The sequence below is a fragment of the Manis pentadactyla genome, chromosome 12 (genome assembly GCF_030020395.1).
Source record: "Manis pentadactyla isolate mManPen7 chromosome 12, mManPen7.hap1, whole genome shotgun sequence".
Classification (NCBI taxonomy): domain Eukaryota; kingdom Metazoa; phylum Chordata; class Mammalia; order Pholidota; family Manidae; genus Manis; species Manis pentadactyla.
Window position 1 is genome coordinate 24509172 of NC_080030.1, and position 72089 is coordinate 24581260.

At 40.6% G+C, this 72089-nt stretch overlaps 2 protein-coding genes across 2 annotated transcripts; one reads left to right on the plus strand and one right to left on the minus strand.

Annotated features, from left to right (window-relative positions):
- Positions 1-2148: 2148 nt before the first annotated feature.
- LOC118920070 (vomeronasal type-2 receptor 116-like) lies at positions 2149-48673 on the minus strand. Its single transcript, XM_057489215.1, is given in 7 exon segments — positions 2149-2243; positions 2373-2563; positions 2758-2810; positions 2813-3131; positions 3133-3219; positions 45924-46050; positions 48424-48673. Coding segments are annotated over 7 exon segments (1122 nt in total).
- A 9385-nt stretch (positions 48674-58058) lies between these two features.
- Positions 58059-58925, plus strand: LOC130679780 (olfactory receptor-like protein OLF4). Its single transcript, XM_057489216.1, has 2 exons — positions 58059-58410; positions 58696-58925. The coding sequence occupies exons 1-2, from the start codon at positions 58059-58061 to the stop codon at positions 58923-58925; spliced, it is 582 nt and encodes a 193-aa protein (XP_057345199.1).
- Positions 58926-72089: the final 13164 nt, after the last annotated feature.

Here is a 72089-nt window from a genome sequence, read left to right on the forward strand (position 1 = left end):
TATCAACAGACTTCTCAACAGAAACCTTACAGGCCAGAAGAGAATGGCATGATATACTTAATGCAATGACACAGAAGGGCCTTGGACCAAGGATACTGTATCCAGCACGATTATCATTTAAATATGAAGGAGGGATTAAATAATTCCCAGACAAGCAAGGGAAACAAAAGCAAAAATGAACAAGTGAAATTACATCAAACTGAAAACCTTCTGTACAGCAAAGGACACCACCAATAGAACAAAAAGGCATCCTCCAGTATGGGAGAATATATTCATAAAGGACAGATCCAATAATGGGTTGACATCCAAAATGTAAAAAGAGCTCATGCATTAAACAAACAAAAAGCAAACAATCCAATTAATAATGGGCAGAGGAGCTGAACAAACAGTTCTCCAAAGAAGAAATTCAGGTGGCCAACAGGCACATGAATGGATGCTCCACATCACTAATCATCAGAGAAATGCAAATTAAAACCACAATGAGATATCACCTCATACCAGAGAGGATTGCCACCATCCAAAAATCAAACAATAACAAATGTTGGTGAGGATGTGGAGAAAGGGGAACTCTACTACATTGCTAGTTGGAATGTAAACTAGTTCAACCATTGTAGAAAGTACTAAGGAAGTTCCTCAAAAAACTAAAAAAATACATTTGACCCAGGAATTCCACTCCTAGGAATTTACCCTAAGAGCACAGCAGCCCACTTTGAAAAAGACATATGCACCCCTATGTTTACAACAGCACTATTCACAGTAGCCAAGAAATAGAAGTGTCCATTAGTAAATGAATGGATAAAGAAGATGTGGTATATATACACAATGGAATATTTTTCAGCCATAAGAAGAAAACATATCCTACCATTTGCAGCAATATGTATAGAGCTAGAGTGTATTATGCTCAGTGAAATAAGCCAGGTGGAGAAAGACAAGTATCAAATGATTTCACTCACCTGTAGAGTATAAGAACAAAGGAAAAACTGAAGGAGCAAAACACCAGAAGACTCACAGAACCCACGAATGGACTAACAGTTAACAAAGGGAAAAGGACTTGGGAGGAAGGGTGGGAAGGGAGGGATAAGGGGGGGAAAGAAAGGGGCATTATGATTAGCATGTATAATGTGGGAGGGCATGGGGAGAGCTGTACAACACAGAATACATGTAGTGATTTTAGAACATCTTACTATGCTTGTGGACAGTGACTGCAATGGCGAATGTAGGGGGAACTTGTTGATGGAGGGAGTCTAGTAAATATAGTGTTCTTCATGTAATTGTAGTGTAATGATACCAAAAGAACAATTAATTAATTAATTAATTAAAAGATACATGAACCCCTAAATTTTTGCTCCACTATTTATAACAGCCTACTTACGAAAGCAATCTAAGTGTACAATGACAGATGTGCAGAAAACAGATGTGGTATGTAAATATAATGGAATATTCTTCAGCCATAAAAAATGAATGCAAACTTTCAATTTACCAACACATGAAAGGACTTAAGCTTATATCTTAGTATTAGTCTAAGTAAAGTCAGAGAAATGAAAATGCCGTATTATTTCACTCATGTGTGAAATCTAAAAACAAAACAAATAAAACAGAAATATAGTAATAAACAAATATAAAGGATTTTTCATTACCATAAGGAAGGTGGGATGTGGGGTGAGCAAAATAAGTACAACCTTCAAGTTTGGTTACTCACCCAAAATTCAAGCACAGTATAGGGAATATAGCCAAGGATATTGTAATATTTTGTTACAGTGACATACACTTGGTGAATATTTAGTACTGTATATCATTTTTAAATCACTGTTGTAAATGTGTAAAAAATATTATATGCTATATTCCAATAAAAAAGTAAAAAATAAAATGTAATAAATTCAAATGCTGGAAAACAAAGGAATATTTCATAAAGGTTTTAATTTTTGGATAACCATGGATAGATGTAAGGAAATAAACATCTCTAATTTCATTCAGACAAATTAGAAAAAACATGAAAATCCAAGTGGGAGACAATATAAAGGTGATTACTACAACACAATTCAAGAACAACAGGATTAATTAATAACTAAATGGGGAAATTCAAAATAAAATATCAATGCCCTTTGTTGAAAAGTCAGGTGAATGAGAATTATGGTGCCTCTAACATTATTACAGAAACAAAAATGTTAAATATTCATTGAAAACAGTAAATCCCATGTTGTAATCAAATATCTGACAATGACTTAGCTTTGTCTTGAAAACATCTGTTTAAGAAACATATCAGTTAAAAAAAGAATGCTTATTCCACCTAGAATGTGTTTTTTCCCTTAACCTATGCAAAGTATTCTTATCAGGCAAAAAAAAAAATAATATAGCACTTGGGGGTAAAATACAGATTAATAACCCTGCACTTGAAGCCGAGATGGAGAAGGCCTCTACAGCCACTAGAACATTCTCTTTCACACTGTGGTAGGCAGGGAGGAAGGTGACCCATACACTGCGGAACACCAGTATGCTAAAGGTCAGAAATTTGGCTTCATTGAAGGTGTTGGGGCAGTTCCTGCTGAGGAGAGCCATTGAGAAGCTACCCAGGACCAAGAAGCACAGTAGAAGACACTGACCAAACCCTTGTTGCATATCATGATAATGAAGTAATATTCAGTGTGTGCATCTATGTCAATGAAGGGAGAGATGGATCCCAGCCAGAGTCCACAGATGGTCAGTCAGATAAAGGAGGAGATGGGAATGATGGCATTTGGTGCCCTTGACCCCAATCACTGCCTCATCCTTCTCCCTGGTGAAGTGACTTTGAAGGCCAGAACCACACTGACTTTGTTTCAGCCAAAACATTGGAAAATGGCACAGTAAAAAAAAAATCTCCAAGTGTCATTTTATGAGGAATGCAGGTGGCTGTTTGGGGATGGTCAATGAAGAGGAAGGAACAAAGAAAGCATGAAAAGATGGAGATGAACAGGATGTAGTTAATAGCCCTGTTATTTGCCTTGACTATGGGAGTGTCTTGGTGCTTTGCAAAGACCTCCTGGACCACAGCTGTGACTGCAGAGAAGCACAGAACTTTTCAGAACAGAGACATCCCCAACTGATCTTCATAATCCTGAAAGGTCACAGATTTGGGGAGACAGCATTCTCTCTCTGTTGGCATACTGGTGATCTGGACACTTCACACACTGATCCATAACTGAGGGAAAATGGAAAGCGTCAAAGATCAACCATTGGATTCTAGCATAAATCCCACTTGTTGTGGTGTATGATCTGTTTAATATGCTGCTGTACTATGTTTTCAAGTATTTAGTTGAGGATATTCCATTCATATTCATGAGGGATATTGGTTTGTATCTTTCTTTCCTTGTATTGTCAGTCTGACTTTGGTATCAAGAAAATAATGATTTTATAGAATAAGTGCCTGTCGTTAAAATTGTAATATCTCCAGAATATCTCATCTGTATTTAGTGCATCTGCATATCAACAGGCATTCCTCAAGGGTGAAGAAAGTAGTTAAACTTCATATCAGTTGGTAATTACCTACCCAGGAAACTGAGGGCTTATCTGAACCTGACAGGTTAGGGGGAGATCTTGCTTGCCTCTGCCAAAGTAGGAAAGAGAAGGCCCCTGACTGCAGTTTGTAAGCAATAAATGGGTTTTAAACTTGATTTCTCCTTTCCACTGATTTCAGTTTTAGAAGTATTTTGCCCTGGGATTTCCTCTCCCTGGAGTTACATCTGGTGGTAGCAGGTCCTCTGAATCCAAATTCTGTCATAATGGGTGTGAGCTTTGGGAGGGATGCCCTTATAAATGATGGGGAGATGTCCAGAAACACCCCACTGTGGATTGTTGGAAGGCCCCAGTGGATGCAGTGGCAGCGGGTACAGCTTCACCTGTTATTAGCCCCCCATCTGTGGGCTTCCAATTTGGGAGCCCCTAGTGGGGAATTGGACTAGGGTAAAGTACCTCCTAGAGGTGTGAGGCCTTCCCACGAACTGGGGAAGTCTGGATACCCCAAAAGATGTAGAATTAATCTTCTGTTAGTTCAAAGGCTGTGTAAGATCCCTAAGTGGCCGTGTAGCAGCTGACATTGTAGGAACTCTTTTCATGGAGATAGTGGGAAATGTTATACAAGAGAGAGGATTATTGAGAGGGTTAGCAAGGAGAGAGAGGGACTTAGGCATTAGAGAGACACACTTCAGCATCACTTGGAGGAGCTGGGTGATAACCTATGGGAGCCATAAAGAAAGAGAGACAGTTATTGAAAAGACAGGTCATGACCCTGGAAAATTCCATAGCAGCAGCAAGGGGGAAGGTGGCAGGAAAAGCCACGTTACAGGAGGTCATGGGGTGGGGAAGAGTGGTGTCATCAGCCTCAGAGTTGGAGGATGAGCCAGGGGAGGAAGAGGAGGAGGTGGGGCCATGGGCCAATCTGCTGCTGAGGCCACCACTCCAGGAACCACCCTCTCTTGTTTTAAAGGCCCTCCCAGCTCTAATTAAGAAAATAAAAATGAAACAAACACGGACACCTCAGGGATAGGAGCCAGCCCCTCCCCAGGTTGTGGAGCAATCCATGCTCCATCCCTATATCCAGATTGAGCTGGTGGACATGAGCATCTGGTATAGGCAGGAGCCATTGGAACCTCTGCCTACATGGCTTTTATGTCTTTAGGATATGGGGGTGGAAAATACTGTTGTGTTGGGTACTGAGATTAGTAGAATGGCTTCCCTGATGACTCACCCTTGCCCCTTGCAGTGGTAGCAAAATGCCCCTCATGCCTCAGGGAATCAGTCACACCTGGAGTGGCTGATGGCAGCCAAAAGGCCCCATGAAGGTCTCAAGGACCCAGATGTGGGTTAATTTTATAAAGGCCGGGTTAGTGAAAGAAAAACTTGATGGGAATCACAATAGAATATTGTTAGAAATGTGGCACCAATTAAAGCCAGAACAGAAGTTCCAGCCACTGAGGTCCAGTACACAGAAACAGGAGTCAAGGCCTCATGCCAAGCCTGTATCTCTGCAAAACTTCATGGGAGACAGTACTCAGGATTCACCTAGGCCCTCACCTCCCACAGGAGGACAACTGGGCATCTCAGTTTGAACTGTGGGGGGTTCAAAGTCCCCACCTTGGAGGACATGGTGGGGATTGGAGGCCACATGTAGAATTAGCAATTCATTGATCCCCTTTGAATGTACAATATGTCCTGGCACTGGTAGACACAGGAGCTGACTGTTATCTTATTTATAGCAACCCTGAGCATTTTTCCGGGACCACTGCTGTAATATATGGCTATGGGGGTAAAGCAGTTAGAGTGAAGAAAGCCCAAATCCCACTGGGGATAGGGCGTTTACCCTGAGAGGAGTATACTGTGTACATTTCTCCCATCCTTGAATGTATTTGGGGGTAGATAACCTGCAGGGTCTGTGGTTACACACCACTGCAGGTGAGTTCAGACTGAGGGTACATGTGGTAAAGGCATTTCTGAGGGAACATGTTAAGCACCCACCTGTAGCTCTGCCTGTATCTTGACGGGTGACAAATACTAAGCAGTATAAATTGCCTAGGGGCCACAAGGAAATTGGAGAAACTCTGCAGTTGGAGAAGGTGGGCATCATAAAGCCCACTCATAGTCCTTTAATTCACCAGTGTGGCCAGTGAAAAAGGCAGAAGGCTCCTGGTGTATGACTGTGAACTACAGGGAATGGGTTAAATTCACACCCATTTCGCATGTTGCTGTCCCATCTACATAACAGCCATTATAGACACCCTTGGCCAGGAGCTCATAACATATCAATATGTAGCAGACCTTGCTAATGCTTTCTTTTCTATTGACATAGCACAGGAAAGTCAGGAAAAGTTTTCCTTTATGTGGGAAGGCTGGCAGGGGACATTTACTGTCCTTCCACAGGGATACCTCCACAGTCCTGTGATCTGTCACAGACTTGTAGCCCAGGACTTGGCTGCATGGAAGAAAACACAAACAATGCAGTTGTATCACTACACTGATGATATTATGCTCACATCTGATTCTCTTTCAGATTTAGAAGGGGAAGTTCCTAGACTGCTTCAACATCTACAGGAAGAAGGATGGGCTGTGAATAACACCAAGGTTCAGGAACAAGGTTTATCTGTAAAATTTGGGGGGATTTGTCTAGTTCGATAAAACTAATGTTATTCCTGAAGCAGCCATAGACAAGGTCCAGGCTTTCCCCATCCCTACCACTGTGGCAGTATTACAAGAGCTTTTGGGTCTTTTGGGCTACTGGAGAGTGTTCATCCTGCACTTGGCACAAATGCTGAAGCCCCTATACTTGTTGATATGAAAAGTCATCAGGTGGGACGTGGATGAGATGTGTGCACTACTTTTACTGCTTCCAAGCAGGCAGTCAAAGCTGTACAGGACTTGAGTGTAATGGACTCATCAAGGCCCTGTGAGCTAGATATTCATGTAACCATCCTTTTTCCTGTAGATGTTGAAGCAGTCTAGGAACTTCCCCTTCTAAATCTGAAAGAGAATCAGATGTGAGCATAATATCATCAGTGTAGTGATACAACTGCATTGTTTGTGGTTTCTTCCATGTGGCCATGGATGGAGTCTTCAGCAGCAGCTTGAATAGACATGCCAAACTGTTGGATTCTGGTCACAACTATGTAAAGGAGCAAAAGTCTGGTACAACTTGACAGAGAAGCAGCTGGCTGCTTTGTACCACACCTTGCTGGCTATGGAGCCCATCACCAGAGCAGCTCTGACCAAGGTAATAACCACCTATCCCATCACGGGGTGGGTGTGAGAGTGGAACCAAAGGCCATGGAGTGGCATGGCACAGATGCCTACACTGGCCAAATGGGGTTCATATGTATGGAAGTGCAGCACCCTTTCTACTAGTCCCTTATGTGGAGAACCCTGGCGCTTACTGGGGCCAGTCACCTATACCAGTGGACAACAGGAAGAATTTGTTTTTGAGCCATTGGAAGCCAAGAGTCCTTATTAGGAGGGAAAAGACCCTATACCTGAAGATCTTTGGTATACAGACAGCTTCAGTTCTGGGCAGCCCCCAAAGTGGAGGGGTGTAGCTTTCCATCCTCAGACTGAGAAAATATGGATGGAGGATGGAGAGTGAAAGAGCAGTCGTGGGCTGAGTTGCAGGCAGTATGGCTTGTGATCACCCAGGAGCCTTCCCCCATAGTTGTCTGTACTGACTGCTGAGCCATCTATCAGGGATTTACCCTGTGCTACTGACATGGTACGATGCCAACTGGATGTTTGGTCACCAGCCCCTTTGGGGGCAAGAGTTACAACAGGACCTATGGGACTCTGGTCAGACTGAGTTTTATTGTATATCATGTGATTGACCATTTGCCTTTGGCATCCCCAGGTAATGATGAAACAGACACACTGGCCCATGTACACTGACTGAAAGGAAAGCCTGCCTCTTACACAGCCCAATGGTTACATCAGCATTTGTTGCATGCAGGGCAAAAGACAATGTGGGCTGTAGCCCATCGGAGGGGCTTGCCATTGACATTTGAAGAAGTCAGCAGAGCCCAGGAGTGCCTTGTATGCTCTTAGAGGGCCTGACACCAAGTCCCCAAGCAATATGGGACAATAGTAAGGGGGCGATACCACTTCTCAGGTGGCAGATAGGTTATATTGGGCCTCTGCCCTTATCAGAAGTATCGATATGCCATGATTTGCATGGACATGGATACTGGCCTATTGGTTGCTTTTCCTGCATGTTATGAAGATCAGCAAACCACCAAGCGGGGCCTAGAGCATCTCTTTGCAGCCTATAGCCCACCACAGGTGATTGAGGGTGATCAAGACACCCACTTTACTGGACATGCATTACAAGGATGGGTGCAGCAATTAGAAATAAAGTGGAAGTTTCATGTACCATATAACCCTACTGGGGAAGGCATGATAGAGAGGTACAACAGTATGTTGTACTTCAGTCTGAAGTCAGACACCAGTAGTCTATGGTCTGGTCAGTTTGCCTATGACCGTGCTACCTAATTTGAATGAGAAGCCACATAAAGGAACATTGAGCCCTGTGGATATGCTAGCAAACCTTGCTGCCTCTACTGTACAACTGTGTGTGCACACCAAAGAAGAGTTATTGAAGCCAGGATATAGCCCTCAGAGGAACATCCTGCTGCCAGCCCCTTCTGTATTAAACCCTGGAGACATTGTTGAATAGATGTGGCCCTGGACACTTTTATACATGAACCAGTGATGGTGGACCTTTCTGGAACCTTGTGGTAAAGGCCTAGAAATTGGCCTCTTGTGTGGACGAGGGGGAGACAGAGCAGAGCCACCTGGGCTAGATTGCTGTCCTTGTAAATTTTTCCCTATCATATCAATTCTTCCACAAACTTTCTACAACTCTCTTACCACATTCAGAGTTATCAACCCTCTTTAAATAAACAACTGTACTTTAGAACAGCTAAAGTTACCTTCTTTTACCCTCCACAAAACATATTTCCATTCCTCATACTTTCTCTTATTAAAACACACATCTTTTCTAGCAAGCAGAGATGTTTTCTTTATTACCTTAAGTATTTTTATTTACAACTTAAAACTATTAGGAATCTTAATTTTCAGTGAACACTGAGCAGTGGGCTATTGTAAACTATTACACTAGCATTCTTTAGATTAACAAATTTATAAACTCATTTCATAATTTCTGGAACCAGGTGCCTTACAGCACAATCTCTAAGTATAAAATATGTCTATTTAACAAAACTTTAAGGTTTTAGGTTACCACAAAGTTTCTCAGGTGGTTTTTTAGGTATACACACTGTAACACACAATTAAGATGTTCACTTGCTACACTTATTTAGTTTACTCATTTTTAAGAACTATGCTAGAAGTTTTACCAAACATTAGAGAAAGTCAAGCCTAAGCATTTATTCTTGAGTGATTTAACAGATAATGTCAACTTAAATGACATTTAGGTAAACAGGCAGCTGATAACTATAAGGACATGTCCGTTTCAGTTCAACTTAAATTAGCATTAATGCTTAATATTTTTAATTGGAGTTTTCTGGAAGTTTTAGAATGCTCTATTTTCAAAAGCACTTGTCTTTAAATCAATTTTTATTATTATTAATGCCATATGGAGGTAGAAAAATCTTTCATCTACACACTTAGACACACAAACATATAGACTGAGATGTAATGACTACAGTGACCAATACTTTTCTTAAAAACATAAACACAAACAAACTGATACAAAGATTTGAGTTACTAATATCTAGTTGCTCTCTTTCTTTTTAGCTTATTTGTTTAAAAGTATCTCAGTTTTCAAGAATACACTCTAAGGGTGAGCAGGTTACATAACTGGGTTAAGGTTTAGATGGCCCCAGATGAACAGGGCCAATGAAGGCTCTGTATTGATAGGGACTGTCTGTATCCAGGGAGCTGGAAATGAAATGCAAGTACAATTCTAGCACTAGTTGCTTAAAGCCAGGTTGTATTGCAGAAGATAAATTTCTTTTGTCTCAGAAGGTCTAGTTTAAAAATCCCCCAATTTTTTAGGATAATGATGAACCCAATAAGTAGAATAGATTTTTCCTAAATAATTTTAGAAAATTAGTCTGATATTGTAGTAGTTCATGGGACTTTTCGACTATTTTCTTGTGGCAAAATATATTTAGCTGTATAACCTTATTATATTGTATGCTTCTTTCAGGGGCCAAGTCTCTCTAATGAGAGTGTTTGTATTGAGGTCAGGCTTGTGTGCAGAATATTACACACTTTTTCAGGGTCTGGGGATCAAATTTCTTCCAGTTCTTCAGAATCCATGCCAGAGGCATGTCTGGCTTTAACCTTGAAGAGGAAGCTCCAATCTGGAAGAGAGAGAGAGACAGGTGTGTGAAACTGGTCGGCTTTTCTCTTTGATGGCGTCCCCTCACCTTGGAGCCGAGGTGACAGTGGTCAATCACCTCCTCTGCCAGTCCTACTGTATTTAATCACTGTTTAACAGCATGAACTGATTTCCCTCTTAATTTCTCTCTTGCTTTCCCACTAAGAAAGTGTTGCATCAGAGCTCTGGATTTAGTGGGACTTTACCACTGTGCTCTTCCTTTCACTTCAGAGGGGTGTCTGGCTTCAAACTTCAAGAGGAAGCTCCCATCTGGCATTTTCTCTGTGAGGACATTGCCTCACCTTGGAGCCTCAGTAACAGTGGTCAATCACCCCCTCTGCTAGGCCTAATGGACTTCACCAATCTTTACCAGCATGGCCTGCACCTTGTCTTGATTGCCCTCTTGCCTTCCCACTCAGCAAGAGTCACCTCAGAGCTCTGGATTTACTGGGACCTTACCAGGGTGCTCCTACTTTATGCCTTTTGGGAGTTTTCCTAGTTTTCTCTGAATGAGGTTGAGTCATTCCTTGAGAGCCCCCTGCCTGTCCGATAAGTGCAGGGACTGTGTGACTTCTTGCTGCAGAGCCTTGGTCTGAGTCACAAGCCTGTTTTGCTTCCCTGGGGCCACAGAACAGGAAATACTGAGCCCCGGGATGACTGCCTTTAAGGAAGGAAGATCAATAAAATAAAGTCATTTACCTGTTGGTCTCAGGTTTCAGCTTGACTACTTTACAGACTTCATTTACATTACACAGGTGAAAGTGGTGCAGGACTAAGAGGACTGCTTTGAATGAAGAGCAGGGGAACTTTTTCTAAGGCCAGAGATAAAATTCATATAGAGGCTGCCATGGACAGTTATGAAGGAGGGAGTCTACACTCTCAAACACCAGTTTCTGCCACTGCCTGGTAATTATCCTACTAGTCACCCACTGTAAGAAATCTAACCTGTGAAACAAAGAGGTTGGGGGGTCACCTGCAACTGTCACACAGGCACCAGCCTAGTTGGAGGTTCACTCAGCACTATCAGATCAATAGGCCAGAGCCAAGATTCAAGGAACACTGTCTACTAGTCTGGTGTGCCCTTGGAGTCCACAGATTAGGATAACCAACTAGAAAATTGACTCAGCCACTCAACGACATTCCTGCCCAGAGAAGGGGGAACGAGGAGCAGCAGACACAGGGAAACTTTTCAGTTGAGATGTAAGAATGGTAGCTGACTCTAATCATATTTTAAGTGGCTAACAGGTGCCCAGACACATTATTATGAGCTAAAAAGTACAGCATTTAGTCAAGTATAAGAGTGAATCATAGACCTATCTTGTGGTGGTGAGCATTGGGTTCCATGAAATTGATGAAGTTAGAGGCACAAATAGAGCATGTAAAGAAAGTAAAGAGCTTCCCTGACTCACACAGAGGTGAGGGTGGCCGGAAAAAGCAGGCTGGAAATCAGAGAGACATAGAAAGAGAGACATTTCCTCAGAGATACCCAGCTGGGCTGTTGGGGTCTGATTACAGACATGCGGACTTTTGAGAAGCCGCTGAAGTGTAGCCTCAGCCTGGACTCTCGCAGGTGCCCACAGCCTTCCTCAGTCCTTTGAATCCAAGGGCATGCTTCTGAAAGGGAATCCTGGCCTCCACTAAGTTGACTTTCCTGGCTCCCAAGGGAAATGGGGGATCCACTGAGGGAGACGCAGGGGAACCTGTTGCTCGAGACTTTGATATCGGCAGCTGGGCTAGTCCTATTTAAGTGGCTGACAAGCACCCAATTTTGAGTCCCATAAACAGCTTATTTCTATAAGGACAGTGAAAGAAAAAAGTAGGCTCAGATGCCAATACTCACACTTCCAAATTTATCCAGGACAAGCCCCCCAAAATGATGCCAGGGTTCTTGTTCACGGATCTGAAGAATACACTTTGCAGTCAAGGTAGGAGAGCAAGGCAGAGGCTTTTATTTAGAGAGAAAGCAAGAGGACAGAGCTTCTGGCTCAGGCCAGGAAGGGACAAGAGAGCCCCGGGGTGGTGCGTTGTCTAGGGGTTTTTATAGACAGTTGAGTGACAAAGGGCTAGGGATGTACACATGCTATGTGGTCTCAAATACTTTTGAGGAAACTCTAAGTTTATTTTTAGTCTTCCTGGTTATTTACACGAATTTTACTGTTCTTATTTCCTCCCAGGATAGCAGCTTCCTGGTCTGGAAGCATATCACTCAAGACTTCCTGCATTGCTCCCAAGGTGTGCTGAGTTATTGTCTAAGAAATTTTTTTAACTAATTGGGTTTTAAGATGGAATCCTTCCTGTTTTTACTATGTTGTTTTGGGCTGGCTTGCTGCATTGCCTAAGTTGCAACAAATTATTTGTTTAGGGCTGGAGGAAGAAAAGCAGCACTTGAGTAAAGTTAGGAAAATAAGCTGGGTCGCCCAGTAGGCCAAAGCAAAAGCCACAATGGATTATCTTGCTTTGTTTTTTTCCAGAGGCTTTCACACCCTACTCTGTCTAGGCCCATGGTCCCTGTCTTACTAGCACAACTTATTTGAGTTACCGGTGAATGTTCTTATTCTCTGGCTTTTTAAATTGTGCAACAAGAGCTAAAATGATCAGGATTTTATTTACATAAAGTTTAGTAGAATACTGCTTCATTTTTTGAAGGAAATAGATATAAGGGTTGAAGCCAGCTCTAACGTAACTCGACTTGTAACATAACTCCCAAGTATTAAAGTGTTAAGAAATGGTAGTGAAATCTCTTTGTAAGGAGCTAGTTCTAATTTTGACTTGAAAATATAACAAACTGAATCACTTTACACAAACCTAACACCTGCCTGGAGTAAAAACCTGATTTGGCCTTGGCTCATATATCACAATATTCGTGTACAAGTTAGTATTTTTACTTTTTCCTGCTTATCCATTATGACAAAGTAAAGATTGCTCTTACTATATGGTGACACTAACCGAGATTAAATCCTGAGTTACAGCTTCCAATTGAAAATCATTTTTCTTCTTATGCAAAGGTATAAACTTCTGTCATTTTCCAGTGTTCAGGGAGTAGCCTTGGCACAGATTTGAAACCAGTACAAATGTTGTTGTTTTTCTTCACCTGCTGGCCTTGGTTTTAGTTCAAGTCCTATTTTCCTTGCTCTAGCATGCCAACGTGCCATTAGGAATATACTTAAATCCTACTTTCATGATCTTCCAACAAGAAAAGCAATTGTCATACTGTAAATCTAAAAGAATTTTGGTTCTGCCTTAGGAAAATACAAAACTAAGTGTTCCAACACAGCCCATAAGATTGTTCTTTCTTTTACTATAAAATTCTGACTTTTGGCTACATTTCATGTGCAGCTACCTAGGCCATCAGACATCTTTCATGAGTTCATTTGTTTCATACCACTGTTTCTTTGTACTTCTCACTCAAGATGTACTTCTACATAAAGAATATATAGAGAAGCAAAGTCGCATTCTTCACAACAGTGCTGTTAGCATTGTAAGACAATGTGCAAGTACTTAAGTCACATTGAGGGTGCCCAGAGCAACCCTGACCCTGAGAGCACTTGGTGGAGTGAGTAGTTCAGGGAATGACTGTTGTACCTTGTTGAGTGTTAAATACAGTTGTCTGGCACCTCATTGGAGAAGCAGGGATACCACTAGGTGATCTGTAACATGTGGACAATTCTTCAAAGGTCCTTGTTTCTGTTGTGATAACAGACAGCTTGAAAGTTCAGCATAAAACATTTTAGAAGTGTTGAGCAGAAAACAGAGACTAAATTCAGTCCTTTTGTTTGTCCAAGTTAGTTTTTGCCTTATATGTGGCTCTTTCTAGTAACCTAGTTGTTAGTACACTGGGGGCTTTTTATCTGTGCCATATGAGTGTAATGGCAATCCTGACCTTCAGGATATTACTAAATCATCTTTATTTCAGTGGCTTAATTTTTTTCTTGTATGATTCTGGTTGTGCATTACATATTTGGATTACTGTCTTCCTTTCTTCTCTTTATTGTCTTGGGAGACTTCCTGTTAACTACAGTGTACTAGAAAACCTGTTTACTGCTGAGCAAATAATGGTTTGTTTTCATATCAGCTGTTGTGAAAGGTGCTCATCTGTGAGCCCTAAAATAAGCTATATTTTAGAAAACATTAATACTTCATTAGGATGTGATAGAAAAAAATTTCTTGCCCATTTTAATATCCTTCCTGTAATGTTGAAGGCACTGGGAGGAGGAGTGAGAACATCAGACACTGATGACGTGCCAAAGTCCCCGGCTGCTGCCCCCTCCCAACCTGAAAAATGTGCCTTAGGATAGCCAAGCCTCACGCCCCTGTAAATTTAAGCTCTGCCTCCCCCAACCTTCTTTAAAACTCACTGCCTGCCCTGCTGAGTGTGACTTTCCTGGCCTGTGATAGCCAGACTGGGGAATATCACCCAGGAATGGCCCTCAAATAAACTGCCTGGCCCTTTGTTGCCTCTCATCACCTGCTTATTTTGGCTAGAATTTATCTTACACTTCCTATGCTGCCATTTTCACTCCAGAAAATTGTATGCAATTTGACTTTTTAAATAAGAAAAACTAGGTGAAAGGTGGTGTGTTAATCTCACTGGTCACTCTACTCTCCCTCCCCACCTTGGTGCTTTCATGAAACATTGACATCACCTGAAGTGATCTCTTTTATCATTGTGATATTATATAAACTGGTGATTAACAGAAGAAACATTTGTTTTTTTGAATAATCTACAAATGAGAGCCTCAAATAGCAATATTTGCTTTACCATAATTAGATCAAATATTATGGTTTAATGTTAAAGCAAAATTTCCAGGACTGTTAATCTGGGCTTTCCTTACACTAAGGAGAGGAGGTGTGAGTCTAAGAAATCAAAAGAACAAAAAATTTCAGTTACATAATGCATGAAAATCTTTAAATGCCTGAAAAAAACATGTTCTATTTTAATGCCAACACTTTCAGAATTTACCCAATGCCCCTAAATTAATCTAATAATTTAATTTAAATCTTAGTTTACATAATTGAGTTAAAATGTTTTAAATAATTGAGTCCATGGATTCCATATTACTTGCTCTTTGCAAAAAATCATTTGTTACTAAGTTTAACAATTTTATCTCTCAATTCCACATTTACATTACAGAAGGAATTCTTTTATCCCTGTGGTTTATGTGATACTAGAAAAACATACATGTAAAACAAGTGTTTCAAAGAGAATCAGAATTTGCAACTATGTGGCGATTTCATCTCTACCTCTGTCTTATATTTTGCATCATATCAGTGCCATAATGCAATTATTTTAATCACTTTGTCACAGCTTATTTACTGTGCTGTAAACATTCAGAAATAGTGACTAAAACGGCTAAAAGTAGTTAAAACTCTTGGTGGAGGGGGTTGTAAAATGAAAAATAAGAACACACACAAAAAATATAAATAAATAAAAGCAAAAGAAAACAATATGAACAAAACAGGATTAGACTTACAGACACCAAGAAGTGACTGATGGCTAACTAGAGGAAGAAATTAATGTGGGTGGGTGAAGTAGGTGAAGGAGATAAAAACGCACAAAATCCCAATCATAATATAAATTAGTCATGAAGATGAATGTACAGCATCAAGAATATAGCCAATAGTTTTGTAACATCTTTATGTTGACAGATTAGTAATTTCATTGCTAGGGTGAGGATTTAATTATGTATATAACTGTTGAACCTCTATGTTGTATTCTTGAAACCACTATAATAACTATACTTCAATATCAACTATGCTTCAAATACAAAATCAAAAACAAAAATATTGGGGATGTTTACGTTCAGGGAACAGTAGGCACGTGTACAGTTCTTGTATATAATTCCCCCTTTCCAATGTGGATTTGCCAATTTAAACTCTCAACAACCTTGCATGTTGATGTGATTGTTCCATACCCTTGGCAGAACATGATTTTTTATTTCATTCTGATTAAACTGATGTCTCCATTAGAGTATCTCATTGTGACATCATTTTCCTGGAACTATAGTCTAATTTTATTTTATTTTAATTGAATATATGTGTATTCTGTTTTATGGTGTACCTATTTGGAGTTTGACCCATTTTTTTCTAGTGGGTTTTCAGTATTTTGTTTCATTTGCCAGAATTATTTACATAATTTAGCTTGATGCACTTTACCTCTCAATGGAAAATTTCTCTATCATTTTTAAAATCAATAAAAATATTCATTGTGTTGGAAATGAAACTAAGAATTTAAATTACTAAGAGGGTATCAATCCCAGCAAAAGGCTGGATTATGTAACTGCAAGTTAGTTCAAGAGCAAATATTGCAACAAAAGCACAGGGTGAACAATATTGGAAAATTCAGGACAGAGTTAAAATAGAAGTGAAATTTTATTAAAAGGAGAGTAGAGAGAACTTGGGGAGGAATTGGTATAACAAGTGATGTACACAAATATGTTACAAATTGATTAAATAAATTATCCACATTGTAACTCAACATCCCCTAAACAGAGTATGTATACAGGATGCAACAGGTTCCATTAAGGTCTAAAATCAAAAGTTAACATAAAAGGTTTTAGAGACTACAGAGGCCAAATAAACAAGAGGGATAGTAGCTTATGGCTAAACATAAATAAAAGATTTACCATCAGAACACTATTTTTTTAAATGTTCAAAGAAATTTCATGCCAAACCAGAATTCTTAACCAAGCAGCAATATTGCCCCAAATATAAAAGCCTTTAAAAACTCACAAAGTGAATCATTTCCTTGTTATCAGCCTTGAAATAGGGAAAGAAAGCAAGAGACTACTTCAGTGAGTTAGGAAGGCCAAAGGCAAATAACCCCAGATTAAAATCCAGAAATGCTAGAAGGAATGAAGAGAAAAGCTAAAGACAATTTATATATAACTATAAATGAATTTTGTGTTATGAGGCAATTGCAGAAATCTCTCAAGGAGTTTAAAATGTATGCAGATTTAAAATGCATGACAGCAGTAAAGCAAGTCAGGAAAGTTAAATATAAAACTGAAAGTGTTCTAAGGTATTAGAACATAGGGGGAGAGGGAAAAACTATTTCACTAGAGCATAATAAGTAATGTACTGAGAATCTAATCATTAATACAAATACACAAATATTTGTATGTGATTACAACTAATAAGTTTATAGAGGGAACAATGGAGTAATAAATAATTTAAATAAAAGTCAGTGGATTCATGATTAAAGGAACATTCACAAGGGCAATGTGTAAGGCCAAAGAAAGAGGGTTGAAATAATCTTTAATTTATCAAGAATTAGGAAAATGCAAATGCAAAATATAAGATTTATTTTTAATTGCTGTGTAATGTATCCCACAGAATTGTTAATAAGTATTTGGACATTGCTAATAAACATTAAACTGCCATAAAAGTGGAAGGAGGGGAGATGGGTGAAGTAGGAGAATAGTACAAAGAGGCACAAAATTCCAGTGATAAAATAAATTAGTCATGAGAATGAAAGTATAGCATGGGGAATATAGTCAATTATATAGTAATATCTTTGTGTGTTGACAGATGATAACTACACTAGTGGTGAGCACTTTGCAATGTACACAAATGTTCTGTCACTGTTATTCATTTTATTCATTTGAAACCCAAATAGTACTGTATATCAGCTATGTCTCAATTAAAATACAAAAAACAAGTTTTTTTTCATAACTTCACAGTTTTGTACATTAATTTTCATGGAAAATTTTGTGCAAATAATATTGTATTCCTACTTTCATAGAATACATCTGCGGATAAAATGAGAGTTCTTTTGGCAAGGATTTTCACCTGGCCCTGGTTGACTAGCTCACTGAACACCTGTGGGCAATACATGGCTGTTGACTCTATACAAAGAGTTCCACCCAGTTCTCTGGGCATGAAATGGTGACATGGCTGCAAGGCTGCAGGAGAGCAGAGCAGAGGTGGGAGAAGTGGCAATGCCAAGGACATAGGCCCAGAGGACAGCTGTGTGGGATGACTGTGCATAGAGGATAAGAGGATGGCAGTGTGGGATGGCTGTGCAGGCAGAGGCCCAGAGGATGGCTGTGCAGGTAGAGGGGCCCAGAGGCAAGGGGAGAGAGAGACCAGCATGCTGCATGCAGACTTGCTCTGAGTGAATGCAATTTTAGTGACTGACCTGCCACCTGGAAATAAAGTTGGGTATAGCCCTTTCACCCTGAGAACATTTTACTGTCAATTTCTTTGGTCACATTGAATCCATAGCAAACTTGCCCAGGGCTGAAACCCTTTGGCAAGGCAATTGGAAAAAGTCAGCAGGGTTCATTGTTGGCCAAGGAAAAGGACAGGCTGCCCTTATGTGAGGGGTACTTCAGTGGGCTGCACCTGTGAATGGGGAAACAGTGGATCATCCTCCAATGGGTATGTGGTCTGAGATGGCTTGCCTCCTAAAGTACTGGGCCCCACCCCAGGACTGGAGGCAAGTGGAGGTGACACCTGAGGCTTTAGGGGTGGCTCTTGGTAGAGTGAGCAGATCCTTTGAGAAGCAGAGTGCCCGTGAGGCAGTGGGGGCTGTGGGTTTTCTGCTTCTCACAGTCTTAAAAAGGTCTACAGAGGAGACCCAATAAATAGCAGCATGAGAACTAGATCTGCAAACTTCAGTAGATTTCCTGAGGAGGGAAATGCCATTGATGTGCGAGGTGGCACAAGAGCACGAGCTGCAGACTTCTGTGGGTGCCCTGAGGGAAATGGCATTGATGCAGGAGGAGGTGGCATGAGAATGTGAGCTGAAAACCTCTGTGGATTCCAGGAAGAAGGAGAAGGCCTTGATAAGGGAGGAGGCAGCAAGAGAGCTCTGGCAGCAAGATGCCATTGGAGACAAGACGGCAATGCTGCCATGTGTTCTGAAGGAGGAAAAGGCCATCAAGGAAAAAGATGAACTCCTGAGAAAAGCACAGGCAGAGGTGGCACGAGAACACCAGCTGAAAAGTATCGAGCTGAAGGTAAGAGACCTTCTGAAGACTAAGGTAGCATTGCTGCAAGGCACATTAGAAAATGTAAAGGTTGTAGCAGAGGAGGCACTTGGGGGAGGGGAGAAAAAGGTGCCATCAGGCCCAGAAATGGAGGAGCTGGAGGATGAAGGCATGGTGTCAGAGTCACTGGCACTTCCTGTATTGAAAGAACGACCAGTGGTTGTAAAGAAAATAAAGACCCAGCAGCTGAAAGTTCCCCAAGAGAGGAGCAGGCCCCTCCCCAGGTTGTGGAGCACTATATAGTCTGCACCTATAATCTGGCTGTGCTGGTGGATTTGGGCTCCTGGTTTAGGCAGAAGCTCTCGGAGTTAATATCAGCTTGGTTCCTCGGTCTGTGGGACTTTGGGGTGGATGGAACTGTTCTGTCAGGATCAGAGATGGGAAAGCTGTCTTCCCTGACAGTGAATCCTGCCTTGAGGCAGTGATTACAAAATTCACATTGGACCCCAGGGAGTCACTCCCTCCTCGATTGGCTTATGGCTGCACTTCATGCTGTGTGGCCCAATGCAGGTGATCCGCCATCCTCTCCTGTTAGATGGCAGACATATGCTGAACTCCAACAGGTTCTAAGAGAGCTAGACATAAGAAATGCCATGTATAGTCCAGAGAATTATGGCCCAGATGAAGAGATTTTCACTACTGGGATGAGAAATATTGTACTTCCAATGGCTCCTACATCCCTCTTAGGGTCTCTAGTGGACATTCTTTCCCATCACTTAGTGCAGCCCTTTAGCGAGGTGACATGTACAGTAGCAGACTTAGGAGAGGCAGAAGCAATGAGAATCTGGAAAGAAATAAGACCTGATACACACAAGAAGAATTTACAGGGCCCTCTGAAGGTTACAAGGACCCAGATGTGGGTTTATTTAATACAGGCAGGATCAGATGGAAGGAAATTGGATGGGAAGTCAATTAGGACCTTACTAGAGCTATGGCAACAACTGATACCAGAGCAGCAGTTCCAGCCATTAAGACCAAAGAGGCAGAGGTCAGAGACAGAGCCACGAGTCTGGCCTGTGGGTTTGTAAGACTTCCTGATGGAAAATAAGCCAACCTCACTTGAGCCCACACAGGAAGGTGATTTGGGAACATGGTTTGACTGAGGGAAAGGTCAAGGTATCTTACCTGAGGAACAAGGATATGACCGGAGGCCACATGTTGAAATAGCTATGCATTGGTTGCCAGTGAATATTCAACATGTCCTGGCTCTGGTGGACACAGGGGCTGAATGTTTACTGATTCGTGGTAACCTTGAGTGTTTCCCCGGGGCCCCCACTATCATAGATGGATATGGGGGGAAGGCTATATGAGTGATAAAAGCCCAAATCCCTTTGGGAATAGGGCATCGACCCCTGAAAGAGTATACTGTGTATATATCTCCTATTCCTGAATATATTTTGGGGATTGATATCCTGCAGGGTCTATGGTTGCAGAGCACTGCAGGTGAGTTCAGACTGAGAGTATGTGTGGTGAAGGCAGTTCTGAGGGGACATAATAGGCACCTGCCCATAGCTTTGCCTGTGCCTCAGTGGGTGACTAATACCAAACAATATAAACTGCCTGGAGGGCATAAAGAGATTACAGAAACTCTCCAGGTGCTGGAAAAGGTGGGTATTATAAAGTTCACCCATATTCCTTTCAATTCCCCAGGTGGCCAGTAAAAAAACAGATGGCTCCTAGCATATGACTGTGGATTACAGATAACTGAAGAAAGACATACCCCCTATGCATGCTGCTGTCCCCTCTATTGCAGACTTGATGGATACCTTCAGCCATGAACTAGGAACATACCATTATATGGTAGAACTTGCTAATGCCTTCTTTTCCATTGACATTGAGCAGGAAAGTCAGGAACAGTTTGCCATCACATGGGAATGATGGCAATGGTCTTTCACCATCCTTCCACAGGGATACCCCAGCCCTACCATCTGTCATGGGCTTGTAGCCCAGGACTTGGCTACATGGGAGAAACCACCAACGGTGCAGCTGTACCATTATATTGATGAAGTCCTGCTCACGTCTGTTTCTCTTTCAGATCTAGAAGGTGCAGCACTTAGACTGCTGCAACATTTACAGGAGAAGGGATGGGCTGTGGACAGCACCAAGTTTCAGGGACCTGGTTTGTCTGTTAAATTATTGGGGGTCATCTGCTCAAGTAAGACCAAAGTTACACCAGAAGCAGTTATAGACAAAGTCCAGGCCTTTCCTACCCCCACAACTGTAGCATTGCTACAGGAGTTTCTGTTTCTTCTAGGCTACAGGAGAGTGTTTATACCACACTTGGTGCAAATACTGAAGCCCTTATACTGGTTGGTATGAAAGGGCATCAGTTGGGACTGGGAGGAGACATGGGCATCTGCCTTTACTACAACACAGCAGGCATTCAAGTCCGTGCAGGCCTTGAGTGTGATAGACCAATCAAGGCCCAGTGAGCTGAATGTTCATGTCACTGAAGACGTCTATGTCTGGGGTCTCTGGCAGAGGCTTGGAAGAACTCTCCAACCTGTTGGATTCTTTTCACAACTCTGGAAAGGGGCAGAGGTACGATACACTTTGATAGAAAAACAACTGCCTGCCGTGTATCATGCCTTTGCTGGCTACAGAACCCATCACTGGAATTTCCCCAATAAAGGTAATAACCACCCATACCATCTTGAGATGGGTACAATACTGGACCCAAAAGCCAAGGAGTGGTGTGGCACAACAAACACCCACACTAGCCAAGCGGGGTGCTTACCTACAGCAGTGTAGTGTCATCTCTAGTAGCCTCTTGAGTGAAGAACTCCAACACTTGGGGCCGGTGACATATACTAGTAAAAAGCAGGAAGAACTTTCTTTTGAACCATTACTAGCACAGAGTACCTATTGGGAGGTAAGAACCCCTATACCCGAAGATGCATGGTACACAGATGGCTCCAGCTGTGGGCAGCCCCCAAAATGGAGTGCCATAGCTTTCCATCCTAAGACTAAGACAATATGGGTGGAATATGGTGTGGGGAAGAGCAGTCAATGGGCAGAGTTGTGGGCTGTGTGGCTTGTGATCAGCCAGGAGCCCTCCCCTATAGTTGTCTCACTGACAGCTGGGCTGTCTATTGGGGCTTGACCCTGTGGCTACCAACCTGGTAACATGCCAACTGGCTGGTTGGTCACCAACCCCTTTCAGAGCAAGAATTATGGCAAGACTTTTGGGCCTGTGGTCAGACTAAAATAATTACAGTATACCATGTGAGAAGTCATTTGCCACTGGCATCCCCAGAAAATGATAAGGCAGATAAATTGGCCCAGATATGTTGGTTAGAAGGAATGCCTGCTTCTAATGTAGCCCAATGGCTACATCAGCATTTGTTTCATGAAGGGCAAAAGACAATGTGGGCTGTAGCCTTTCGGTGGAGCTTGCCTTTGACCTTTGAAGAAGTTATTAGAGCCCAGCAGGAGTGTGTCATGTGGTCCAAAAGGGACTTACACCGAGTTCCACAGCAACATGGGGCAATAGCTAAGGGGTCTATACCCCTCATCAGGTGGCAGATAGACTATATTGGTCCTCTACCTGTGTCAGGAGGATATCAGTATGCGATGACTTGTGTGGCCACAGCTACTGGACTTCTGGCTGCTTTTTCTACCCGTTGTGCAGATGAGAAGATGACTAAAAGAGGCCTGGAGCATCCCTTTGCTGCCTGTGGCTGACCACAGGTGATTGAGTGTGATCAGCGCACCCATTTTACTGGACATACACTGCAAGAATGGGTACGACAGCTGGGAATCAAGTGGAAGTTTCATGTGCCATACAATCCTACCACGGCAGGCATGATAGAGAGGCACAATGACTTTTTAAGATCCAGACTAAAGTCAGATACCAAAAGTCTGCGGGGATGGTCAGTCTGCTTATGGACCATGCTATGGCATTTGAATGAGAGGACCTGAAAGGGAGCCCTGAGCCCTGTGGACATGTTAACACATATGGCTCCCTGCCCTACACAACTGCAAGTACAAACCAAGGAAGAATCACTAAAGCTGAGGTTTGGCCACCAGAATAACATCTTGCTGCCAGTACCACCTGCACTGAACCCCGGAGATGCCATTGAGTGGACATGGCCTTGGACCTTTTGACACATGGATGAACCATGGCTGGCTCTCCTGGCACCTTGGAGACAATGCCTGGAAGCTGGCCTCCTGTGTATTCCTGGAATAGCAGCAGGGTGGCCGCCAAAGGTCACAGTAGCATATCCTGAATGACCAGAAGGTAAGAGAATCTCACCGGGGAGTTTTGTTTTATCATTATGGCCAGTGCATGCACCTCCAGTAGCACTATATATAGACCCTTCAGTAGCCCCCACAGGGAAAGGGGTTAAAGTATGGTATACTAGACCTGGAAGGGACCCCCTTCCTGCTACAGTCCTACTACAGAACCACTGTCTTGCATGTATCCTATCTGATGGACAATATTTGCCTATGTTGGTGGCATTAAAATGTGTATCTTATTGCCCCTAAAGTATTTGTGGATGAGGAACTTCCTCTGGCTTGAGGATTATTATAATTTTTATTAGGACCCTCCTCTAGCTTGAGGATTATTATAATTTTTATTAGGATCCTCCTCTGGCTTGAGGATTATTATAATTTTTGTATCAAAATCTTGCTGTATCTTAATTTTTGTTATCTCTAAGTTGTTGCTGTCTTCTGTTGCTATTGTGCAATATGGTTTCAGTGCTCCAGCTTTCTTGGTTAGGGACCATTGTGGAAGATTGAAAGTATGTAGACTGTAAGGTGAGAATCCTGGAGGGATGGAGTGTGGGGAAGTTGGGGTTCCTATGGCCAGGACCCTCACTGAGCTTAAACCACCTGATGATGTAACTGGCCTGTTGATGGGATACCACTTCCACACCTTTAGGCAACAAGCCATTATTGTGCTATATAGATAGCTCAGCCCAGTGCACTGGGTGGAGGAAGAAATGCTAGTGCTCTACCTACCACTGGAGAACAAACCAGGTAATAAACCCTTTCACCCCAAAGAACGTTTTGCTGTCAATTTCTTTGGTCACACTGAATCTATAGCGAACTTGCCCAGGGTGGAAACCCATTGGTGAGATACCTCCTGAAAACTGAGCTGGCATTGTTGTGAGGCACTGTAGCAGAGGAGGCACTTGGGGGAGTGGAGAGATAAGTGCCATTAGTCCCAGAAATGGAGAAGCTGGGGAAAGATGAAGGGGTGGTGCCAGAGGCACTGGCCCCTCCTGTATTGAAAGTACACCCAGTGCTTGTAGAGAAAAATAAAGACCCTGCAGCTGAAAGTTCACCAAGGAGAGGAGCAGCCCCCTTCCCAGGTCGTGGAGCACTCTATGGTCTGCCACTATACTCAGGCTGAGCCAGTGGCTGTGGGACCCAGGGGTGGATGGAATTGTTCTCTCAGGATCAGAGATGGGAAAGCTGTCTTCCCTGACAGTGCAGCCCACAATGAGGCAGCAATTACATAATGCAAGGTGACACATACAGTAGCTGAAGCAATGAGAACCAGGAAAGAAATAAGACCTCTTACTCACAGGACGAATTTGAGAGGCCTCGTGAAAGTTACAAGTACCCAGATGTGGGTTCATTTGATACAGGCAGGAGTAGATGGAAGGAAATTAAGTGGGAAGCCAAATAGGATCTTACTGGAGCTATGGCAACAGCTGAAACCATAGCAAAAGTTCCAGCCATTAAGACCAAGGAGGCAGAGGTCAGAGACAGAGCAACGAGTCCAGCCTGTGAGCCTGTGTATTTGCAAGATTTTTTGCTGTAGAGGCTGGAGAATAATGTTCAAGCTTCCTTGCACAGGGACCATTGCAGAGGAGTAAGGGAACATAGATTGAGAGGAGAGAATCCTGGAGGGGCGGAGTGTGTATAAAATGAGAGTTCCTGTGACCAGGATTCACACCTGTCCCTGGTTTACTAGCTCACTGCATACCTGTGGGCAATACATGGCTGTTGACTCTATACAAAGAACTCCACCCAGTACGCTAATCACGACATGGTGGCATGGCTTCAAGGCTGTAGAAGAGCAGAGCATATGCTGGAGTAGTGGCAATGCTGAGGACAGAGGCCCAGAGAACAGCTGTGTGGAAAGGCTGTGCAGGCCGAGGGGCCCAGAGGACAGCTGTGCAGACAGAGGGACCCAGAGGCAAGGGGAGAGACCAGCTTGTTGCATGCAGACTTGCTCTGCGTGAATGGGATTTTAGTGACTGACCTGCCACCTCTAAATTAAGTTAGGTATAACCTTTTCACCCTAAGAACATTTTACTGTCAATTTCTTTGGTCACACTGAATCCATAGCGAACTTGCCCAGGGCTGAAACCCATTGGTAAGACAACATCCCTAGTTGAAGAGAAAGGAAAGAGTCAAATATTAGTAGACAATATATTTCCCATATGAAATGCATTAAATTTTTTATCTATAACCATGTCTCACAGTGTCTATAACCCCCTGTTCTTGTGTTTCTGTATAACATTTAAGGAATTTCACAAACATCATTGATATGAGAAAGGAAGATAAATTTTATAAATTGAAATCAGAATTTTTGGATACCAGTCAACAAATAAAAAACACAAACATAAAGAGGATAAGGAAAAAGTGACATATCACAAAAAATGTTCCAATTTACCTTAAGAAAAATGGCAGTATAGGGTGCTTAAAAATTTTTCAAGAATATATAGCTCATTCATAGGTGAAAAAATATAAACTGACAGAAACATGTTTGATTAAGTCCAGCAATTGGAGTTATGAGACAATGACTTTGGAACAACTGTCTTCAATATGCTCAAAGTGCCAATTGAAGCCAGGGATAAAGTATCAAAGAAAAATAAGAAAATGGTGTCCCAAGATAGGGAGAATATCAGTAAAGATATAGAAATTGTAGAAATAGGAATTAAATAAAAATAATTGAGTATTACCCATACATGCCATTCCCCCTCCAGCCTTAAGCGACCCCTAATGTTTCTGTTAGAGGTTTGCCAGCTGTTGACATTTCATATAGATGGAATTATATTTTGTGTGGTTTTCCATTACTAGCTTCTTTCACTTACCATAAGGTTTTCAAGATTGACCCACATTGTAATATATTTTACCTCTTTTATAACTAAATAATAAAAAATGTATGGATATGTCATATTTTGTTTGTCTATTCATTAGATGATGGGCAATGGGGTTGTTCTTGGTTAGTACAGGATTGGCCACCTAGCTGATAATGCAAAGCCCTACACATTCTTTGTAACTGTCAAAACTTTAATATGAGCCATCAGAGTGGAAAACACCAAAGTTCAGGAGTGGGTGCTTTCTGGTGGCTTTGATTGAATGAACCTAGAGTATAAAGGGCTTCCTAGTGGATATCTTGAGACCACTCAGATAGCAACCTTTTGGAGGAGCCTCTCAGATTTCTCATTAGCAAGTAGAGTCCTGAGTCCAGTGACTGTAATGGGGTATGTAGGGGGACTTGATAATAGGGGGAGTCTAGCAACCATAATGTTGTTCAAGTAATTGTATGTTAATGATATCAAAATTTAAAAAAAAAATAAGAAAAAAATGTTTTTGTATTGTGAAGAAAAGTGTTGAAAAATAAATTCATGTGCTTACCTGGCAAAAAAAAAAGAGTCCCGAGTCCCTCAGCTGTGATCCAGATTGTGAGAATTAAACTTGGCCATCAAAAATTGGAAGAACAGAATTTTTCAGATGGAGGTAAAAATAAGCTACCCCTGAAGCCCAAAAATAAACACTTGACTCATATACCTTGAGATATTTTGCAGGAACTTATGCCTCCACCATACGAGCTACTTAAGCACAACTCCTCCTGACCAGAGTACATAGACCTCAGACTGAATGAAACCAAAAGACATTGCCACCATTCCTGAAACATCCCTCTCCCCTCACCACTGACCAGTCAGAGAATGTACATGAGCTGATCTTTCACTCTGAAAACATTTCACCCAGTTTCACCTTTCAAAACTTGCTTATAAGCCAATGACCTATTTAGGACCTTAAGTATTAGCTATCTGATTGCCCTGCCTGGTACCCTGCAACAAATGCTCAGTTTCTTTCACTGCATCCTGATGTCCGGGTTTTGCTTTGATGCACATTAAGCAAGCAAACCCAAGGTTGCTTGGTTTCATAACAATCTTCAAACTTTTTTGGTTTCTCAGCTGTTGAGACTCTATGCTATGTTTTAAGGTTTCTGCAAGTTTATGGTCTTTTGCTACCATACCAGCATCCAATTTTAAAAGTAGAAAATGCTGGATACTTCTACTGACAACCTTCCCCTCTGCTGCTAGGGTACAGTCCTGAGGATCCACTACACCATGCAAACTCCTAGTCTTGATGAAGGAATAATTTCCTGGTTATGATGGATCAGTAACAGCTCATAGAATCAGACACAGGTTTCAGGCCCCATTACCTGTGCTCACAGAGGATCTGTGGGTTTTGAGCACACCACATGTTCTAATCATCCAAGTTAGCCTTTGTTGCATGCAACCAAGAATGCTGATTGATAAAACCCTACCGCATATCAAATAGATTGAAAGGATGGGAGTCTGCTGTAGAAATCCTCATTGATTTCATGGAAAGCTTCTCAGATGGCTCCCAATGCATCTGTATCTCCTGGTCATAACTTGCATAATCTCTTCTCACATTGTACCAGGTGGATCTGTTTGATCAATTCAATATGGATGAGGTGGTAATCTATCCTTCTAAAGATGGGTATAAAAGACAATATAGTTTCTATAGAAGTTCACTCTTAGAATAAATATTTTGGAAGGAATTTGCTGCTACATGATGAAGATACTTTATGGAGAGTCCTACCTGGTGAGGACATAAAGTTTCTCTGCCACCAACCAGCACTAACTTGCCATGCATGTGAGTGAGATATTTTGGAAGTGGACCCTTCAGCAGTAAATACTCTGACGATTGTAGCTCCAATTGAAACCTTGACTGCAATATCATAAGAGATCCTGAGCCAGAACCACACAGCTAAGCCATTTCTGAAGTGTGACCTACAGAAATGTGGTATATGTTTGTTGTTCAAAGCCTCATTGTATGGAGGGAAATGCAGAATACTATAGATAACTCAAAGATCAAGTGTGAGTTTTCTCAAAACTTCTGGGGGACAGGAAATCAATAAAATGACTTACTAATAACTGTATCTATATTCACCATTTATGTGTACCATAAAGGTAAATGTTAGTGGTGAAAGAATTTAGTACAGTTATTGCATTCATAGGGTTTCTCTCAAGTATGAATTCTGTTGTGCACAATGAAAGAAAAGCTAAGACTGAAGGATTTTCCATGCTTATTTTTGCTCATATTTTGTTTTTTCCAGCATAGTTTCTCATATACTACATCAGATATGAGATTGTCCCAAATATTTTCCCATAGTTATGGTATTCATAATGTTTCTATCCTGTATTAATACTATTGTTCCCAGTAAGGGATATATCATGATGAAGGCCTTGAAACAGTAATTTTATAAATGGTGATTCTCATATGGATTCTCTTGTGCCTTTTGAGGTTGTAAATACTGCTGAAGACATGAAAACACTGATTACATTCATAAGGTTTTACTACAGTGTGCCTTCTGACATGCAATGTAAAGAAACAGGGGTCTGTAGGTTACCTACCATAATTTCATTCATATGGTTTCTCTAATATATGAATAGTAAGATAAAATTAACAGCCAAATTATTTCCTTCATTGATTATGGTCATGAAGTTTTTCTAAAGCATAAATTATCTTAACTGAGAATTACAAAAGTCTGGTAGATTTTTGCAATAAAGTCTTTAAAACATTGATTGTATTCATTGAGTTGTACATTAATATCACTCCCTTCATGTTGATTGAATGAATTATAGTGAATTGTACCCATACTTTACAGTTGTTTAAATATTCAATGCAGTTAAGTTAATTTTCTTTCGCAGAAATTCTGTAATTTATTAGATTGATTTTTGGCTACTATTAGAGCTTCTTCAAGACTTCTGCCCAGTTTGAGCTCTTAGAATTTAGGAAAATGACAGATGCTTTGACAGTCTTAATAATATTCACATGGCATTTAATTTGATAAATTTAAGATCACTTTGTGTTTCAAATAGTCATTAATTTTGTCATTTTAAGGAATTATAAGCTTGTTGAAATTCTGAACAAAGAAACAAGTTTAGCGCTAAACATATTATTCTCAAAGTTCACAATATTTTCATAGTATCTTAAGTGAGACATTTTCTGCAGTGTAAATGATACTTTCCTTTAATGGCTTTCCTGGTTATTGCTTGGCTTTTCTAATTTATGGAATTTTCCTACTGTGCAAAATCAGAAATCATGTCTCTTAATACTATTGCTTTCTCACCATTAGCATGTTCTTTTCCAAAAACATGCTTCTTAGGAGATAATATTTGGCTTTAGGAATAGTCTTCAAATATAGAAAATAAATTTAATTTAATGGATACAAGAAAGTAAAGTACACACATGTGTAAAAGCATATTTTGAGGGATTAGCAATTTTGAGGAGGTTTGTGATAAAAGGGACATGAACATGTAAATTGTAGTGTTAAGAATTCTCCAAATCGAGGTAGAGCCAAGATGGTGGCATGAGTAGAGCAGCAGAAATCTCCTTCCAAAACCACATATATTTTTGAAAATACAACAATTATAACTCTCCCTAAAAGAGAGACCAGAAGAAACAGGACAACAGCCAACCTACATCCACACTGCGAGAACCCAGCGCCTAGCAAAGGGGGTAAGATACAAGCCGTGGCCTGGCGGGACCCAAGTGTCTCTCACCCCAGCTCCCCAGCAGGAGGAGAGGAGTTGGAGCTGTGAGGGAGAGGGAGCCCAGGACTGCTAAACATCCAGCCCTAGCCATCCGCACAAGAGAGCAGACACACAGTGCGTGTGTGGGGGTGCTGGAAACTAGGGAAACAGGGCAGTAAGACCTGTGAGTGGGTCCTCACAGCTGGTGACCCGGGGACAAAGAAAAGGAAGAGCTTTTTTAAAGTATTAAAGGGACAGGGACCACACAACTGGACAGAAGTGCCCAGGACACTTAACCCAGCAGCTGGGAATCCCAGAGAACTCTGGGCACCCTGAACCCCTGTGCAGCAGGGTGGGTTGGAGGCCCCTCACAGAGATAAACAGCCTCCTGGCTGTTTCCCCACCAATGTGGCTCCGCCATATCAGAGAAGCACCCCAAGGCCGGCCACACCCATAGCAACTGTGGAGCTAAATTCCATAGCAGCCAGGCAAGAATCAGAGGCCCCATCTGCATGCAGCTGTGCATTACAAGCCAATAGAGGTCACTGTTCTCCCAGGAGAGGAAGGCCACAAACCAACACGAAGGGCCATTCTCCCAGTCGTCACTCACCCCAGCTCTGCAAACTATCTCTATTGCCATGAAAAGGCAGACTCTGAGATGGAGAAAAATCAAAGAGTCAACACCTGAGAAGGAGAAGTGAAATAATCTCCAGAAGCATTTACAAGCAGAATGGATAAGATGCAAGAGGCCACTGATGGAATAGAAACCAGAGAACAGGAAAGCATAGAAGCTGACATAGAGAGAGATAAAATGATCTCCAGGTATTAAACAATATTAAGAGAACTGTGTGACCAATCCAAAAGGAACAACATCCACATTATAGGGGTACCAGAAGAAGAAGAGAGAGAAACAGGGATAGAAAGTGCCTTCGAAGAAATAGTTGCTGAGAACTTCCACAAGTTCTGAGGAAATAGTTGCTCAGACTATAGAAGTACACAGAACTCCCAACAGAAAGGACCCAAAGAGGACAACACGAAGACACATTTGCAACAAAAAGAATAAAATACCTAGGAATACACCTAACCAAATAAGTGAAAGACCTATACCCTGAAAACTACTAGTCACACTTAAGAGAAATTAAAGGGGACACTAACAAATGGAAACTCATCCCATGCTCGTGGCTAGGAAGAATTAATATAGTCAAAAAGGCCATTCTGCCCAAAGCAATATACAGATTTGATGCAATCCCTATCAAACTATCAGCAACATTCTTCAACGAACTGGAAAAAATAGTTCAAAAATTCATATGGCAACACCAAAGACCCCGAATAGCCAAAGCAATCCTGAGAAAGAAGAATAAAGTAGGGGGGATCTCACTCCCCAACTTCAAGCTCTACTACAAAGCCATAGTAGTCAAGACAATTTGGTACTGACAAAAGAACAGAGCCACAGACCAGTGGAACAGATTAGAAACCCCAGACATTATCCCAAACATATATGGTCAATTAATATTTGATAAAGGAGCCATGGACATACAATGGTGAAATGACAGTCTCTTCAACAGATGGTGCTGGCAAAACTGGACAGCTACATGTAAGAGAATGAAACTGGACCATTGTCTAACCCGATACACCAAAGTAAATTCAAAATGGATCAAAGACCTGAATGTAAGTCATGAAACCATAAAACTCTTAGAAAAAAACATAGGCAAAACCATCTTAGACATAAACATGAGTGACCTCTTCTTGAACATATCTCCCCAGGCAAGGAAAACAACAGCAAAAATGAACAAGTGGGACTATATTAAACTGAAAAGCTTCTGTACAGCAAAAGACACCATCAATAGAACAGAAAGTTACACTACAGTATGGGAGAATATATTTGAAAATGACAGATCCGATAAAGGCTTGAAGTCCAAAAATGTATAAAGAGCTCACCCACCTCAACAAACAATAAACAAATAACCCAATAAATAATGGGCAGAGGAACTGAACAAACAGTTCTCCAAAAAAGAAATACAGATGGCCAACAGACACATGAAAAGATGCTCCACATTGCTACTTATCAGAGAAATGCAAATTAAAACCACAATGAATATCACCTCACACCAGTAAGTATGGCTACCATCCAAAAGACAAACAACAACAAATGTTGGCGAGGTTTTGGAGAAAGGGGAACCCTCCTACATTGCTGGTGGGAATGTAAATTAGTTCAACCATTGTGGAAAGCAGTATGGAAGTTCATCAAAAGAGACTTACCATTTGACCCATGAATTCCACTCCTAGAAATTTACCCTAAGAATGCAGCACTCAAGTTTGAAAAAGACAGATGCACCCCCACGTTTATCGCAGAACTATATACAACAGACAAGCATTGGAAGCAACCTAAGTGTCCATCAGTAGATGAATGGATAAAGAAGATGTGGTACATATACACAATGGAATATTATTCATCCATAAGAAGTAAACAAATCCTACCATTTGCAACAACATGGATGGAAGAAGAGGGTATTATGGTGAGTGAAATAAGCCTAGTGGAGAAAGAGAAATACCAAATGATTTCACTCATCTGTGAAGTATAAGAACAAAGGAAAAACTGAAGGAACGAAACAGCAGCAGAATCACAGAAACCAAGAATGGACTAACAGGTACCAAAGGGAAAGGGACCTGGGAGGATGGGTGGGTAGGGAGGGATAAGTGGGGTAAGAAGAAAGGGGGTACTATGATTAGCATGCATAATGGGGTGGTGGGAAAAAGGGGAGGGCTGTACAACACAGAGAAGAAAAGTAGTGATTCTACAACATTTTGCTATGCTGATGGACAGTGACTGTAAGGGGGTTTGTGGGGGGAACCTAGTAGAGGGGAGAGCCTAGTAAACATAATGCTCTTCATGTAATTGTAGATTAATGATAACAGAAAAAGAAAGAAAAGGAGGATTACTCCCTGATAGGATCAAACTAACTGCAAATCACCGATTAATGCATGCTTTCAATATCCTTAATTTTGATCATTTAAAGGGTGTCAGATGATCAGCTATGGAAGTACATTTTTCTGATAATATTCCTTTCTCTTAAAAAAATATAAAAAATGCAGTTCCAGTGTGGTGATCTCCAATAAGTTCTTCACTATGGTATAAAGGGCATATCAAAGTGTCGGCAAAGGGTTTGTGTGTATACAGAGGATCAAAGCCTAATTTTGCTACCCAGAAAACGAATTAAGATACGATATGAAGAAGAACTTCCAACATCAACACTCTATGGAAGAGTCTTTCCAGAAGACGATCATCAATTAACTTCAACAAATATCCTGGTGCTGTTGCAGTTGTAGCTGCATTCCTCCCACCGGTTCCTGTACCTGCTATTGGAATGAAGAAGGAAATAACCAAGCTGACCTGTGCATACAGTAAAAAAGCAAATTTGGATCCATACCGTCGGAACTCAACCAAGAATTGGGAGAAGTGCAAGTTGCAGCGCTCCAAAATCTTGCGACTATAGACTATCTACTGTTAAAACAACATATGGGATGTGAACAGTTCCCAGGAATGTGTTGTTTTAATTTGTCTGATTTTTCTCAAAATATTCAAATTCAGTTAGACAATATCCATCATATCATTGATAAGTTTTCACAAATGCCTAAGGTGCCTAACTGGTTTTCTTGGTTTCACAGGATATGGCTGGTAATTGAAGGTCTACTTTGGTTATGTAGCTGTATTCCTATTATGTTAATGTGTACACTCAATTTAATTCGTAATTTAAAATCTATACACGCTTATGTTACAGTACAAGAAGATATGTCAAAGAAATAATCAATCTTCCCAGGTTTTCTTCCATCTGCTACTTCTATAGCTTCTCTTCTTCCTTCCTAATTATAACCCCTAAGTAGAATTCGTGCCTCATATTGAAATTACCAAGTATCACATTTCTTCCAAGTGGTAGAGATACCTCAAGACAAATGCTGGGCATAGAAGCCACAGGGCATAAATCTGCAAAAAAGTAAAAAGCTAACCTTTTCAAACAATATTGCTTCTCTCTCACTTACCAACTTTACATTTCCCTGTATGACCCCAGAAGATGACTGGTTAGCCAGAGACGGTTAAGATTCCTCAAGGGAGGAACAACCTAAGACAGACACAGTCGCAGGGGCCATCAGGTGAGAAATTGGGGATCAACAGAGGTGAGGCTTAGAACCTCACCCCCCTGTTTTGAGAGAAATCTTCTGCATCTGTGGATGTTTTGTTGCCCTTGTCTAGCTTGGATTAATCCTTAGTCTATAGGCACACACCTGATCATCTATATTTGCCCTCTTACAGCACTAAACTATGTTTCCTACATTTATCTTGCATCTACCTACCACTTCAGCATTTTATTAAAAACAAATAATAATAATAATAATAATAAGGGAGACATGTGGGATTCACATATAAATCAAGTATAAAAATCAAATGAATAATCATAATTGACCTGATTGTGTGTAGTTCATGATGCGTGATCAAAACTGAAAGTTTCTGTGATATGACTGCCCTTCCACTGTTCACCATGTAAGAACTTATTCACTATGTAAGAACTTGTTCACCATGTAAAAACTTGTTCGTTATGCGTCAGAAGATTGGAGACTGTTGAGTATTAGGCTTGGGGTTGATTAATGATTGTGCATTGCGTCCCCTACATAGAATTTTATTGTTGTTTACAACCATATGATCAATAAATATGAGAGATGCCCGCTCCAAAAAAAAAAAGAATGCTAACCATTTTGATGACAATATAAAGAAATGGGTTTTCTACATCGTTGATTGAATTGTACATGGGAATATCTCGTGTATGGGTCAGCTTGGCAACATATGACAAAATCTTTAAAATGTGCATGATAGTTTACTCATATCCAAAATTAAGAATTTATCACTAAGAAGTATCAAGACTTTGTACACACATGTTAACTATAGTAATTTCTGGTGATGTGATTATGGGTTAAGTTTTGCCTTTGTAATTTTTGTTGTTTTCCAAGTGTTTTGAATTAAGCTTGCATATCTTCCTTAGAGATAAGAAATAAATGAGGATAGACACTGAAAAAAAATCTAATATGTTGCAATACACTTTACATTATATATTATATATTATACACTGAGCTGAGTAAATATTATGGATACATTGTATTATATTATTCAGGGTACTTTTGTATGAGTTTAAAATTTTCTATAATAAAAAGGTGTATTTTAAAGAAAAGGACAAAAACAACATGATCATCTCTATAGATGCTGAAAAACCATTCGACAAAATTCAACATCCATTCATGATAAAAACTCTCAACAAAATGGGCATAGAGGGCAAGTACCTCAACATAATAAAGACCATATATGATAAACCCACAGCTAACATCATACTGAACAGCGAGAAGCTGAAAAACTTTCCTCTGAGATCAGGAACAAGACAGGGATGTCCACCCTCCCATCAGTAATGCAACATAGTACTGGAGGTCCTAGCCATGGCAATTAGACAAAACAAAAAAATACAAAGAATCCAAATTGGTAATGAAGAACTTAAACTGTTAGATGACATGATATTTTACATAAAAAACCCTAAATACTCTACTACAAAACTACTAGAACTGATATCAGAATAGAGCAAAGATGCAAGATACAAAATTAACACACAGAAATATGTGGCTTTCCTATACACTAACAATGAACTAATAGAAAGAGAAATAAGGAAAACAGTTCCATTCACAATTACATCTAAAAGAATAATAGGAGATAGAGAAGATGGCGGTGTGAGTAGAGCTGCGGAAATCTCCTCCCAAAACAACATATATCTATGAAAATATAGCAAAGACAACCCTTCCTAGAATAAAGACCAGAAGACACAGGACAATATCCAGACCACATCCGCACCTGAGAGAACCCAGCGCCTCGCGAAGGGGGTAAGATACAAGCCCTGGCCCCGCGGGAGCGGAGCGCCCCTCCCCCCCAGCTCCCGGAGGGAGAAGAGCAGGCAGAGCGGGAGGGAGACGGAGCCCAGGACTGCCGAACACCCAGCCCCAGCCATCCTGGCCAGAGTGCAGGGCGCTCGATACTAGGAAAACAGGGCAGCAAGAACAGTGAGCAGGCACTGGAGGCTGGGCGACAGAGGACATAAGAAAAGCGCGTGACCATTTTTTTTTGCTTTTTTGCTGTTTTGTTTTGGCGAGCGCTTTTTGGAAGTCTTAAAGGGATAGGGACCCCAATACTAGAGAAAAAGGGCAGAAAGACCGGTGAGCAGAGGCCTGAGGCTGGCACCGCAGAATAAAGAAAAACGAACGACCACCTTTTTAATTAAAAACTTTTTTTTTTTTTAATTAAAAAAATTTTTTTTCTTTTTTTTTTGGTGGGCGTTGTTTTGTTTTGGCGGGTGCTTTTTGGAAGTCTTAAAGGGGCAGGACGGGTCACTTAATCCAGAGGTAGGGAATCCGGGATCTCTGGGCACCCTAACCCCTGGGCTGCAGGGAGCAGGGAGGCCCCTTACGGAGATAAATAGCCTCCAAGCCGCTCCTGCTCCAACGCGACTCCACCATTTTGGAGTAGCTGCCCGAGCGAGGCCACGCCCACAGCAACAGCGGAGATTAACTCCATAGCAGCCGGGCAGGAAGCAGAAACCCTGTCTGCGCGCAGCTGCGCAGCACAAGCCACTAGAGGGCGCTGTTCTCCCAGGAGAGAAGGGCCACAAACCAACAAGAAAGGAAGTCCTTCCAGCCGTCACTCGTCCCAGTTCTGCAGACTATTCCTATCACCATGAAAAGGCAAAGCTACAGGCAGACAAAGATCACAGAGACAACACCAGAGAAGGAGACAGACCTAACCAGTCTCCCTGAAAAAGAATTCAAAATAAGAATCATAAACATGCTGACAGAGATGCAGAGAAATATGCAAGAGAAATGGGATGAAGTCCGGAAAGAGATCACAGATGCCAGAAAGGAGATCGCAGAAATGAAACAAACTCTGGAAGGGGTTTATAAGCAGAATGGATAGAATGCAAGAGGCCATTGATGGAATTGAAATCAGAGAACAGGAAAGCATAGAAGCTGACATAGAGAGAGACAAAAGGATCTCCAGGAATGAAACAATATTAAGAGAACTGTGTGACCAATCCAAAAGGAACAATATCCGTATTATAGGGGTCGCAGAAGAAGAAGAGAGAGGAAAAGAGATGGAAAGTATCTTAGAAGAAATAATTGCTGAAAACTTCCCCACACTGGGGGAGGAAGTAATCAAACAGACCACGGAAATACACAGAACCCCCAACAGAAAGGATCCAAGAAGGGCAACACCAAGACACATAATAATTAAAATGGCAAAGATCAAGGACAAGGAAAGAGTGTTAAAGGCAGCTAGAGAGAAAAAAGTCACCTATAAAGGGAAACCCATCAGGCTAACGTCAGATTTCTCAACAGAAACCCTACAGGCCAGAAGAGAATGGCATGATATATTTAATACAATGAAACAGAAGGGCCTTGAACCAAGGATACTGTATCCAGCACGACTATCATTCAAATATGACGGTGGGATTAAACAATTCCCAGACAAACAAAAGCTGAGGGAATTTACTTTCCACAAACCACCTCTACAGAACATCTTACAGGGACTGCTCTAGATGGGAGCACTTGTAGAAAGAGCACAGCACAAAACACCCAACATATGAAGAATCGAGGATGAGGAACAAGAAGGGAGAGAAGAAAAGAATCTCCAGATAGTGTATATAACAGCTCAATAAGCGAGCTAAGTTAGGCAGTAAGATACTAAAGAGGCTAACCTTGAACCTTTGGTAACTACGAATTTAAAGCCTGCAATGGCAATAAGTACATATCTTTCAATAGTCACCCTAAATGTTAATGGGTTGAATGCACCAATCAAAAGACACAGAGTAACAGAATGGATAAAAAAGCAAGACCCATCTATATGCTGCTTACAAGAAACTCACCTCAAACCCAAAGACATGTACAGACTAAAAGTCAAGGGATGGAAAAACATATTTCAAGCAAACAACAGTGAGAAGAAAGCAGGGGTTGCAGTACTAATATCAGACAAAATAGACTTCAAAACAAAGAAAGTAACAAGAGATAAAGAAGGACACTACATAATGATAAAGGGCTCGGTCCAACAAGAGGATATAACCATTCTAAATATATATGCACCCAACACAGGAGCACCAGCATATGTGAAACAAATACTAACAGAACTAAAGGGGGAAATAGACTGCAATGCATTCATTCTAGGAGACTTCAGCACACCACTCACCCCAAAGGATAGATCCACCATGCAGAAAATAAGTAAGGACACAGAAGCACTGAACAACACAGTAGAGCAGATGGACCTAATAGACATCTATAGAACTCTACATCCAAAAGCAGCGGGATATACATTCTTCTTAAGTGCACATGGAACATTCTCCAGAATAGAGCACATACCAGGCCACAAAAAGAGCCTCAGAAAATTCCAAAAGATTGAAATCCTACCAACCAACTTTTCAGACCACAAAGGCATAAAACTAGAAATAAACTGTACAAAGAAAGCAAAGAGGCTCAAAAAAACATGGAGGATTAACAACACGCTCCTAAATAATCAATGGATCAATGACCAAATCAAAATGGAGATCCACCAATATATGGAAACAAATGACAACAACAACACTAAGCCCCAACTTCTGTGGGACACAGCAAAAGCAGTCTTAAGAGGAAAGTATATAGCAATCCAAGCATATTTAAAAAAGGAAGAGCAATCCCAAATGAATGGTCTAATGTCACAATTATCGAAATTGGAAAAAGAAGAACAGATGAGGCCTAAGGTCAGCAGAAGGAGGGACATAATAAAGATCAGAGAAGAAATAAATAAAATTGAGAAGAATAAAACAATAGCAAAAATCAATGAAACCAAGAGCTGGTTCTTCGAGAAAATAAACAAAATAGATAAGCCTCTAGCCAGACTTATTAAGAAGAAAAGAGAGTCAACACAAATCAACAGTATCAGAAACGAGAAAGGAAAAATCACGACGGACCCCACGGAAATGCAAAGAATTATTGGAGAATACTATGAAAACCTACATGCTAATAAGCTGGGAAACCTAGGAGAAATGGACAACTTCCTAGAAAAATATAACCTTCCAAGATTGACCCAGGAAGAAACAGAAAATCTAAACAGACCAATTACCAGCAACGAAATTGAAGCGGTAATCAAAAAACTACCAAAGAACAAAACCCCCGGGCCAGATGGATTTACCTCGGAATTTTATCAGACATACAGGGAAGACATAATACCCATTCTCCTTAAAGTTTTCCAAAAAATAGAGGAGGAGGGGATAATCCCAAACTCATTCTATGAAGCTAACATCACCCTAATACCAAAACCAGGCAAAGACCCCACCAAAAAAGAAAACTACAGACCAATATCCCTGATGAACGTAGATGCAAAAATACTCAAAAAAATATTAGCAAACCGAATTCAAAAATACATCAAAAGGATCATACACCATGACCAAGTGTGATTCATCCCAGGGATGCAAGGATGGTACAACATTCGAAAGTCCATCAACATCATCCACCACATCAACAAAAAGAAAGACAAAAACCACATGATCATCTCCATAGATGCTGAAAAAGCATTTGACAAAGTTCAACATCCATTCATGTTAAAAACTCTCAGCAAAATGGGAATAGAGGGCAAGTACCTCAACATAATAAAGGCCATCTATGATAAACCCACAGCCAACATTATATTGAACAGCGAGAAGCTGAAAGCATTTCCTCTGAGATCGGGAACTAGACAGGGATGCCCACTCTCTCCACTGTTATTTAACATAGTACTGGAGGTCCTAGCCACGGCAATCAGACAAAATAAGAAATACAAGGAATCCAGATTGGTAAAGAAGAAGTTAAACTGTCACTATTTGCAGATGACATGATACTGTACATAAAAAACCCTAAAGACTCCACCCCAAAACTTCTAGAACTGATATCGGAATACAGCAAAGTTGCAGGATACAAAATCAACACACAGATATCTGTGGCTTTCCTATGTACTAACAATGAACCAACAGAAAGAGAAATCAGGAAAACAACTCCATTCACAATTGCATCAAAAAAAAATAAAATACCTAGGAATAAACCTAACCAAAAAGTGAAAGACTTATACTCTGAAAACTACAAGTCACTCTTAAGAGAAATTAAAGGGGACACTAACAGATGGAAACTCATCCCATGCTCATGGCTAGGAAGAATTAATATCGTTAAAATGGCCATCCTGCCCATAGCAATATACAGATTTGATGCAATCCCTATGAAACTACCAGCAACATTCTTCAATGAACTGGAACAAATAATTCAAAAATTCATATGGAAACACCAAAGACCCAAAATAGCCAAAGCAATCCTGAGAAAGAAGAATAAAGTAGGGGGGATCTCACTCCCCAACTTCAAGCTCTACTATAAAGCCATAGTATTCAAGACAATTTGGTACTGGCACAAGAGCAGAGCCACAGACCAATGGAACAGACTAGAGAATCCAGACATTAACCCAGACATATATGGTCAATTAATATTTGATAAAGGAGCCATGGACATACAATGGCGAAATGACAGTCTCTTCAACAGGTGGTGCTGGCAAAACTGGACAGCTACATGTAGGAGAATGAAACTGGACCATTGTCTAACCCCATATACAAAAGTAAACTCAAAATGGATCAAAGACCTGAATGTAAGCTATGAAACCATTAAACTCTTGGAAGAAAACATAGGCAAAAACCTCTTAGACATAAACATGAGTGACCTCTTCTTCAACATATCTCCCCGGGCAAGGAAAACAACAGCAAAAATGAGTAAGTGGGACTATATTAAGCAGAAAAGCTTCTGTACAGCAAAAGACACCATCAATAGAACAAGAAGGATCCCTACAGTATGGGAGAATATATTTGAAAATGACACATCCGATAAAGGCTTGACGTCCAGAATATATAAGGAGCTCACACGCCTCAACAAACAAAAAACAAATAACCCAATTAAAAAATGGGCAGAGGAACTGAACAGACAGTTCTCCAAAAAAGAAATAGAGATGGCCAACAGACACATGAAAAGATGCTCCACATCGCTAATTATCAGAGAAATGCAAATTAAAACTACAATGAGGTATCACCTCACACCAGTAAGGATGGCTGCCATCCAAAAGACAAACAACAACAAATGTTGGCGAGGCTGTGGAGAAAGGGGAACCCTCCTACACTGCTGGTGGGAATGTAAACTAATTCAACCATTGTGGAAAGCAGTATGGACGTATATCAAAATGCTCAAAACAGACTTACCATTTGACCCAGGAATTGCACTCCTAGGAATTTACCCTAAGAACGCAGCAATCAAGTTTGAGAAAGACAGATGCACCCCTATGTTTATTGCAGCACTATTTACAATAGCCAAGAATTGGAAGCAACCTAAATGTCCATCAATAGATGAATGGATAAAGAAGATGTGGTACATATACACAATGGAATACTACTCAGCCATAAGAAAAGGGCAAATCAAATCATTTGCAGCAACATGGATGGAGCTGGAGGGTATTATGCTCAGTGAAACAAGCCAAGCGGAGAAAGAGAAATACCAAATGATTTCACTTATCTGTGGAATATAAGAACAAAGGAAAAACTGAAGGAATAAAACAGCACCAGAATCACAGAACTCAAGAATGGACTAACAGGTAAAAAAGGGAAAGGGACTGGGGAGGATGGGTGGGTAGGGAGGGATAAGGGGGGGAGAAGTAGGGGGGTATTAAGATTAACATACATGGGGGGGTAGGAGAAAAGGGAGGGCTGTACAACACAGAGAAGGCAAGTACTGATTCTACAACATTTTGCTATGCTGATGGACAGTGACTGTAAAGGGGTTTATAGGGGAGACCTGGTATAGGGGAGAGCCTAGTAAACATAATATTCGTCATGTAAGTGTAGATTAGTGATACCAAAAACAAAGCAAAAAAAAAGAAAAAGTGCAGTTCCTGTGTGGTAACCTCTAACGAGTCCTACACTAGGGTATAAAGGGCATATAAAAGTGTAGGCAAAGGGTCTGTTTGTGTTTATACAGAGGATTAAAGCCTAATTGGGCTACCCCGAAAATGAACTAAGATACGATATGAAAAAGAACTTCCAAAATCTGCACTCTCTGGAAGACTCATGCCAGAAGATGATCATCAAAAAACCCCAACAAAGATCCACGCACTGCTACAGCTGTAGATGCACTCATCCCACCAGTTCCTGGACTTGCCATGGGAATGAGGAAGGAGATACCTAAGCTGGCCTGTGCATACAGTAAAACAACAAATTTGACTGGATCTATACTGTTGGAACTCAACCAAGAATTAGGAGAAGTGCAAATTGTAGCGCTCCAAACTCTTACAACTACAGACTATTTACTGTTAAAAGAACATATGGCATGTGAACAGTCCCCAGGAATGGTTTGTTTTAATTTGTCTGATTTCTCTCAGACTGTTTAAGTTCAGTTGGACAATATCCACCATATCATAGATAAGTTTTCACAAATGCCTAAGGTGCCTAACTGGTTTTCTTGGTTTCACTGGAGATGGCTGGTAATTACAGATATGCTTTGGTTATGTAACTATACTCCTATTATGTTAATGTGTGTGCGCAATTTAAGTAGTAGCTTAAAACGTATACATGCTGAAGTTACTCTACAAGAAGATATGTCAAAGAAATAATCAATCTTCCCATGTTTTCTTCCGTCTGCTACTTCTATAGCTTTTCTTCTTCCTTCCTAATTACAACCCTTAAATAGAATTCGTGCCTCATATAAAATTTACTGAGTATCATAACTCCTCCAAGTGGTAAAGATACCTCAAGACAAATGCTGGGCATAGAAGCCACAGGGCATAAATATGCATAGAAGTAAAAAGCTAACCTTTTCAAACAATAAGGCTTCCCTCTCACTTACCAACTTCACATTTCCCTGTATGGCCCCGGAAGATGACTGGTTAGCCAGAGACGGGTAAAATTCCTCAAGGGAGGAACAACCTAAGACAGGCACAGTCGCAGGGGGGTCATCAGGTGAGAATTTGGGGATCAACAGAGGTGAGGCTTAGAACCTCACCCCCCCTGTTCTGAGAGAAATCTTCTGCATACGTGGATGTTTTATTGCCCTTGTCTAGCTTGGATTAACACATAGTCTACAGGAACACACCTGATCATCTACATTTGCTCTCTTACAACACTAAACTATGTTTTCTACCTTTATCTTGTATCTACCTACCACTTCAGCATTTTATTAAAAATAATAATAATATAGAGATAAATGTGGTATCCACATATAAATCAAGTATAAAAACCAAATGAGTATTCATATTTGAACTGACTGTTTAGAGTTCATAATGCATGAGCAAAACCGAAAGTTTCTGTGATGACTGCCCTTGTACTGTTCACTATGTAACTTATTCATTCTGTAAGAATTTGTTCTCCATGTACGAACTTGTTTGTTATGCCTCAGAAGATTGGAGACTGACGAAAATTAGGCTTGGGGTGGATTAATGATTGTGCATTGAGCATTGACTCCCCTATACAGAATTTTATTGTCGTTAACAACCATTTGATCAATAAATATGAGAGATGCCCTCACAAAAAAAAAAAAAAAAAGAATAATATACCTAAGAATAAACCTAACCAAGGAAATGAAAGACCTATACCCTGAAAACTATAAGACACTCTTAAGAGAAATTATAGAGGACACTAGCAAATGGAAACTCATCCCATCCTCTTGGCTAGGAATTATTAATATGGTCAAAATGGCCATCCTGCCCAAACAATGTACAGATTTGATGCAATACCTATCAAATTACTAGCAAGCTTTCTTTAAAGAACTGGAAAAATAGTTCAAAATTTTATATGGAAACACCAAAGACCCCAAATAGCCAAAACAATCCTGAGAAGGAAGTATAAAGTGGGGGGGATATAGCTCCCCAACTACAAGCTCTACTACAAAGCCACAGTAATCAAGACAATTTGGTACTGGTACAAGAACAGACACACAGACTAGTGGAACAGAATGGAGACTCCAAACATTAACCCAAACATATATATGGTCAATTAATATTCGATTAAGGTGCCATGGACATATAATGGGGAAATGACAGTCTCTTCAACAGACGGTGCTGGCAAAACTGGACAGCTACATGTAAGAGAATGAAAATGGATCACTGTCTAACCCCATACACGAAAGTAAATTCAAAATGGATCAAAGACCTGAATGTAAGTCATGAAACCATAAAACTCTTAGAAGAAATATAGGCAAAACTCTCATGGACATAAACATGAGTGACTTCTTCATGAACATATCTCCCAGGGCAAGGGAAACAAAAGCAAAAATTAACAAGTGGGACTATATCAAGCTAAAAAGCTTCTGTACAGCAAAGGACACCATCAATAGAAAAAAAAAGGTACCCTACAGTATGGGAGAATATTTTCATAAATGACAGATCCGATAAAGGGTTGACATCCAAACTATATAAAGAGCTCACGCACCTCAACAAACAGTAAGGAAATAATCCGATTATAAAAAGGGCAGTGGAGCTTTACAGACACTTTTCCAAAGAAGAAATTCAGATGGCCAAAAGACACATGAAAAGATGCTCCACATCGCTAGTCATCAGAGAAATGCAACTTCAAACCACAATGCGATATCACCTCACACTAATAAGGATCGCCACCATCCAAAAGACAAACAACAACAAATGTTGGCGAGGTTGTGGAGAAAGGGGAACCCTCCTACACTGTTGGTGGGAATGTAGATTAGTTCAACCATTGTGGAAAGCAGTATGGAGGTTCCTCAAAAAGCTCAAAATAGACATACCATTTGACCCAAGAATTCCACTTCTAGGAATTTTCCCTAAGAATGCAGCACTCCAGTTTGAAAAAGAAATATGCACCCCTATGTTTATTGCTGCACTATTTACAATAGCCAAGAAATGGAAGCAATCTAAGTGCCCATTAGTAGATGAATGGATAAAGTAGATGTGGTACATATACACAATGAAATATTTTTCAGCCATAAGAAGAAAACAAATCCTACCATTTGCAACAACATGGATGGAGCTAGATGGTATTATACTCAGTGAAATAAGCCAGACAGAGAAAGGCAAGTACCAAATTATTTCACTCATATGTGGAGTATAAGAACAAAGAAAAACTGAGGGAACAAAACAGCAGCAGAATCACAGAACCCAAGAATGAACTAACAGTTACCAAAGGGAAAGGGAATGGGGAGGATGGGTGGGAAGGGAGGGATAAGCTGGGGAAAAAGAAAGGGGGGCATTACAATTAGCATGTATAATGTGGGGGGTGGCATAGGGAGGAATGTGCAACACAGAGAAGACAAGTAGTGATTCTATAGCATCTTACTACACTGATGGACAGTAACTGTAATGGGGTTTTTGGGTGGGAACTTGGTGAAGCGTGGAGTCTAGTAAACATAATGTTCTTCATGTAATTGCAGATTAAAGATAATAAAATGAACTAAATTTAAAAAAATCACTATCCAAATATTTTGCGGAGGATTTTTGCATCTATATCCATACGGGTTACTGGTGTGTAATTTTATTCTTTTGTGTGCAATTTCAAGCAATGGTTTTTACTAGAGGATACTTGGCAGTGCCTAGGTTTTTGTTTGTCATCCCTAGGATGGGCAATCCAAGGATGCTGGTTAACACCTTATAAGGTTCAGGATAACCCCCTGCAACAGATAATGATCCACCCAAAATGCCAACAATGCAATTGTGAGAAATTGTGATGTAAGTCAACTTTGTGATTTTGAATAATAACTACTGAGTTCCAGAGATATGAGGTGATCTTTTAGGTTCACATAACATGCATCATAAAATCTGTCCTCATACAACAAACCGTTGAACAGAATGCTGAACCAAACTCAGAAATACCCTGGCACCATTCCTTTTTAATGGAGACCTATTCCTGGAAGAATGAAGAGAAAACATTTAGGAAAATATCCATGATTTGTGGGAGAGATGCTGTGTCTAAATATGCTCTATGCATACTGACTTTGTAAATGAGAAGAGTAAAGTTCCACACTTGTGGTCCTTAAGCTGGGGCACACACACACACACAGACACACACACACCTTTAGTTACTTAGCCAATATTCATCCATGTCCATCATTGACCACTGAATGTGCGGCATAGAAACCATGCTGACATCTCTGGTTTTGACTCTGGTTTCCCTAATGTGACAAGATATTCATGGTAATTACTGGATTTTTCCTGTGCATTAAATCTCCCACTTACATTATTTCCCACTGTGTATATCTTACCTCTGTGGTTTCTCATAATTTTTCTGTGCAGACTGTGGAGCCTGGCATGCCTCCAGCGCAGTCATCATTGGCCTCAGAGAGATCTCTCTACAATGCAAACACTCATATGGTTCCACTTCTGGAAACACTGGGGGATGAAACGAGAAAGAGTGTAACTAAAGGAAAGCCTAAAATGGCTGTGGAAGATACTCGGGAGGACAATGGGGGAAAATGGGGTGGTCATTATTGTTGAACTGAAAACCAAAGAAGATACAACATATCAAGAAACAATAAGCTACAGTCATTGCTATATTTCACAAGGCCAGGATCTTAATGTTGGAGTAATGTCAGACATGTTAATGTTGACTTTTTCCCTCTAAAAAAGGGAACACTCGTCTATTTCTTATAGTTCCTCCACTTGCAAGGATGCTCTGGTTTTCCAAGATATCATTAAAGAGATGACATTTGCTGGCTGGTTCTGTTTCCCTTGTGAACAACTGTTGGAACTGGGAGTTCTGTGCCCAGGAATGGAATGGAGAAATATTCCCTCATGAGATCTCTGGAAAATGCAGTTTTGTTCCTCTGCTATTCGTAGAACCAAGTTAACATAGATGTACAATAAAAGAAGGCCCTTAGAATAGCTGAGGCTTCCAGGACTGAATTCTCATTGTGCCTCATTAAATAGATATATTATTATCCTATTATCTGAGTATTGTCTCTCTTTAGAAGGTAAAGACTAAAAGAAAATAGACTTGGTTTGGGCAGTCATGCCCCTTGAGGGTAATTATGCATCCCAGTGTGTCTTCTAAACAATTTCAAGTTCCTTTCCTTCTATGTGGCCTGTAGAGAGCATAGAAGTTTCCCTCTATATTTAAGTGTATTTAACCTAGTACACACTTAAAGTTTGGACAAGATCTGTCCAGTGCCCTGGGCTTTGAACAAGAAATGTAAAAATCATAAGAAAACTTTTTTATTCATTGTGTCTTTGTGTCATTTATACATGTAATCTATCTAGAAATTTGTAGCTCCTTCTCCTAAAATTATTAGTAATCACTGTCTATTATTTACCATGTATTTTATCTTTCCATTTTATCTTATGTAAATTCAATAAAATTGTATTATCTAAATATAAAATCCAAATATAGACTCTCTTCACATTTACCAATATTATCCAATTGTTATCAGATCAAAATATTCCACCAAATGGAAATGGGTCTTTAAATACTTGCCCATTTCTGGACATTAACTTTCTTTAGATGTGGGTTTTATGACAATATTGTTTGATTTATTTTAATGATATGTATTTTATCTTAGAAAAATACATAAATGATCTTTGCTCAGGTTTGAAAGTTAAAATTTTTCCTCAACCGTATTCTTATAAGTGATCATCAGTGTCATGATTTTTATGTTATTTCAGTGAGCATGTTGTCAAGTCTTTGGAGTCATATTTTAAAATGCTTTATCTTCATTGTATACTAAACATTTAGTAAAGTCATTTAGTACTATTTATGTCTGGAATAATTTCATTCATGTTGCCAGTTTCATTTCTCCAAATGAAAATTAGAATCATGTAAGCTTGCTGCAAAAAATGTACCAAGGATATTAATACACATTCCATAAAAGTTATAATTTAATTTTGAAAGAGTCAACATCTTTATTATATTCAGATTCTCACTCCAATAACAGTATTTTTTTTCTCTAGATATTTCAGTCTCTTTTGGGTAAGCTTTCATGTAATATTGCAGATCATGCTAATTTATTGATAACAGTGCTTTAGCATATTTTAGGTTTAATTCCACTATGGTTCCCAACATTACATATTGGATATTGCTATTATATTACGAAAGCTTCCGATTTTCCTGTATTTATAAACTGTCATGATAATTTTGAGAATTTTATTCTTAATTTTAAGATTTTTCTTCCAAACTACCTTCTCCAAGTAATATTTACAGTATCTAAAAACTAAGGACTGTGTGCGGTATCTTATGCATGCTGGCACCTCAGCAGGAATCATGTCCACTCCTGCTCCATGGCTGCCTGCACCTGTACATGTTAGAATGCCTGTGCACCTGTTCCTCCCCACAGTAGTCATGCCAACACCCCATCCAGGGCTGATGATGTGATGATGCCTGAGTACACGTCTCCCTGTGCACACATTTCTTCAGTTCTATGTTCAACTGAGGTCTAGAAAGGCAGGGACTGCACCAGGGAACAGTATCTGGGAAGAGTCCAGAGAAGTTAGGATGGGGGCTTTATAAGCCAGTGTTCCACCCATTCCATTAAGTTTGTGTTGGAGATGAGAGCACCTGAGACCATAGTAAACACTGTCCAACTTCTCGCGATCCATGTTATTTTCCTCCCAGTATTACATGAGCATACTGGCATGCACAAGAAGATGTAAACTGCACAGCTGGGGTCATAAGAGACTGGGTAAGCAAAAGAAGATATCTTGTATGTGATACAGGAAAGAGGAAAAGAGGTTGGAGATGTCTCTGCCATTAAGAGAATCCATTCTCCTGACACTGAGAGCAGAAGTCAATAGCATGATGGGGATTCTCAAAGTTCCCATAGTCCTGCCTATCACAGACCATGTCCATGAGGACAAGTCCTAAGTTTTCCAGCATACGGGGCCTTGGGTCAAACAGTTCACCATTCTTCATGGAAGCAGGCTGAGCACACAGTCCACTCCCCAGTACAGGCAGTGACTCTAGGAGAGAACTGTTTAATTCTCTGCAAACTGTCTTCTTGAAATAGTTTAAATGTTTCTGCATGGTTGGAAACTTCATGGACCTTAGTTCTCTAATAATGACCCACTGTGGTCCTGGGGCACAGGGAAAATGATTTTCACTCCATGAAGTTCTTTCAGAGCAGAGAGGAGCTTGGGGCTTGGGGAATGAGGACTTGGAGTAGGACAGAATGAGGAAGAGCCACACAGCAAGTGTCAGGTGTCTAAGAACTAGACCAGTTATCATTTCATCATTGGGGTCTTCATTTGGAAGTAGGGGGGGAATAATTGCTCCGCCTGAGATGAGGATGCCTTGAGTGAATTAAACACCTGGGAGAAGAGCAAAGAGGGGAAAGTGTCTGCTGAGGTCCATCCCCACAGCCAAGGAAGCCTTCAGGTCCTACTTCTTTATGCCTAGGACTCTGGAGAGACTTTGCATTGAGGACAACCTATTAAATGCCTTGTGATGCAGTGATAGTGCAGGCCACCGGGTTTAAGGAGGCCTCCTCTGCCAGTGTTGCCCAATGGTGAGTTGAGTTTTGTTTACACAGCTGGAGCAACTGTGGGTAAAAGTCATACACAGGTCATTGTAGCCATGCCCTTGCTCAAAATAACAAGAATTTCATTTTTTTATGGCTGAATGTCATTGCATTATATATATATATATATATATATATATATATACACACACACATATGTCTCTCTCTATATATATACACACACACACATATACATATATACATACATACAAACTTTTCATAATGCATACATCCTCTGATGGACTTTTAGTTTGTTTCTATGTTTTGATGGATTGGTCATTACAACTAATGCTGCAATGAACATGGGTGTGCATATATCTTTTAAAATTTGCATTCTTGCATTCTCATATATATACCCAGAAGTGGAACTACTGTATTTTATGGCAGTTCTATTTTTAATTTTTTGAGGAACTTCCATATATTTTAGTATATTTACTATACTAATTTACTTTCCCACCAATAAGGCATGACTTCACTTTTCTCTGCATCCTTTCCAACACATGTTATTTCTTGTATTTTGGGTAATAGCCATTCTAACAGGTGTGGGGTGATATATCATTGTTGTTTTTATTTTTGTTTCCCTGATTAGTGTTTTTGAGTACCTCTTTGTCTTCCTGTTGGCCATCTGTATTTCACTGTAATAATGTCTATTCAGGTCCTCTGCCCATTTTTTAAAAATTGGATTGTTTGGAGTTCTTTTCTCTGTTGAGTTACAATATTTTATTTATATATTTAGGATATTTTTTCTAAATTTGTAAGTATTGTTTACAATTTAGTAGGTTCAATTTCCATTTATTGATGGTTTCCTTAGATGTACAGATGTAGACACGCCTTTTCGGATTTTTTTGCTTTTCTTTCTTTTATTTTGGTAATCAGACCCTAAAAACCATTGTCAAAACCAGTGTCAAAGAGCTAACCACTTACTGTTTTATTCAAGGAATTTTATGGTTTCAGAGATTACTTTCAATTCTTTAATCCATTTTGAGATAATTTTTGTGTGTGGTATAAGATAATGGTCCAGTTTCATGCTTTTGCATATGATGATCCAGGTTTCCCAAAGCCACTGACTAAACAGACTACCACTTCCACACTATATATTATTGCCACATTTGTCATAACTTAATTAACCATATATGTGTCAGTTTATTTCTGGGTTCTCTTTTCTGTTCAATTGATATATGTGCTTTTTATGTCAATATAATATTGTTTGGGTTGCTGTAGTTTTGAAATATGGTTTGCAATCAGAGAGCATAATGACACCTGCTTGCTTCTCTTTTTCAAGAGTGTTTTGGCTATTCCAGATACTTGTGGTTCCATACAATTTTAAGGAATATTTGTTCTTTTTCTTTTTAAAAATGATGCTTGCATTTTGATGGGGAGTGCACTGAATCTGTCAATCGCTTTGATAGTATGCACATTTTAATAATGTTAATTCCTCCAATCCAGTCATTATTTTTTAAATGTTATTGAAGTATAATTAATATGCAGTATTATATTGGTTTCAAATATACACAACACAGTTTTTAAAGTTATATACATTATTAAATCTCCACCTGAAGTAGTAGTTACTGGCAACATATAAAGGAGTTACAGACCTGTTAACAATATTCTCAATGTTGTACATCTTTCCTGGTGACTAATTTATACTATGATTGTGATATTGTGCCTCTTTATCCCCTTCATCTATTTTGCCACTCACTCCAAACCCTCCGCCATAGTAACAACCATTTTTCAGCATGTATGAGTCTATTGCTGTTTTGTTCATTTTGTTTTGTTTTGTTTTTAGATTCCATGAATAAGTAAAATCATATGGTATTGCCTTTCTGTGCCTGGTATATTTTACTTAACATAATGCCCTCTAGGTCCATCCATGTTGCTGTAAATAGCAGGATTTCTTTTTTATGGCTAAATGATATTCCATTGTATATACATACAATGAATTCTTTTGCATTTATCTACTGATGGATTCTTTTTAATGCTTCCATATCATGGATACCATAAAATGTGACAGTAAACATAGGAGTGCATATAGTTTTTCAAATCAGATGTTTTGTATTCTTTGAGTAAACTCCTAGGAGTGGAATTACTGGGTCATATGACACTTCTAATTTTTATTTTCTGAGGAACCTTCATACTGTTTTCCTAAGCAGCTGAAACAATATGTGCTTAATAGAAGCTAAAATAATGAATTCAGAGACTAAAATTCAGTTTCCTCTAAAAAATATAGGATAAATATCTGTGTTACATTTCTATTACTGCTGTAAAAATTACCATTCTCAAGATTTAAAAAGAATAAATTTATATTATTTTTCTTTGAAGTATGAGAGCCTGAAATAAGCCTCAGTGGGCTAAGATCAAGAAGTCTTCAGGGTCCAGTTCCTCCTGGAGGCTCCAGGAATGAATTCATGTCCTTTCCTATTCCAGATTCTAGTAGCCACAAGCATTCTTTGGTTCATCTTCTTTTCTGCATCTTCAAAGACAGATGTGGAATCTTCATATATCTATGATTCCAACTACTCAACTTCTTATCACTATCTGATTCTTCCTTCTTCTTCCACATTCAGAAGACTATGGAGATTACACTGGCCCCCCTTTATTACAAAACATTACATAGGCAAAGTTTCTAGGGATTATAATGTGGACATCTCTAAGAGACTCTAATTCTATGTATGATAAAGTCTTACAAAAGCATTTGATTTGGTGTTAATCAATAGCCCTTAAATAAAAGAAAAAAAAATTTGTTAGAGCCTCTGGAATGAGGGGATACACATTTTGTTCAAAATTTTATGCAAATAACTTTTTGTGAAGACATACAGCTACCTGCCCCTCACTCTCTCACAGCACCACAGCCTTGCTACTCAAAGAATGAGCTGTAGACTGGTACCTGCAGCATCAAAATCTCCTGGAATGTGTTGTAAATGTTGAACCCCTGGGTCCACTAGCACCTGCCAAATCAGAACCTGTATATGTACTAGAATTCTTGGTGATTCATTTGCACAGTGAACTTGGAGAAACACTGGTCTAGAATAGATTTCCTTACATCTTCAATTTGAGATTTAAGACAGGATAATTATTTGCATTGAGAGCTTATCTACTCATTATAGGTGCTTAGCGGCACTCTGAAGACATTGAAAAATATGCCCAGGAAAAAAATTCATCTCCGGTTTGGAACTACTGACATAGTTTGAAACCGGGAGGCATCCTGACAGAATCCAATCAATTCCAATTACTTTCTCTGATGATAACTTCAAGCAGATCACAAATCTTCAATGCCCATCTCTGCAACTGGGGATGGAGTTCATAATAGTACTTTCACACAGAATGGGCTCATAAAAATTAAATCCTATAAGTTGATAAACTCAAATTATAAGCCATAAAATTATATAAATACATGTCATAATTAACAAAGTCTCCATAATATGGGACTAACTGTGTGACCATTCCTAACTTCTGATATAAATATGGTCCCTCATTAGTTTGACAAAATATCGATAAGCCAAAGAATGTAGTGCCCAAGGTTTTATTTCATTGTGAAACACTTCTCTCCCCTTTGTAGAAGAAGTGAGTATCACTTTTCTGGATATCAGGGGTCGTGTTTCCAGCACAAATCAATACTTTGAGAATTTAGTGTCCTAATCAAGACAGAATCCCCGATCTCAGACTTTTTAGAGACTTTAGCTAAGGGATGTGCTCAGGTGCTGAGTGATTAGACCTCTGAAATGAAGGAGAATTCATGGAGAGTGATGAAAGAAGATTCACTTGACCTCTTTCATGGTCTCTTGTGAACATAGAATTAGCAGGAAAATCTTCCATTCTGTTCTGACCAGAAACCCACAGGGAAATTAAGTTCTCAGAGGTTGGAGAAACAATGGAAACAATACCTAATGTGCAGATATAAGGATCACTAAATATCTCCTTTGCTGCAGCACTCTGTTTATGCAACTCTGGGCTGCACAGGGCATGGTAGTTTCTGTTAGAGGCCTAAGTCTGGCTCAGAAACCAATGTTTTGACACCTTTCTGCAGTCTTGTCTGAGGACAGAGCTTCAGTCTCCATCATCAGTCATCCAAGGAGGAGTTTTGACTTTTACACAAAGAACTTCCTCTCATAGATTCCATCCAGGTGTGTCTGTAGTAGTTGAGAAGGATTATCTGAGGTCATGAGAGACCTTAACCAGCCTAGCCAGAGACATAAAATTGCCGTGGTTTTCTCTTTTATTTGATTAACTGGCTAATTTATAATTAATTTATGTAATATGTTAAATAGAGAGGCGTCCATTAGGCTCAACAGTACAAGGGTCATTGTTGAGAATTAAGTGAAGTGGAGAGAATTCCAGTTGTATGACAGTGTAGAAAGAGAAGGAAGCATAAAGTGATCTCAGTGAAATGAGAAAACATCCAAGAAGTTTTCCAGGCAATTAGAAGTAGGAAAATGGAGTGTTAAGTCTGGAAGAGTGTGCAGTGAAGTGAGGACATTAAAAATTTAAGGGTATATTTGAGTATTCTTTGTATTCATTAAAAAGATCCAGACTAATGGATGTCGATAATACTTTGCAACAGCAGTTTTGACACTTACATTTCTCAGTATTTTTAACTTTGGATATTCATTTAAAATTTATTTGATAAGTCTAAATAGGAATATGAAAATGTTTCATTTTGTGATTTCATTACTGTTGCTACTACATATATTTTGGGATTTGTTTGCCTTTTACTTTGTGTATGGTAATTGACTGAAAGTTCTTCAGTTATGTTTTTATTATGATTGCATACTTTGAAGCAAATATTGGAGGTTTTTTCATCAATGTTGTTGTTTAGCATTTAATTATTTTACTTACATAAATGTATTGGAGATGATGCATGAAAATTTTGTGTGATAATTCAATAAGTGGGTCATACTGGGTCCATTCTGCAATTGTGTTTCAACACAGAAATTTCTTGTGCATATTTTCAAAAATCACCTTTTATATATAATGTGTATTGTACATCTGTTTTCTTTATTTCTACCTCTTGCATTTTGTGGTAAGAAATGTTATTTAGAACAACAATCATGATTCCTTTGTGGAAGACTTTCTTTGTATTCAACTAATAATATCTATCTTTACACAAACATATTTTATTTCATTTACTTCTACATAGGTAGAAGTTGAAAGCTTAGATGCTGCTTCCTCCACTGCTTTTTAAAAAGTGTATTTTTATATTTTTTATTTCCAGGTCTTCGTCAATTTAAACTTTAACTAAAGTCCCATGTTGATGTGATTAAATTATTGTTATTTTATATCTTTTTCTTCAGAAGTTAGTCTAAAATTTTTATTCTATTTCATTGAATATAGTTATTGGAGTTCATTGTTCTTAACCTTGTTTATATTAACTGCCATGCTTTTTCTTTTTTAATTCTCATTTCCTTACTTTTTCCCTATACAAATATTCACAATCATGAATCCATAAACAAGGATATAAAAATATGAGGTTCTGCTCTTTTGGATGTTATATGATAACAGAGAAGTCTGAGTCCGGTGAAATAACTGATATGATTTCTTCAGGGATATATCATATGAAGAAAGATTATAAATTGTCAAGGAAGCTTCAGGATTTTCTATAATATCTGGGAAGCCCTTTGCATTTTAGAGGAGAACAGAACCATGGCTAGAGTGTACTTATTGGATGTTATAAATGACATAAAATTCCCAAACCCAAAACAACAGAGGAAACAATGCCTCAAAGAAAAGAGCGAAGCGCAAATACATCTACTACTGGGTGACATAAAAAAAAGTGTGGTCAATAAACAGGAATCACAGTTAGACAAGGAGCTGACCTGAATATCATAACGGGGTGAGTGGAGCAGTCAGCCTGTGGCCCCTGGAGTCGGGAGTCACAGCAGAACCCACACTGGTTGCCTGCTCTCTCTGAGCCTGGCTCTGATTGGGCTTTTCATTCATAGTGCTTTTCCCTCAATAGGCAATAGTTAATCTTTGTAATCTTACATTTACTACAGTAAATTCCAGATTTTTTACTGTTTCCAGAGTAAAACAGACCTTTCACGTTGTAACAAATTATGCTTGCACTCACAACAAACCAAGAAATATAAATATATGCATGCACACACACAAGTGTGCAAATGAACACAGAGAATTATTAAATGACTTGGTAGGTATCCTTGTGATGCATGATGCACCATGGTATTTTATTTTGTGCCTTATTTACTCTATTCTACTTTATTTTTACAACCCATAGTCTGACACACCAATGGGTACCAATCTCAGATTATGGAAAATTTTCCCCTTGCATGTACTCTATACCCATGTTTGTATTTTTATGCATCTTTACTTTCATCATTGGCATTTTCTATAAGAAAATGTTCTCTCATTCCTTCATGCAGTATATATTGATTCAGCTACTCTTCCTAACTAACTCGGCTAACACTGATATGGAGGGGTTGGTGAGAATATATAACATTGATATATGCCTCAATTCAATCACAGTTTAGGAGGGAAAAATTGGAATTACAAAAAAATCACAAGATGATAGCACCTACATCTAAATTCATTACATGAGGAAGTGTCCTTTTCCAGTGGGAATGGAAAGGGGAGAAAGGATACAGGCATTCTGACAAAGGAGATGGAGATTTAAAGGTGGGGATGGTATGAAAACATCCAGGGAGACCTGTGGGCAAGGCTCCAGGCAGAGGGAAGCAGGTGTACAGAGACAACACTGAGGCTGCAGCATCAGGTGAAAGAAAGTCAAGTTCAGTGTTTGGGAGATCAGTGAGTGCAGACGCAGGACAGCGTGAGGATGAAGCTGGCAGAAGTTTCCCTGATGTCTAGCCTGATGTTGGAAGGTACAGAATTTGGGCTTCATTCTCTACTAGGGAGACTTTCAACGGGGCAGTCTAAATCAGGGAAGTTGATCACCCTTGGAACACAGAAATATCTGTCTGAGTTTATATGAATATTAGCTAGAGGGGTACCAGCTGATGTAGATGAGAGACACAACATGGAATTGAAATCAGGCTGTGAAGAAAGGACAGACAGATGGTAAATAAATGAAGGCATTGGTGAGATAGAAGAAAAAATCACCCATATCTCATCAGCAGTGATAGGAAAGAATCTAATGTTATGCTTTGAACTAACAGGAAGGAACTATAGGTTTTCCTTTGAAAGTATACTGAATAAACCTGTCCACCACTTTAGGAGGATGGATACCACTATCCCCTCTTACTCAGGTGAGGATCTTAACCTGGTAGTTTAAAAAGCTCTCCACATTCAAACAGCTAATATGTGGTAGAATAAGAGATGCAAAAGTTGTTTTCCTGATTCCAGAATCTCTTATTTACTATCATTTCAGTGTATTTCACCATTTCATCTTTTATAAGCCCTTACAATCATATGTTGTATATTTGATATTGTAAATGATGGGTTGCTTCCATGTGCTTAGCTTTTTCAAAAGGGATATTCACTCTGTAATTTGTCTTTGCCATAAATAAATCACTCCTTTTTCTTTAGGATAAATTGTCTTTTGCTGCTTTATTAGTTATTCTGGACATCATAGGGATATAAGTGTATTTGGTATGCTGCCAGGGCCAAGGCTGCTCTATTACTTATCACAACCTCTCAGGGACCAGCTGAGCCACATAATCCTTTTCCCCATCATGTTCATTTTTTCCTTTCTTTATGTTTTAACTGGTTTAAATGTTTCATTAAATGAAGAATGGTCTTATTAAAATGGAGTCTCATGTTCACATGCCATGGAGACTCTGCCATTGGAACTGGGTGCTATTTCCACATTCTTTAGGTATAGGTCACCTGATGTAACAGCTTGAACAGTAATATTCCTTCCCTAAATAACATGGCTGGGATGAGAAGATCTTGGTACGAAAATGGCCCCAGGGAGTCGTGGTGCACTGTGTGTGTTTCTGCTTTGTGGGGAACGAGCAGTTCTCCGAGCAGGAGTAGCTGGACTTTTATTCCTACAATTGATCCTTAAAAGAAAGATGAAAGAACATTAATCAGTACATGTAAATAAGAAGGGGATCCATTCTACTCAAAGGTTTGCTTGAAAATTAATGAAGTTCAAGAACAAACAGACAATGGACTGCCTGTGTCTTGAAGTTTCATTGGCAGGGAAGCCACCTCCTTCCTCAGCATCTTCTGACACCACGTCCTCTCATTCTCCCTCTTGCTCCTTCTTCTCATGAGACTGTCTCCATTTTGAATCTTGCATATATATAGAAAATATCTTCCTCAGGCCTTTGCACTGGCTCTTTCTCTGCAGGGCACACTTACCCAGATAACTGCATGTGTCCCCATGTATCTTGAGGTATCTATTCAAATGTCACCTTGTGTGCAAGTCTTCCTGAACTCTCAGTGAAAAGCAACACCCCTTTCACTATATTTTATACATTTTTTCCTTAGCAACTCTCACCATCTCACATGATATATATTTATTTGCTTATATTCCTTCACCATGATTCTATCCTAGGGATTTTGCTACTTACCATCCTATGCCATTTAAGTAGAAAATGGTCAGTAGTTAACATATAATCCTCACATGCATGAAATCATTTCTCATTAAAACTGTAATACATGACATCTTGAGATAAAGGCTGAGAGTGGAACAGAAATTCCTAATCAAAAATGTCAAATAAGAATCCTTGAATGTGTTGAGAGTCATACAAATAATACACATTGATTATTTTACTGTACTTTATGATACATTGTAGCATTTCAAATGTCAGGAATGCCCATTTGTGTGAAAATTAATTGTGATATTTTTTCATTCCTACTTATCAGCACCACCACATGGGAGCAGGCAATGTTACACGAATTTCAAAATTTATTCTTCTCGGATTGTCAAAAGAACCAGAAATACAGGCCCTCATATTTGGGCTTTTCCTCTCCATGTACCTGATTGCTGTGTTTGGAAACCTAATCATCATCCTCGCTGTGAAATCAGACTCCCACTTCCACACCCCTATGTACTTCTTCCTCTCCAACCTGGCTTTTGTAGACATCTGTTTTACCACCACGACCATCCCAAAAATGTTAGTCACTATATGGACAGAAAGCAAAGTTATAACCTTTGCAGGCTGCATCAGCCAGATGTACCTCTACATACACTTGGCAGTGTTAGATGACTTTCTTCTCACTGTGATGGCCTATGACCGCTTTGTGGCCGTCTGCCACCCTCTGCACTACACAGTCATCATGAGTCCCCAGCTCTGTGGGCTGCTGGTTCTGGTCTGCTGGGTCATAAGTGCCCTGCATTCCATGTTAGAAATCTTAATGGTGTCACAATTGTCCTTCTGTAAAGACTTGGAAATCCCCCACTTCTTTTGTGAAATCAAACAGGTGATCCGGTTTGCCTGTTCTAACACCTCCCTTAATGACACCGTGATGTATGCAGCAGCAATGCTACTTGCTGGGGCTCCTCTAGCTGGTATAATTTACTCTTACTTGAAGGTCATTTCTGCCATATGTGGAATCTCATCAGCTCAGGGGAAGTATAAAGCATTTTCCACCTGTGCATCTCATCTCTCTGTTGTCTCCTTATATTATTGTACAAGCCTAGGGGTGTACCTCAGCTCTGCTGCTACCTACAGTTCGCATTCAAGCGCAACAGCCACAGTGATATACACCTTGGTCACACCCATGCTCAACCCCATCATCTACAGTCTAAGAAACAAAGACATAAAAGGGGCTCTGAAAAGAGTCCTTTGTATGGAAGGTGTCAAAACACAAATTGTTCTGGGGATGAAGTGCCCATGAATTCAGGACTCAAAGCCTCAGGACTAGAAATGTCTATTCCTTAATTAGTTTCTGAAAGGAGAACTTCTTTCTATTTCCTGAAATTTCGATTTCTTTCACTTTAAATTCTTTATACAATTTAAGTAATCCAAGTTATTAAACTTTCTGATTTTTCTCACAGTTTCCCTTTGTCTGTTTTTTCCTTCCACCACACGTTTTTTCAACTGTGAATCACTAAATATTTGGAAATTCCCATTTATTTCTTGGGCAACATGGATTTTTTAAGAATAATTTTTTCCATAATGACAACATTATCCTTATTCATTTTTTAACCCCTCACCATAGCCTCAGATACACCTCACTGTTAGCCTGGAGATAAAAAGAATACTGACCCTAACCTTAAGCAATAATGCTAACTCTAACTAAAGCCATAATCCACCCTAAACCTAACATAAACCTAATCCTAAACCTAGCTCTACATCCTAACTTCACTCTCACCAACACTTCACTGTTAGCTGTAGATAAACTTAAACCTTCTCCTAAACAACCACCTTACCCTTACTCTAACCATGTCCATTTTCCCCCCTAATTCTAAACTTAAACCTCTCTTTAAACATTGATATATCCTGAGCTCTAATACTCATCCTAACCCTCAAACTAACCAGCAACTCACTGTTGTTCGAAAGCTAAACTGAACTTTTACCCTACAATTAACCCCTTACCCTAACACTAATCATGATTTCATCACTGTAAACCTAACTGAAACCAAACCCTATCCCTCACACCTAAACTGAGCCCCATGTCCCCAAAATCTGAACCCTGAGCCCTATATCTAACCCCTGAACCAGTATCCCAAAGCTGAACTAAAACTTGAACTCCAAACCCTGAACACAAACACAAAATTAAATCCTGAACACAACCCCCAAACTGTACACTGAGCTCTCCCAGAGCCTGAAGACCTCAAACCAAACAGGAACCTTGGGTACTTAAATGAGAAGCCTGTCTCCTCTCACCCTGACCCCTCACCAAGAGCATTAGGAATAGAAAGGGACAACAATGTCCTCTTCAGACCCTGGTTGCAAATGTTGAAAAACTGCCATAGAAACATTAATTAGTTCCTTGGATCTTCCTTCTAGGTTCATGGTTCTCTTGGTACTCCCACCTTTATGCATAGATGATTTCCTTAAAGAATCCTGGTAAAACCAGAAAGGAAATTTTTCCTGCCAAATCTCTGTTCCTAGTAGACTGGGCTGTAACCCAGCTGATAGAGTCATTTTGGTTTTTGTTTTCATGATTGTTCTTTTCTCTTGCTTCTCCTGCCTTGCCTATGTCTCATTTGCCAGCACCTATCCTGCATTCTGAGTGAGTCATTTCTCAGACTCAAAATCTTGTATGGATTAGGCTTCTTGAAATCTTCAAACATTTACTGGGATCACACAAAACCACTGGTTGTTCCAGAAAACTACTTTTACTGTCATCAATGAAGGGGAAAACTCGATTGCTTTGTACAGAAAGCAGAGGCATGACACAACTTAGGCTTCATAATCCTTTTCCGAAACAATCATTTCAGTTAGACATCAGTTGGGACCTTTCTAGTAGTCACTGCTTATCAAATGTTTGTCTCTGATAAAGGACAGCTTTCAAATGTGTTAAACACTAGCAACAGGTCTTCAAGTCTGATCTGGATTATGGGATTGAACTCTCAGTAAAGAGCATACTTTGGGTTTCTGTTCTGAGGAAACCCACTTTCCATGCCAAAAAGGGATGTGTAAAGTGGTCTTGCGGGTAACGGATGGTCATTGCTTGCATTTATGCGAGGATGCCTCCTGTTCTCCTCCTCTGGGTTGTGGACCCCAAGGATGGATGATTATTCCAATGGAGATATTTGGCAATGTGGGAATGCATTGGGCACCAACAATGCCCAGGGCAACCAGAAAGAGATAAGAGTATTCTGCCTCCAAAATTCAGTGTCCAAAGGTGAGAATAACCAAGAATACAAGCTCACCTATATCTTCTATGTGGGGTTCATTGTGGCAGGTGGTGTCAAATGGCTCAAATTTTGATTAAAAACAATATGCCATGATTTTCCAGGCCAGAATAGTTTAGTCACAATTCTCCAAATGGAAAGAGTGAGAAAAATAGACTGAATAGAACTGGAGTTAGGGAGATATTATACCATGTTTTCCAGCTGGCTGTCTAGGTGTAGGGGGCCCATGATTTAAGTCATGTATCTTGGTCCTAGATCTTGTAATGTTTAAATAATTGAATTCTTGCCTGGATGATCAAGAAGGAACCTAGTCTAGCAGACATCTTGAGGTGAGCCTGTTGTCTATCACTGTGGTAATTTGACCTACAAACTGTAAGAGCATATACAGTTTTAAAGGTAGGACTATGAAAATTCTTTACCTCAGTAATTTAATTCAAATACAGATTTACCCTGGAATATTTTATTCAAAGCTATGGATATTCTGTTTCCAATTCATTCATTTAGTTTCCTGTGGTTAATGGAATTTCACAAGGAAATGTCATCTCAGTGAGAAGGTCATCTTTAAGTTAGCTTGAAGATAATCTTATAATAAGCTGATGCCCTGTGCCCTCAAGTCATGATTAACTCTATCCCTAAATTGAACACTTACCTTAACCATCTGCTACCCCAATGTAAAACACTACTAACCATAATCCTAAGCGGCAGCCTTAAATCTAAGCCTAACACAAACCTTAACCCTAACCTTCAACACTAACTCAAACCCTAAAACTTAAACCTTATCTGCATGCTGATACCAAACTTCTGAAACCACAAACTGCCACCCTAAGGCCTGAAAAAGAATCCCACAACCTAAGCAGTGCAAACCCAAACTCCAGGTCTGATTCCTAAGCAGGAAACTGACATCTGATCTCCAGCCTAAATACTTGTATCCAAATCTATAGACTAACCCTGTGCCCCTCAGAACCCTGACAGCTAACTCTTGGTTCTCATCCTGAGCCCTGACCCGGATCAAGGAGAAAGGACACCAGTGTAGATGGATGGATGCAGGAGTTATGGAACGTGTGCTGGCAGTTCATGCATTTGGAAGTGCCTTGGCAGAGGTCTCCATACATGTGATGAAAACCTGATGCTCACTGTCTGAGATGATGCAGCTTCTCAGGGCTCAAGAGAGAATGTATCTAAAAGGTAGCATGACTGGTATGGAGCACTTGCATGAGCACCAGTGTTGCAATAGATATATGACATCACAGTGGCAACTGTGATGACAGTGTCCTAGTGACAGAGGCTCCTGGTGAGGGAAACATGCTCCCATTTCAGTCCCTGTGACCTCAACTTAGGGTGCAGTCCTTGGCATGCTTGGGGCTGATTGCCCAGGAGGCTGTAGGGAAAACAGAATTTAAATCCAAGGTGCATGCTTGTGTTTGGGTCATAGTGACTTATATGGATCATAGAGAAACCACTTGGTTCCTGTCTAACCCTAGTGAGTGTGGGTCCTTCTCCTGGACTGTTCTGTAGCCATGTTCCTGGAAAAGGCAGGTGCACAAGAGAAACAACAGGTAACCCATCTGTGAGCCCAGCACTCCTGTCTGCAAATTGTGGATGAGAATGCTCAACCTGCAGCCTAAATATCTCCCTTACCCTCACCTTAAACTTCACCCCTCATGCTCAGCCTCACCCACACCTCACTGTTAGACTGGAGGTCATCTGAAACCCTACAGTAACTCTAATCACTTAAGCTAACTCTAACTGAAGCCATAACTTCACCCTACACCTAACACTAAACTTAACCCTAACCTGAAACTAAACCCTAACCTCATCATCACCCATGTGGGTAGACAACGAGAATCAGCTGCCTTCAAAGCCCTCCTCAGGGAAGCCTGAGAACAGAGCCATACCTGGACCAAAATGGTGAAGGTACCAGTAGGACCTGGCATAGGTAGAGACTGGGACTACTGAGCTCCCTGGCCCTAAGAACACTGGTTGGGAAAACCCACCTCACCAGAATAGGTCACAACACACTGTGTACCTGGTGACTTGCCAATGGGTTTCAGCCCTGGCCAAGTTCGCTATGGATTCAGTGTTACCAAAGAAAATAACATCAAAAACATTCTTGGGGTGAAAGTGTTATACCCAACATTATTTCCAGGTGGCAGGTCAGTCACTAAAATCCCATTCATCCTTATACCAAACTTCTGAAACCACAAACCACCACCCTAAGGCCTGAACAAGAATCCCACAACCTAAGCAGTGTAAACCCAAACTCCAGGTCTGATTCCTAAGCATGAAACTGACATCCGATTCACTCAGAGCGAGTCTGCATGCAGCATGCCAGTTGCTGCCTCTGGGCCCCTCTGTCTGCACAGCCATCCTTTGGGCCCCTCTGTCCACACAGCCATCCTGCACAGCAGTCCTCTGGGCCTCTCTGTCCAGTTGTCCCACACAGCCATCCTCCAAGCCTCTGTCCTCAGTGCTGCCAGCATGCCAGCCTCCACTATGCTCTCATGCATCCTTGCAGCCATACCACAGTGTCGCACCCAGAGCACTGGGCAGAGCTCTTTATATAGAGTCAACAGTCATATATTGCCCACAGGTGTGCAGTGAGCTAGTCAATCACAGCAAGGTGAGAATCCTGGCCATAGGAACTTTCATTTTATCCACACTCCTCACCTCCAGGATTGTCTCTTCTCAATCTATGTGCCCTTAGTCCTCTGCAATTGTTCCTGTACAAGGAAGCTCGAACATTATTTTCCAGCCTCTTCAGCAAAAAGTCTTGCAGACCCACAGGTTGGACTCATGGCTCTGTCTCTGGCCTCTGCCTCTTTGGTCTTAATGTCTGGAACTGCTGCTCTGGTTTCAGTTGTTGCTATAGCTCCAGTAAAACCCTATTTGGCTTCCTGTCTAATTTCCTTCCATCTATTCCTTCCCATATCAAATCAACCCACATCTGGGTCCTTGTAACCCTCACAGGGCCCCTCAAATTCCTCCTGTGAGTAACAGGTCTTACTTCTTTCTGGGTTCTTGTTGCTTCAGCTACTGTATGTGTCACCTCAAATTTTGTAATCGCTGCCTCAAGGCGGACTGCACTGTCAGGGAAGACAGCTTTCCCATCTCTGAGCCTGACAGAACAATTCCATCCACCCCTAAGTCCCACAGCCACCAGTTCAGCCTGAGTATAGGGGTGGACCATAGAATGCTCCACGACCTAGGGAGGGGACTTCTCTCCTTGGGGAACTTCCATCTGCTGAGTCTTTATTTTCGTTACAACCAGTGGGCATGCTTTCAATACAGGAGGCGCCAGTGCCTCTGGCATCACCCCTTCATCCTTCCACAGCTCCTCAATTTCTGGGGCAGATGGCACCTTTCCCTCCACTCCCCCAAGTGCCTCCTCTGCTGCAGTGCCTCACAACAATGCCAGCACAGTCTTCAGAAGGTCTCTTACCTTCAGCTCAATGCTTCGCAGCTGACGTTCTCATGCCACCTCTACCTGGGCTTCCCTCAGGAGTTTGTCTTTTCCTTGGTGACCTCTACCTCCTCCAGAACACCTGGCAGTGCTGCCATCTCATCTCCAATGGCACCTTGCTGCCGGTGCTCTCATGCCACCTCCTCCTGCATCAATGCTATCTCCTTCCTCAAAAAATCCCCAGAAGTTTGATGCTCACGTTCTCGTGCTGCCATTTCTTGGGTTTCCTCTGTAGACTTTTTTAATACTGTGAGAAGCAGCAAATCCACAGTCCCTGCTGCCTTCCAGGCACTCTGTTTCTCAAAAGATCTTCTTACTATAACAAGAGCCACCCCTTCTGCCACAGGTGTCACCCTCACTTGCCTCTAGTCCTGTGGTGGGGCCCATTCCTCTAGGAGTTAAGCCACCTGAGACCTCATACCCATTGGGAGATGATCCACTGTCTCCCCATTCACAGGGGCAGCCTGCTGAAACACCCCTCCCATAAGAGCAGCCTGTCTTTTCCCTTGGTCAACAGTTAATCCTGCCAAATATGCCAATTGTCATGCCAATTGGTTTCAGCCCCGGGCAAGTTCCCTATGAATTCAGTGTGACCAGAGAAAATGACAGCAAAACGTTCTTGGGGTGAAAGGGTTATACCTAACTTTATTTCCAGGTGGCAGGTCAGTCACTAGAATCCCATTCACTCAGAGTGAGTCTGCATGCAGCAAGTCAATCTCTGCCTCTGGGCCCCTCTGTCCACACAGCAGTCCCACACAGCAGTCTTCCGGGCCGCTGTCCTCAGTGCTGCCACCACATCAGCCTCTTCTCTGCTCTCCTGTGGCCTTGCAACAGTGCCACCATGTCATGCCCAGAGCACTGGGCGGAGCTCTTTTTATAGAGTCAACAGCCATGTATTGCCCACAGGTGTTTGGGTGACCTTATCAACCACAGCTAGGAGAATCCAGGCCATAGGAACTCTCATTTTATCCACACCTGGAAAGCAGGCACTGAGCACAGAAACCTGCCGTCTCCTACCCTACTCCCCCATAGTGCTGTTAGCTAGTGCCACTGTGATTGGAAGCTGCCTGAATGGTGTAGTTCCAAGAAACAGGAAGAATCCCACTATATAAGCTATAACCCCGCCTCAATAAATTAGACCTGTGCCACAAGCCTTGTCTCCGGTGCCTGCTTTTTGGGGGACATCGCCATTCTAACCATCCAGGAGCCGTGACCAGACAACACACCCACACTTCACTGTTAACCTAAAGACAAACTAAACAGTTCTCCTAATATAGCCCCTTATCCTAAGTCTAATCATAATCATAATTTCACCCTTAAACTAGCTCTTAATGAAACCCTAATTCTAGATGTAGCACTAACACTATCAAATCCTCACCCTCTCCCTCAATTGCACCTCAGTGTTCTCAAAAGCAAAGTTGAACTCTTATCCTAACCTAACAACCTACCTACCATAACTCTAACATAATGATATCTTTTTGTAATACTAACCTTGAAGCCCACCCTAACCAATAACCCTAACCTGATTTTGAAATGCCAAACCCATGGAGCTGAACATTAACCAATGGAACAGAACCCAGAGGTGAACCCTAACCTAAACTTGAAATCCTAAATCCTAACACAAAGCCTTAGCCTTGAAGATGAACTAAAACCTGAACCCTGACCACTCTGAGACTGAAACTGTCAGGCTGAACTAGAACACTGGAACCTTATTCAAATCCTAACACTTCCTGCTGAAGCATAACTGCTGACTCTCACCCTCACCCCTCACTTGGAACCTTAGGCAATGAAGCAAACAATCATGTCCTCTTCAGACTCTGGTTGCATCTGCTGAAGGACTGCAGCAGAACCATTGTTTAGTTCCTTGGATCTGCCCTTTAGGTGCTTGGATCTCTTGGTAGTCCCACTTTTATGCACACATGATTTCCTTCTGCGATTCTAGTAAAATCAGAAAGGAAATGTTTCCTACTAAATCCCTGTTATTTGTACAATGTGCTGTAAGCCAGCTGAATGGAGGCATTTTGGGATTTTTTTTCATGTTTCTTCTTTTTTCTTGCTTCTCCTGCCATTAATAGTTCTCAATTGCCAGCACCAATCTGAAAAGCTGTGACTTTTCAGAAACAAAAATTTGATGAGGAGGAATTTAAGGACATTTCCCAACTGATATCACATGGAAATGGCTCTTTTGACAAAAGGAACATGATGTCTAATGAGTCTCAGACCTCTGCTTTCAAAACAAACAACAAAGTTTTCAACTTCATTGCTTAAAGGAAATGCAGCCTTCTGGAATGACCACCAGATGTGAGTTCACCCCAAGTGAGTGTTTGAAGGTTGCAAGAAACCTAAACAACACAAATTTCTCAGTCTGAGAAAGGATTCACAGGATGAAGATCAGGTGCATGCAGTTGAGACCTATGCAAGGCAAGTGAAGCAAGACAAAAGAAAAACCCAAAAGTCTCCAATCAATGAGCTTAGGCCAAGTCTACAAGAAACAGAGATTCAGCAGGAAACATTCCATTTCTGTTTTTACAAGTATCCTTCAAGGAAATCATCTGTGCATAAATGTGTGACTACCAAGGAAGCCATGCAACTAAAGTGCAGATTCAACAAACTAAACAATGTTTCTGCTGTAGTCTTTGAGCATATGCAAATGAAGTCTAAAGAGAACATGGTTGTTCCTTTCCTTTCCCTATGCTCCTTGTGAGCTGTCAGTGTGACACCTTTGTGTTATGGTACAGGGATTGTAGTTTAGGTACATGTTCAACTCTAGAGTTCTGGTTCAGGGGTTAGATTTCAAGTTCTGCAGTTTGGGATTTTGAATCCTGTGTCCAAGTTAGAGGTCAGGGTTAGGGTTGGGTTTGGGCTAGGTTTACAGTGAAGATATGGTTATTGTTAGAGTTAGGGCAATTGGTCTGGGTTAGGATAAGATTACAGACTCATTGAGGTATGAGTCAAGGTGATGGTGAGGGTGTGTTAGTGTTCAGCTTGATTTAGGATTAGGGTAGGTTAAGGTTTAGCTTTAAGGTGAAGCTATAGCTATGGTTTGAGTTAGGTTAAGTAATTAAGATAGAAGAAGGGTTAAGTGTGTCTATCAGTTAACATAAACTGTGTGTGAACTTAGGTTAGAGTTTTGGTCCAGGTTTAGGGGTAAATTAAGGGTGGAGTTATGGCTTCAGTTAAAGTTAGCATAACGGGTTTGGGTTACATTCAGTTTACCTTCAGGCCAACAGTGATGTGTGGGTGAGGGTGACGTATGGGGTGATGTTTATTTTGAGTGTGAGGGGAAGGTTTTGTTTATGCTGCAGGTTGAGCATTCTCATCACAATTTAATCGAGAGGAATGGTGGTCTGAGAAGAGGGTCAACTGGTGTCCCTCGCATGCCTCTGCCTTTTGTAAGACCATGGATAAAGGACTGACCTGGATAAATACCAACACTCACTATGGCTGAGAAGGATCATAATGGCTTTATTTATGAATCATATGGGTCACCACAGCCCAAAGCACAGACATGCATTTGGATCTGGGTCCCATTTCTACACAGCTGCAAGGGTGCTGATTCCCCACCTCATCGAGATCCTACCTCGCAGCTGAGGCCCTGAGCACTGAAGGGGGAACATGCTGTACTCAGCAGGTGGTATTTTTCTCTAGAAAATAGTTATTAAATTTGCCACTGTGACATCATATATTCAGGGCTGCACTGGTGCTCATAAAAGTCCTCCAAACCAGAATACCTTCCCATTGGAGGCATCCATGGCACAGCCCTGAGAAGCTTCATCCTCTCAGACAGTGAACATCATGGGTCCAGGATCATGTAGAGAGAGCTCTCAAATTGCACTTCCGAATGTGTGAACCCTGAGAACATGTTCCACCCCTCTTGATTCACTGCAACCACACAGGCATTCAAACCCCATGGCCCGTGTCAGGGATCCCAGTGGGAGTCAAGGGTTATCTGTCATGTTTCTGGAGGGTGCAGGGTTAGGCTATGGATTTGGGTTCAGGAGTTTATGGTGGGTTTCAGGTGATGGTTTCATCCTTACGAGTAAGATCTGCTCTTTGGGTTTATTGCAGTCGTTAGGCTCCTGTTTTGTGTTTGGAGCTTAGGGGTTCAGGATCATGTATCTTTCTCAGGGATCAGGGTATGTGGTTGTGTGTTCAGGGTTTTAATGTCAGTGCTTGTAAGGATTAAGGTTTAGTTTTGAGTGATAGGGTTAGTGTTACTGTAGAAGTTAAAGTGATCTTCTCACTGAGGTGAAATTTCAAACTTCCCTTAACCATACAAAGATCAGTGACTGAACTGGAAAACAGGATGCCCATACTTTTGAACAAAACATTCCAGGCTAAATCTCTACATGATAATTCAATTGATGGGGCAATCAATTTTCATAGTTTGGCTTCAAAGTTATATATGCTCTTACAGATTAGTATGACCTAAGCCTAGGGTGAGTAGCAATGGGCCCACATCAATATGTCTAAAAGACTGGTTCCTTCTCAATCATTCAGGCTAAAACATAGTTGCTTTAACACTCACAGTTCTAGGACCAAGCTCTATGACTTAATCCATAGACTCCCTACTCCTTCACAACCAGCAAGAAACCATGGTGGAATATCCACCTAACTCCAGATATATTTAAGTCTATTTTCCCTATATTTCCCATTTGGCTGGTAAATTGTGAGGACACTAGTCATGCCTGGAAAATCATGGCAAATTTTCTAAATCAAATGATGATCCACTTACTGTCTGCCACATGATCCCCACTTGGAATTTAAGCTGTATTTGTCTGCAATGGGTTTTCTCACCTTGTGACACTGAATTTTGGAAGCAGGATTGTCTTTTATGTTGCTTGTTGCCCTGTGCATTGTACATGCTGAGCTGAACTCATTCTGACATTGCCAAATATCCCCAGAGTCATTGTCATCCATGGATGAGTTCCACCCACAAGGATTTGGAGAAATGGGCATTCTGGCATAACTGCAAGCAATACCACAGCCCTTACCTAGATGAGAATTCTTGATGGATAAGTCCACCCTTTGAGATGCATTTTTTGGCATAAAAATGGGTTTCTCCAAAGAAGTAACTCATGGAATGCCCTTTCCTAAATATTCAATGTCACAATCTAGACCAGATGTGAAGATCTGTTGCTAGTGTGTAACATATTTTTAAAATGTCCCTTGTCAGGTAAAAGTATTTGATAAGGAGGTTTAAGGACAGCTCCCAATTGATATCCCACTAAAATAGCTTCTTTGTCTGATCATGAGGTCTAAGAAGTGTCATGCCCTGCTTTCAGTACAAAGCAAGAAAGTGCTCCCCTTCGTTGATGTGTCTGGGTTTAGGGTTAGCTTAAGGGTTATCTTGAGAGTGAAGTTATGGTTATCTTTAGAATTAAGGTAAGGGGTTAAGTTAGGAAAAGGGCTAAGATTTTCTATCAGTTAACAATGAAGGGTGGGTGACCATGATGTTAGGGTTTTGGGCTAGTGTTAGTATTAAGTTTAGGGTTAGGTGTAGGGTAATGTTATGGCTTTGGTTAGAGTAAACCTAAGTGTTTAGGGTTAGGTTCAGTATTCAGTTTACCTCAAGGTTAACAGTGATGTGGATGTGAGTGTGAGTGTGAGGATTAGGGTACAAGTTGAGCATACTTACCCCCATTTTTCTGGGGGGAATGCTGGTCTCAGAGATGGGTATCCTGGTGTTCCTCCCACAACCTTGCCTTTTGAAGGAACATGGCTGCAGGACATTTCTGGAGAAAGACCACACTCACGATGGCCGCAGAGGATCTGAATGACTTTCTCTATGAGCCGTATGGGTCACCACAGCTCAAAGCACACACAGGGGTCTTGGGTTTGGTTTACAATTTCTCCATGGCAGCCTGTGTGTGGAGCACCCACTTCACCACTGGCTGAACCCACAGGTGAAGGAGAAGGCTCTGAAGATGGAATACGCTCTTCTCACCAGGCAGCGTTTCTATCAAGGAATCAGTCATCACACTTGGCATTGTGATGTCCTATATTTAAGGCAACACTGCTACTCATGGAAGTCCTTCATACCAGAGGTATATAGAGCCCTAAGAGACTGAGGTTGCTGGAGAGGATAACTAGTTCTGCATTCGGGACCTTGGGCCTCACCTGTGGGTGCATTCCTTGGTAATGTGCACCTGACAGTGCTGTTGAGTGTAGAGCAACTGGAACCCTAATCCAAGGAGCCTGATCATGCTTAGTGTCCCAGTGACCTATATGGGCCATAGAGAAGCAGCTCAGTTATTGCCAGACTCTACTCAGTTGGTCCTCCTCCTGGGCTGTCCTGTATATATATATAGGTAGAAAAACAGGGGCACACAAAGAAATCCAGCTGACCCACCTCTGAGCCCAGTGGTCCCTGCTGCATAATAGACTGAGAATGCTCACCCTGATACCTAATCATGTCCCTTACACTCATCCTAACCCTGAGCCCACACCCTCCTTCCTCACCTTCACCCATACCTCACTGTTAGGCTGGAGCTAAACTGAAGGCTGAATATACCCATAACCAGTTATGCTGTTTAAAAGAAGCCGTGCCTTCACCATACAACTAACCTTAAACCTAACCTTTACTCAGGCCTGAAACCATAATCTCACTCATGCACAATTCACTGTTCACAGAAAGACAACAGCTCTACTAGACTATTCCCTAATCCTAACCCTAAACATAACCATAACTTCTCCTACAACTAACCCTTATTTTAACTCTAATTCTAGACACAGCCCAAACTCTAACACATATCCTCAGCCTCACCCTCACCCACACATCACTGTTCATTGAAAGCTGTATGGATGCTTATCATCACACTAAACCCTTACCCTAACTCTAACCATAATGAATCTTCACCATAAACCTAACACAAACACAAACCTAATTCTTACCTCAAACCTGTAAACAACTTCCCATAATACTGAACTCAAAAACCTGAACTCTAACTTCTAAATGAGAACTCTAGATATACAGCAGACACTGAACCCCAAAACCTGAACACCAACACTAAGCCTAACCTTGAACATGAACCCTGATCCCTCCCAGTGAAGCCAAAGACCTCAAACCAAAGTGGAACCCTGGACCTGTTATGAACCCTGTCCCTTACCGCAGTAACATAGCAGTCAACTCTCACCCTCACCCCTCACCTGGACATTAGGAATAGAAAGAAATAACCATGTCCTCTGCAGACTCAAGTGTTGTATACTGAAGGATTGCAGAAGACTGATTATTAGGGTCTGTGTGTCTGCCCTTGAAGTACATGGTTCTCTTGGAAGTTCCACCTTCATGCAAAATGATTTCCTTGTGTGCTAGTGGTTAAAACAGAAAGGAAATATTTTATGTCAAATCTCTGTTCTTAGTAGACTGGGCTCCAGATATCTGAATGGAGGTATTTTGGTTATGTTTATATATATTCATTTCTCTTGCTTCTCCTGCCATGTGTAGGTCTCAATTGTGAGTACCTGATATGTATTTTGAGTGAATTTTTGAGTGAATCTTTTCTCAGACTGAGAAACATGTGTTGATTAGGCTTTTTGCAATCTTCAAACATTGATGGAGGAGACACAAACAACCAGTTGTTTCAGAAATTTGCTTTTCCTGTCACCAAAGAACTGACAAAGATTTTTGCATTGTGCTCAGTGTGTTAGCATGACACTTCTTAGGATCCATGATCCTTTTGCCAAAAGAGCTTTTTTTGTGGGATATCATTTGGGAGATCTCCTGTAGTCAATACTC

Coding starts and splice junctions, on each gene's coding strand:
- LOC130679780 (XM_057489216.1), top strand. CDS start 58,059: ATGTACCTGATTGCTGTGTTTGGAAACCTAATCATCATCCTCGCTGTG. Junction 58,411..58,695: donor GGTTCTGGTCTGCTGGGTCA/TAAGTGCCCTGC, acceptor CATCTCATCTCT/CTGTTGTCTCCTTATATTAT.